This window comes from Polypterus senegalus, chromosome 1, assembly GCF_016835505.1.
Source record: "Polypterus senegalus isolate Bchr_013 chromosome 1, ASM1683550v1, whole genome shotgun sequence".
Classification (NCBI taxonomy): Eukaryota; Metazoa; Chordata; class Cladistia; order Polypteriformes; family Polypteridae; genus Polypterus; species Polypterus senegalus.
In genome coordinates, this window is record NC_053154.1 from 155,604,359 (window position 1) to 155,676,447 (window position 72,089).

Here is a 72,089-nt window from a genome sequence, read left to right on the forward strand (position 1 = left end):
GTTTCTGAACCGTGATGTCCCTACAGGAAAGGCTCTGAAGTGTTTGCCGTATGAGAGCAGATCAATAGATGGTGTGCATGGCTGAGGCAGCATGTGCTTGATGCTGTATACCGATACTTCTCTTTCCAATCAGCTGCTATAGCTGTGATTCCACATTCAGATACAGTGGGATAAATAGTCTGAGTGGTGCATTGAGATGAACAATGCTAAAGCAGCTATGGTATTTGGAATAGTTTGGCCATTCCGCGGACCATTACATTGTTACAGGTTAATTACAATCAGATGCCTTAAACTAATAAACAATATGTGGTTAATTTCAATATATTTATAAAGCCATGTCGGTGATATACATCTAAAAAAGAAAGGGAAACCACACTGGAACAAAAACACTACTTTGACGCTGGGTGCTGCCAGTTTGCAACCGAGCGGAGAACTTGCATACGCCAAGGTTTGAGCTAGCGTGAAAATGTGCGTGGCTTTGCGCCAAGTGTAGGTTTTATACATCATGATTTGAGCATGGAAACGGGAGTACGCAACATTTTTGTGCATATGCACCGTTTATACATGAGGCCCCTGGCCTTTAATCCATCAATGTAAGGACTGCACGGTGCCTAGATCAGGTGGTGGTGGCGCAGATCGCCACCACAGAAAAACGTATAAAGAACTGCAAAGAAAGTAGGATCATGGAGCCATGATAAAAATGATAATGTAATGCATATTCTAAATATCAGGGTTACACTACAATTAACCTATAAGAAAGCCATATTAAAATAGTGGGTCTTCAGCTGTTTTTTAAAATGCTCCACCGTATTTGCCTGGTGAATTTCTCCCGGTAAGCTATTCCAGATATTCTATTCCCTCTCTGACTATCTTCTAACAGAACCTGAACTTCCCTTTACTTCTTGGTCAAAGAATTTAAGATCTTGAATTTTTTTCAAGCTTTTACCACTACAGACATTTCATTACATACAACATACCTCCATTTTCTTGTGTTGGTAAGATTTTCAGAAACTACAATTTTATAAGTGTTAAGAAGTATTGGTCATCTCTTCTCTGTCTCTCTCTCTTTTTAGGATTATCATGCTGTGTAAAATCACTGGGTATCTGACTACCAGGGAATGAAAAATTACAGCACATCTGTATTCAGGGTAGGAATTGCTCTCTGTCAAATTTAGAAAAAGTAGATTATTTGTTTGCCTTAAATGGTTGCTTTTAGATAATTAAGCTTCATTAGTAGTTTTTTCAGGTGAATTGTCTATGTTTTCCCTTTCCAAATAGTCAGTGTTATGTTTATGTTATAACATAAATTTCATACTTTATTAGTCAGGCTGGAGAATTATTCTGCGAAAAAGTGTTAAGTATTTTTTTTTAATTCTACAACATTTCAGGCCTGAAATACAACAGTGAGGAAAAAAAGCCATTGCTATCTTCATCTTTGACTGCCCCTTCCATAAGGGTTTGTAATGAGGCTTTTACCTTTTTAATCCAGTCCCATTTTCTTCATCATTTCTATTACCTCAAATTCAACTATCTTGGAGTTTTCAATCACAACTGGCAGCCTTGACCAGGATCACATGGTAGAAAGTGAAGTCATCTACAAAAAGACTGAGCTGAAAATTCACCTAGTTTATGAAGTCATTTGTAAACACCAGAAATACAAGGATGCCACCTTGGATGAAATGACTTCACTCATAAATGAGTTAATTTGTTTTTCTTTGCATGTAATTATTTCTTTGAAATTTTGTAAAGCACTTAGAGCTACAGCATTTGTATGTAAATGTGTATATAGAAATAAACGTTGTTATTGTCCTGCACAGATATAGCAACTACCTGTTTATGACTTGTTTAGATCTACTCAACCTGCTATAAAAGTGTCTTCAGTATTACTTGTCCCCAATTCAACACAAATGCATGTTAGATGTGTAGTGCAGCTCAAACTTTCATTCCTTCATTTTGGGTACCTATCCAGTGTTTGGTTTATAACTCAAATGTAGACCAAATGTGTTGGAAACAATAAAGTAGTTAATGAAATGAAGTGTTTACAGTGGAGATTGTGGTCAAAATTTAAGATATTAAAGAAAGAAACATCCTCTAACAGGACAATTCACTAATCAGGCAGGAAAAAAGCTGTTCATTGTATTTTTTAATTACTCCTCAGAAATATGCCATGGAGGGAGCATTCTTCAAAAGCAGTCCATTACAGCATGGTCAGAATGATCAGAATGGTCAAAGAAACAAAGGATAGAGGTTAATTTTATAAACCGTTGAATTTACATAGTGTCAATCAATGCGTACATTTTACTCTGGTTGGTTTGTTGGTTTACACCCATATGATTTATATAAAATAAAAGTCTATTATATTATATTTTGGTTCTTCTTATACCTTTTGAGATGAGCTACCACCCTTGAAATTTCTGTGCATTTAACAACTGCCCATTCTAGTTTATGGGACATCTGCAGATTTCTTAGTCATCTCTTTGTCATCCTTCAGTACATTTTGTATATTACATCAACCTTTCTTCTGGTACATTCTTTATTTACTTGACTATTTCAGTATTTTTCCTAAACCAACTCTTATATTTCAGTGTAAATTTCACTTTATCATTATCTCGTTTCTGACATTTATTAACCCTTTATGCTATTTCTTAAAGATGAATGCTATGTTACCCTAAAAATATTCTTCCACAAGATGGGCACAAAGACATATATTTACAAAGGTATCCATCAACTTCAGGATAACAGGGAGTAGCAAGATATTATTTTTGTTTGGATATTCTTACAAGTTGCCATTGTAAACTGTAGACACTCAAGAAATCAAGTATTTTACCCAGCTGACACTCTACCATATCGAAGAATCAAACAGAACTGCCAGGTGAGAGATGTTGCAACTTCTGCAGCACACATTTTACTACACACAAACTAACAAGATTGGATTTAGTTGGTTTGTTTCATTCAGTGTCTGAGAAATGGATGATCATGGCTCTAGATATTGTTATTTTTGAAGACAGCCATTACTAAGATGTCCCAAATGTGGAGGATCCCATCCACGAGTATCTATTATAGTCTTAACTTTTAGAGTATCATTCAGTATCTCGGCTTTTTCCCTTTCTCTTATAAGACCATGTTGTCATTCATTAAAAGAGCAGGGGTAGAAAGACATCACACTTTTTGATGACATACTCATAATACATGGTGTGAACACGGTGAACGCGGCCCCAAGAGGATGTGGCCGTTCCTCTAAAACCTCCTCTTAAACAGTGATATAATGGGAAACAAACACAGCTTTTCATCTCCTCTTTGTGGATCATCTCGTGCGCAGCTTCAAACATTTAAAAGATTGCACTGCAGCTGTTCTATTATCTCACTGCCTTGTCTCTCTTCCCCCAGACATCCTCTGCTTTATTCTTTATGTTTTATTATGCTGTATTAGAACAAAGTTTCTGTCTCTTGAAAACCCTGAATGAATCTGTGCAAGTTTGTGACCCAAGCGTGACAATGGGTTAGATGGGATTTATTTCAACCTTACAGGCTCAGAATGCAGTTAGGTTAAATAGGCTTCAACACAAATACAATGAGGATTTTGGCATAAGATGCTGCAGGCACTAAATTGTTTCTTTGCTGCATATTCGCCACCTACAATGCTATTTTGTCTTGGTAGAGAAATATATTACTTTACTTTCCCCTATTGTATTTTTAATATGTAGCCTTTGTCAGAATGCCTCAGATCTCACAGACTTACCACTGTTTATAAGGTATTATAGTATATAACTTCTCCCCACCTTCCCTTCTACATCTATAACCTCAGGCAATTAGGTGTAGTAAAAGACAAGCAGGAGTTAAATTACGCATAAAACAATGTATTATTGATAATATTCATAATTAATAACAATATGCAAAGTACATTTGAATATTGGCAACCATACAACCTGATAAATGGTGATGTGTAGTTTCAGGCGGCACACAGACTTGGTAGTTACTTAAAAATGTTTCTAGTTAAGGCATCATTTGTGGTCAGCTTTCTTCAGAACAGGCCGCATGCCTGTCTCAATATGGCTGCTGAGCTGTGCTCTTCATTGTGTTTTCCTTTTCAGTTCATGCATCAGTTTGGTAAAAGAGAGAGAGAGTGAGTAAAGCATGCAAGTTTATAGATGTTCTGTCCAATCCCTAGAGCCAATAGGACATTGTGGTACTTAAAGGCTTCTGATAAAAGCCAGTTCCAAACAGCCATGCTTCAGAAGAATGAGGGAATAGAAAACTTCTTCATACCTGCCACCCCCCAATAAACATTTGTTGAGGTAAAGTTTGCCAGTTAGGTAGCCTGACTTTCCTATTGGGGTCGACTGAGAGACTTCAGAGAAACATTAGCCAAACTTGTTTAAGGCACTTCCCCCCAATTCTGTCTTAAAATTCAAAGAGACACATTCCTAAATGGCAGGGGTAAACATGAATGCTTCTCACTAATGTAACAATAATATTACATTGTTTTGCCTAAATTACAAATAAACACATACAAAATATTTATCAACTTGTATGCAAAATTTCACATCACAATAAATACCAAATGTGAATCTTGTGTTTCCACACCTCAAAATATCAATGCAGGTACAGAGTTCAACTGAAGCCTCAATGACTAAGTTGGAATGAACTATGTGATGGAATCAAGCACCATCAACAATCAATTTGACTGAATTTCACTATATGACAGTCCTATAACTACATCACTTCGGTTACTGGGTGCAAGGTGACTTCACAATCCTTCCTAGTCCACTATTTAGTACTGCCAAAACACAAAATGATATGATTCTGTTGAACAGAGATATCAGGGGAAGGGTGGCTGAAACCCAGTTTTCAATACCTTGTGCAGTGCCAAGCTTTCTAAGGTCAGTGTACAGAAGATGAGTCATTTACAGCAGGATATTATGGATTGACTTCAGCTGATTGACACACTCATGGACTCCAGATTTAAAGGCAAATCCAAGCATAGCTCAGCCAACCATAACAGTGAATGACTTGCCCCACTTGACATGGTGGACACTGAGGTCACCAAGTACGATGATGTCATGTGTAAGACTGGTCACGTTGCAGGACTATGTGGCAAATTTAAGCACTGTAAAGACTGTACTTACAGTATGTACCTAAGAGGCAACAACTCCAGCTTTAATGCTGAGCCCTATCCACAACAGTTGATGTTTAGTTGTGCAGAGGTCATGGTAGTGCTTGGTGTTATGGATGTTACAGATGTAAACTGGTAATCGACCTTCAAGGGAAACTTGATCTTGAACTAGTCCTATCCAGGAATCAAAACATTTGAATTAGGAACTTCAAAATGTTCCTAACTCAGGAAAGATGTTGTCATAGTCAGTAAGCTGTCCATGTACATCTTAATTGTAGGTCAATGATGTTTGCTGATGAAATACATATCAATGAAACTTTATTTATATAGCATCTTTCAAACAACTCAAATGCAATTCAAAGTGTTTCACAAGTGACTGACACAACATGGGTTGTTAATTAATTTATAAACTAAATATACATTATGCATACTAAAACAAATTATATTAAAATAATAACATAAACATTAAGACATTTATAATTTTAAAGTATAAATATCAAAACCATAAAATTATAAAACACTACATGAAAGCCAGAGTAAATGGATGGGCTTTTAATTTACATTTATATATAAATGTTTTTAAATGGTTAAAAGAAGCATCACTAAATGTTTTTTTTATACTTCATGGAACAGCTAAGATATAGGCATATCTAAAAGATGGTGCAAGGCCATGTATTGTCTCATAAACTAATAAAATAATTTTAAAATCAACATGAAAGCTAACAAATAACCAGTGAAAGGACATTAAGATACACATAATGTGTGTTGCCCTTTTGATCTTAATCAGCACTCAGGCAGCAGAATTTTGAATGAATGGATACTGATGCATTCTTTGATAGACAAGAAAAGAGAGAATTGCATTGGTCTAGCCCAGTGGTCCCCAAATTTGTGGCACCAAGGAACGGTTTCATAGAAGCCAATTTTTCCAGGGACTTGGGGGGGAGGGAAGTGGTGGTAGGACAGTTGCCGGGGGTTTAATACATTACATTTCTATTATCATTACATTGTAATATCTTAATATATAATTATACAACTCACCATAATGAACAATCAGTGGACAACTAGACGGTCCCATCTTGGGGTGATGGGAGACAGTGACACGCGAAGTGGGTTGCTTATGACCAGTCTACTCCGTAATCTCGTTTGGTTGCTGTCCCTGCAGAAAACGCTGCCTCACAAAGATAGGATGTTGGAAATGGAAGAAGACTTTTCAGTGCTTTTGTGGCAATCTCAGAATATTCCACCTTGACTTTAATCCAAACATATGGAGCTTTGAAGTTGTCTCAAACATACTTTTAAGGCCACCATCATTTACAACCTCAAGCAGTTGATCCTCTTCTAGCACAGACAAAGTTGATTCACCTGGCCTATTCACCAATGGGTCATAGATTCATTCCTTCCCATTTCAGGGGTGTTTTGTGTTTAGGAAGTAATGTGCAAACTCTTTTGAAAACTGAGATAGAAAGAAGGCGCTGGCTTGGTATCTTTAAAAACCTCTGCTAATGTTTGAAAATGTCAAAAATCCCAATGTTCAATTTATCTGCCAACTTGAACACAGTAGTTGTTCTTCCCTGAAGTGACACATTGAGCTCTTTGAGCAGGCTGAATATGTCACACAAGTAAAGAAGTTTTGCGACCTATTCTGTGTCACTAAAATGTGCTGCCAGTGGTTATTGTTTTTCTAAAAAAAAATTTCTGGAGCAGCTCTCACAACTTAAACACTCTGGCCAGTGATCTACCCTTAGAAAGCTATTTCACTTCTGTGTATAAGAGAAGGCGTGTGTGCTCTGCATCCATCTCCTCACACAGCTGTACAAGTCGACGTGAGTTTAGGGCATGTACTTATATGTGGTTGATAATATTAATCACATCCTGCAAAACATTATTAGCTTCAGGTGACATTTTTCGGCCAGCCAGCATATCTCTATGGATGATACAGTGCGTAGACTCACATTCAGAAGTGACTTCCTTGACCCGAGTAGTGAAACCAGAAAGCCATCCAGTCATGGCAGCCGCTCCATCTATGCAAATATCATACGGAAAATGACCTATTCAGTTTTCCCAATAAGTAATCATTCAAAGATTTGAAAAGATCTGCAGCTGTGGTGTTGGTTGGCAACAAAAGTGCACATAACATATCCTCATTCACATCCTCCTGAAAAATATATTGCACACAAACAAGCATTGTTGTCTTGTTGTCAACATCAGTAGACTCGTCAACCTGGATTGTGTACCACGGTGACTCATTAATCCTCTCTAACTGTTGGCTCCAAGATGGGCAGCTGCAAATGTGCTGTTAACCGCTGCCCCTCCCACATTCACTGCTGACAAGGTGCTCCCTCTCCCTACCTCCAGGTACCATCTGCCCCACAGGCTGCTGCGCCACCGCCTCCGCAGGAGCTGATGCTGCCACCTCAGAATTTCCACGTGGCACTGCTGTGCTGCCTGTTCCACACTAGCATGTGCTCATCCTCCAGGGCTCCTCCAGCACTCAGACCCAGCTGAATATTCTGCAGATTGGGTAAGGCAGGGATGGGTAAAGGTGGGGTGCCCAATAGTATGAATAGCCCAATAGCCAGTATCAAATTGCAAAAAATGTTCGGTCCCTCTCTTGCTCTTCTCTCCATCCTCTCTCTCTCTATCACAGTGCCGCTGCATAGCCCCGCCTGCCTAGCATTCTGTGCAAAACGAAAAGTGTCCTCAGTGAAGGAGGCATCCATTTTGCTGTAGCCCTTCACTGTGATATCCCGTGTAGTGGAAAGTGGCCCCAGCCTACACTCTGGACATCTGATAGTTCATGAACCGAACAGGATCAGTGGAGAGATGAAACACAGACAAAAATTGAAGGGTGAATGGTGCAAGTGTATTTACAAGAGTGCTGTACAACCAAGATGCAGTAGTGTCAGGTGGGCTTTGAGACATAGTCCTTCAACAATGACACTTCTTCAGAAATAAATAAAAAGGCAAAATACGGTGTATTTACAAAAACAGTGCACTCCTACCAAAAACCACACACACACACTCCAGTAATGAAAGTTGTCTTTTTTTATCCCTGGCTCAAGACGCTCCTCCAGCAGGAAAGAAAAATGCACAAAAACAAGTGTGTGTGTATATACTGTACAAAAAAACAATTGCACCAAAATCGAAAAACTATCCCAGCACCAAATAAATATATACATCCACCAAAAACGATCACTTGGAGATATATAACTCTATATACAAAAGAATATATGCAAAAGCCGCCAAAATCACAACTGCTCCTCCAAATAGCTCAACAGTGCTTACACGTACCTCGCCTTTAGGTCCACTGACGATCCCTGTTGTCCGGTAATTCCTTAAATATAACCGGCAAGCTGGTTCAGCCAATCTGCCAAAACGTCTACCTCATGCACCTATCCCGGTAGACGGTAGCGCGTTCACGCCACGCCCCAAGCAACTATGTATTTAAAACCGAATCCTTGTGGGTCGTGCGCCAGCGGCTATGCTGAGCTCAAGCATACCTGTAGCAGACTCACCAGTAAGTAAACCATTTTTTTAATGTTATGGGATCCCCATCTCTGACTCAATCAAATGCCTGCTTTCTCTTTTAGGTGCGCCGCACTTTAAACCGCCTGTACTGGGCAGGCTGCGAGGACTCCAGGGTATAAAAATGAACACGTGAAGTGGAGCACGTACTGGCCATTACGTGTGTCCAAACACAACCCGCCTCACAGCGTTCCGCATTCCTACGACAGTGCCCTCAAACCAACAAATGGTAAGTGCTCTTCCTTACAACCATATAAATGCCGCTGCTTTGATTTCAAGGCTGCGTCAACTTAAATTTTGTAATGCACATTACCACATTCACACACTGCATCTCCGGGAGGTGCAGCGCCGGCAGACCCACAGTGTGCTCTCGCGGCCTGGCTGAGAGACGGAGTTAGGGACCCCTGGTCTAGCCTATTAGTTATAAAAGTGTGCATCAAAGGCCTCACTTTAGTGATGGTCTACAGATGATAAAATGTTTTGTGACATTTAAACTTTAAGATTTGAAATGAGAGTCAAAAATCACTTCTAATTTTCTTGCTTCTTGGCGTAAGTCCTAGTGTTTTTAGTTTGAGGATCAATTGATTTCTTTAAGCCTTTCAACCTGCAATTAATAATTCTATTTTATTCTGGTTGAGCTGTAAAAATTCTGTGACATCCAGGCCTTTATATCTAACATATAGTTTGCAAGTGAGTCTATTGGCCCAGTATCATTAGGAGATAAAGCTTCATAGAGCTGAGTGTCATCAGCATAACTGTGCAAAGAGAATTTGTGCCTCCCAAGGCTAGCATATATAAATTAAAGAGCAACAGTCATAAAACTGGTCCTTGTATTACCCCACACGTAACTTCATAATGTTTGGAGGAGAAAGATATTTATAGATACTGTCACAGGGCTCAAAAGAAGGTAATTTCCGGTCAGATCAGGGTGTAGCAGAGTGCACTAATCCTTTCTCTTATCTCCCTGGAAACCAAATGCGGGAAATTCCGCCTGACTCCCTTGACATCACTCCCATCTCAGAAGACATCACTTCTGGTTCCACCCCAGAAGACGTCACTTCCAGACCAGCAGAAGAGCCCACCTCCTAAAGATGTCATTTCCACATCCCAAGGAGTCGCAGCCTGATGATCTCATTTCCCGTTCCATTCCCAAGATCCCTCCACTTACTGTTTTTCAACTATATATCCACCATGTTTCCTAACTTGTTCAGTTCTGTTTTGGACTCTTGTCTGTAAAGACCATTTTTTTCATCTTTTGCATTTGTAGCCACTTAAAATTACTGTATATGGGAGGCTGCCCCAAACCTTTTTGTTGTTTCAAGGCTTGATTAATTTATCACAATGCAAAGAATTTTCTTCCATAGAGATATAAGGTAAACCATATCTCCATACCATACCATATCATACCATACCAAAACAAATTCCAGACAAGGAAACATGCTAATTTAATCTATCTATAAGAATCTGGTTGTCGACGGTATCAAAAGCCACACTCGGGTCAAGCAGTACCAGAACTGAAGGCTTGATGCTGTGAAGATATTTTCTGATATTATTCACTACTTTTTACAAGGCTTTTTACAAGGTTTTGTGTTGAGTCCTAAAATCTCATTGAAGCCTACTTTAGTATTAGATGTTTAAAAAGCTGATTAAAAACTAGTCTCTCAAAAATAGGAAATTTGAAATTGGTCTGATTTTTAGAATATCCACTTTACTTTTCTTTAAAAAAACTTTTACTAAAGCAGTTTTAAAATCAGTGGGGAAGACACCAAGCTGTAGGGAATAATTTACTATGGCAGAAATGATACAGAATTAAAAATAGTTTTAAAAAGGGAGACTGAAATTGGGTCAAGGGAACATGTGTAGGACTTCTGTTCTGTTATTATTTTCCTGAGATTTTCAATATCAACCAGATCAAAGCACTCCAATTTAACTTCAGTCTATAGACACTATATACAGTAGGTAAAGGTAGAAATGTGTTTCTTCAGCTGGCAGATGCCATATCTAATGTTAATTATTTTCTCCCTAAAGAAACCAGAACATTTTTTGCATTTAGAATGTGGAAGCTCATAGTTTGTTGTGGTGTTTACCACAATAACAGTGCTCACTGAAACTCTGACCAGGGGATAGTAAGTTACTAGGAATGTAGTCTTATGGGGCCAGGTGTAATTCACTGGGAATACATACTTATTATCTATTGACAACTTGCTAAAATTTTTCTTGTTAACAAAAATGCTATGACTTCAGGGCCCTAAAATCCTGCTCCCAATTTCCTCCAGTTCATGAAATTTAAATGATCCTGATTGCATTGTTCCATTCTCCTTATTATTACACAAATATGTAAAATAACTATGAAAAGATAAGGAGGGATATAAAGAAAATGAACAAAAGACCTGACACAGGGAAAATTAGAAAACTAAAATTGCTGTTATCAAATTAATAGCTCAGTAACATAAGTTAACTGAGACTTAATAAAAAATGTATATATAGTAACGAGCATGATGATAGAAAAGACTAGTACATACACGCATAGAGACCACACTGGATGTGCAGTTTAGAGCCTTCAGACAGCCGGGTGAATTTATTGTTTAACATCAGAACACAGAAAATGCAGATTACTAGAAGCTACGGTGCCTATGCAAAATTTCCCGCTGTTAATGGCCAAGGAGAATGCCACCCAATACAACAAATATACTCATAAAAACTAGGATGATTAACACCTCAACTCAACTTGTCCACTTTACACACATTTGGGATGATCACAGGGCCATTCTTTAGTAACGCACCTTTCTGATTTGTTGCCACCTCTTTGTGACATCTTTATCCACAATTGAATCTTCAAGGCTGTTGACTCCTGGTTTCCCATCCAGTCTGTGATGATCTGGGTTGTCTCCACTGTCCTAGACCACTTGAACCTGGAACGTTTGATAGTTATAAATTAAGATGTGCCTGACAAATGAAGACAAACACAGTCAGCAAAAGGTAGGTGCAAGTGTTTTGGTGGTTTTATTTAAAAAAACAGTGTCCAAAATGTGTTGTGCATCAATAAATACATAAATGATTTGTGAAGGATAAAACCAGTCAGGCATTCATTTTAATAATTATATATTTTATTCATATAGTATCTTTCCCATGCTCAGCACTAACCTGCTTTGTCCTGAACAGGGTTGTGGGGGTGGTGGAGCCTATTCCAGCCAGCACAAGGCAGAAGAAAACCATGAAGAGGGTGCTAGTCTATTGCAGGGCAAACACACATACACAGATATACATACCAACCACACAATAGGGCAGTAGTCTCCAACACATAGCTTGTGAGCTACTGGTAGCTCACAACACCTTTCCAAGTAGCTTGCCAAAGGGTTAATGAATCCTACACAAATTTGAAAGCTTGATTAGTCAAATTAGGGGTGGGCGATCTTTCCAAAAAATCATATCACGATCCAGAATCTGAATTGCAATCTATCTTTTCAATGTGGCATACACTTAAGAGAATATCTGGACTCAAACTCATGAAGACCTAAGTAACACTTTATTTTAAATATCAAAGTTGAATTCAATTGTTCTCTCATTTGCTAGCTAAGCGGAGTTAAGGAACACGCCCCGAAGCTGGCGAGTGAGTGTGAAGACCCCTCCCCTAGGCCTGCTGCTTGTTTCTCGGATTTGCACAAAAAAATCGGTACAAACTATGATACATAGCAAAATGAGAGAAGTCGCAAAAGCAACCACAATGTACAAGTAAATTATAGAAAAAACCCGATCTAAATCCATTAATTAGTTCTCTTGTGAAAGACCCTGGATTTTATATGTTATATATTTGTAAGCCTTCAAAATAATGTCAAGTTAAAGTCTCAACAGCATTCTCAGAATTTCTGGAGCCTAGTAGAGCCAGATAACTATAAGAATCTTCACCAAGCAGCTCTGAAAATGTCTGCTTTGTTTGGGTCTACATACCTCTGTGAATTTGCTTTTTCTGACATGAATGGCATGAAATCAAAGTTCAGAACAAGACTGACAGATGAACATTTAAATGACTCCATAAGAGTGAACCTAAGTGGCTACACTCCACCATACACATCTCTTTTTCACTCCAAGCAGTGCCAGGCATCTGACTAACTAAAAAACACATCACACATGCACTGGACATGTGAATACACTTGTTAAGTGAAACAGTGACATGTAACAAAATGACAAATTAATAAGTAATATATGTGTATTTGTAATTGCATTGTTTTATTTTGACAGCATTCACGTTTTAATTCAATAGTGTGAGATACACTAGAAAGTGCATACAAATATGCTTAATTTTTTGTGATGTTTTAATACAAAATTTGAGTTGTGAACACCAACATTTTGTAAATGGTCAGGCAGAACCGGCTTATCCAGTTTGTTTGGGTTGAAATAAGCTATGAGAATAAATGTTAGAAAACATGAGTGGCTCTCTGCCATTTTCATTTTGTAAAAGTAGCTCTCAGGAGAAAAAAGGTTGGAGACCCCTGCACTAGGGCCACTTTAGTATTGCCTATCTGCCAAACGATCCGCTGTGGCAACTCCTAACGGGAGGAGCTGAAAGAAGAAGAAGAAGAAGAAGAAGAAGAAGTGAGAGTAACAATGCTAAAGCAGTTCTGGTATTTGGAATACTATGGCTGTTCCCTGGACCATTATATTGTTACGAGTTAATTACAATCAGATGCATTACACTAATAAACAATATGCGGTTAGTTTCTGTGTATTTATAAAGCCGCGTCATGAAAATAATGAGTAATCACACAAGAACAGTACCATTGCTTTGACGCTGGGTGCCGCCAGTTTGCAAAACCGAGCGGAGAACTTGCGTACGACAAGACATGAGGTACCATGGAAAAGTGCGTGGCTTTACGCCAAGTGTAGGTTTTATACATCGCGATTTGAACGTGGAAAAGTTCTTACGCAACATTTCTGTGCGTACGCACCGTTTATACATGAGGCCCCAGTTGATGGCTAACTCGGATATTCAGTCTTGAGTCTGGGTGCTGTGAGGAACCTTCCACTTTCTGATGAGGATCCAGCAGTACGCAATGAGACATTCAAACTCTGATATTTTTATAGTCCTTTCCTGCTACCTTGTGCATTTCAATAACTTTGTTCCTCACATCAGCAGAATGCTCCAATCTCTTCTTTTTTTCAGTGACTGTCCAACAAAGACTACAGCCCCTACAAAGGGGGCTTTTTATATCCAGAGAGAAAGAAAGAACTCACCAAGTAGCACTTCATTATGTTTAAGTATGACTGTCAAATAACTGCCACCTTTGTAATTAATTTGTCATTGGTGTAAACCTGAAGCTTCCAAACTGCAGAGTTTAAATACTTATGTAAACACTAACTTTGGAGATTTTCTTCTTCAATTAAATGTGTACATAAAATTGTTTATTTTGACTTTGGAAATGTTTTGTTATAGCATAAGAAAAAATACTGAATGAATAAGTATGTGTACAAATCTTTTGTCTTGCAGAAAATTATGACAACTTTCAAGGGGATTGAATACTTTTGCAAGTCACTGTATGTTTGTGAAAGGGTTTGGTGGTATTTATTTTTAACATCTGAAATGATCACGGGGTTGAAGTTGGTGTGCATTCAGCTGGCATTTTATTCACTCCTAGCTACATCAAGTATAAGCTTTGTGATGGACAGCTGGATCCCATGCCCGGCCGGGACGCCTCTGATGCATACGTCCCGGGGCAGCCATCATGAACTTTGCAATACTTCCCCCGGGGCGCTTGGGGGCAGTCTCCCTGGCAGTGGATTCCTCCTCAATCTCCCTCGTGGCTCCATGGGACATGGAGTCCACCACAGCAGCCCGGTTGGGAGATGGGTTGGCCGCTAGGGGGTGCTGCAGAGATCCAGCCACCACACTGGACGGTTTATCAGCCCCACCCGGAGGTGCAATTAAGACCAGCTGGTCAGGCACCTGGATCACTTCCGGGTGGGGCATAAAAGGGCCTGCCTCCCAGCAATCGAGGCCAGAATCGGGAGGAAGAGGACGAGGTTGCCTGGGAGGAGTGGTGGAGCAGGAAAGTTTGGTTTTTTGTGTGTTTGTGCTTTGAACTGTGTTTGGGCTGTGTGGCACGGGGAAGACGTGTCACACAGCTGAAGAAAAATAAAAAGCCTTTGAGTGTGAGCACGTGCCTCTGCGTATTCTATGCCGGGTCGGGTGCTATAAAGCGCTTGTTTACAGCTTGCAGTCGCTACTTATTCACAAACCAGCTTCTTCTTCTATATTAACAGCAAGGCAAAATATTCTACAGTATAAACTGATCCATTATTTGAAAAAATAAATATTCAAGATTTTGAACTTGAACGGGTTGAAAATGTTAAACTCAGCTTTAACAATGGAATCTGTCCTGGACAGGTTTATATCATGCCAATTAAAATACACGTTGTAGATGTGTAAGCATTGTAAAGAGAGTGGAACTAAGGGTAGGAACTTTGAATGTGGGCAGTAAGACTGGTAAGGGGAGAGAGTTAGTCGATATAATGGAGAGATGGAAAGTTGATATATTGTGTGCGCAAGAGACTAAATACTTACTTTCACTAGGATAGATTTACCTGATTTACAAAAAATAATATCTTAATTAAAACCCTCCACCTGCGTCCTTGATCCAATACCAACAAATTATTTCAAAGAAGTATCGGCGTGCTAATTGATAATGTTCTTGACATAAATTCGTCATTAAGACTGTCTTAAGACTGCTGTAGTTAAATCCCTACTTAAGAAACATAATATTGACCCCTCGGCTCTTGAAAATTTTAGACCCATCTCTAACCTGCCTTTCTTAAGTAAAGTTCTGGAGAAGACAGCCATTATGCAGTTAAATGACCACCTAAATAAACATGCTATTCTAGATAAATTTCAGTCGGGTTTTAGAACAAATCACAGCACAGAAACTGCACTCGTTAAAGTAGTAAATGATTTGCGGGAGAATGCAGACAGAGGCCATTTATCTGTTCTCATCCTCTTAGATCTGAGTGCTGCATTTGACACCATTAATCATAATACTCTTAGAAATCGCCTTAGTCAATGGGTGGGCCTCTCTGGCAGTGTATTAAACTGGTTTGAATCCTACCTGACAGGGAGAAAATTCTTTGTTAGTTGTGGTAATTACAACTCAAAGATACATGATATCCAATATGGTGTTCCACAAGGCTCTATCCTGGTTCCGCTGCTCTTCTCAATCTACATGCTTCCCTTATGTCAAATTATCTCAGGACACAACGTGAGCTACCACAGCTATGCTGATGACACACAGCTTTACTTATCAATAGCACCTGATGACCCCGATTCTCTTGATTTACTAGCACAATGTCTGACTTGTATCTCAGAATGGATGAATAGTAACTTTCTCAAGTTAAATCAAGAGAAAACCGAAATCTTAGTGATTGGCAATAATGGGTACAATGAGGCTGTTAGAAATAAACTGGATACATTAGGATTAAAAGTCAAAATGGAGGCAAAAAGTTTAGAGGTAATTGTTGACTATAATCTGAATTTTAAATCGCATATTAATCAGATCACTAGGACAGCATTTTTTCACTTAAGAAACATAGCTAAAGTTAGACCTCTTTTATCACTGAAAGATGCTGAGAAATTAGTTCACTTGTTTGTTTTCAGTCGACTAGATTACTGTAATGTACTCCTCTCAGGACTACCCAAAAAAGACATAAATCGTTTGCAACTAGTGCAGAATGCAGCTGCTAGAATCCTAATTAGGAAAAGAAAATCCGAGCACATTTCTCCAGTTTTGATGTCACTACACTGGTTACCTGTGTCATTCAGGATTGACTTTAAAATTCTGCTTATGGTTTATAAAGCCTTAAATAATCTCACCCCATCTTATATATCGGAATGTCTGACACCTTATATTCCAAATCGTAACCTTATGTCCTCAAATGAGTATCTCCTTAGAATTCCAAGAACAAAACTTAAAAGAAGTGGTGAGGCGACCTTCTGCTGCTATGCACCTAAAATCTGGAATAGCCTGCAAATAGGAATTCGTCAGGCTAATACAGTAGAGCACTTTAAAACACTGCTGAAAACATATTACTTTAACATGGCCTTTTTATAACTTCACTTTGACTTAATCCTGATACTCTGTATTTTCAATTCATCATAATAACTATTCATGGTGGCTCTAAAATCTGTACTGACCCCTACTCTCTCTTCCGTTTCTTTTTCCGGTTTCTTTGTGGTGGTGGCAAAGCATCATGATGCTCCAACAATGATGGATGGATTAAAAGCCAGAAGTCTACGTGACCATCATCATCCAATCCTTCCGTGAGAACCCTAAATCCAAAGAGGACTGTTTCATTTATATTAGGTATAATGCCCAGAGGGGACTGGGCAGTCTAATGGTCTGGAATCCCTACAGATTTTATTTTTTTCTCCAGCCGTCTGGAGTTTTATTGTTGTTTTTTTCTGTCCATCCTGGTCATTGGACCTTACTCTTATTCTATGTTAATTAATGTTGACTTATTTTATTTTCTTACTGTGTCTTTTATTTTTCTATTCTTCATTATGTAAAGCACTTTGAGCTAATTTTTGTATGAAAATGTGCTATATAAATAAATGTTGTTGTTGTAAATGGAAGGGGAGTAAGGCCAGGTTGATCGGAGGTGGATTCAAATTGTTCTATCATGGTATGGCTGGGAGGAGAAATGGAGTAGGGTTTATTCTGAAGGAACAGAATGTCAAGAGTGTTTTGGAGGTGAAAAGAGTGTCAGACAGAGTAATGATTATGAAGCTGGAAATTGGAGGTGTGATGAATGTTGTTAGTGCATATGCCCCGCAAGTTGGGTGTGCAATGGGTGAGAAAGAAGATTTTTGGAGTGAGTTGGATGAAGTGATGAACAGTGTACCCAAGGGACAGAAACTGGTGATTGGAGCGGATTTCAATGGACATGTTGGTGAAGGGAACAGAGGAGACTAGGAGGTGATGGGTAGGTATGGTATCAAGGAGAGGAATGAAGAAGGTCAGAGGATAGCGGATTTTGCCAAAAGGATGGACATGGCTGTGGCGAATATGTATTTTAAGAAGAGGGAGGAACATAGGGTGATGTACAAGAGTGGAGGAAGATGCACACAGGTAAATTACATCCTATGCAGAAGAGTCAATATGAAGGAGATTGAAGACTGTAAAGTGGTGGAAGGGGAAAGTGTAGTTAAGCAGCATAGGATGGTGGTCTGTAGGATGACGTTGGAGACCAAGAAGAGGAAGAGAGTGAGGGCAGAGCCAAGGATCAAATGGTGGTAGTTGAAAAAGGAAGACTGCAAGATTGAGTTTAGGGAGGAGGTGAGATAGGCACTGGGTGGCAGTGAAGAGTTACCAGACAGCTGGGAAACTACAGCAGATATAGTAGTAAGGGTGACAGCAAGAAGGGTGCTTGGTGTGACATCTGGAAAGAGGAAGGAGGAAAAGGAAACCTGGTGGTGAAATGAGGAAATACAGGAGAGTATACAGAGGAAGAGGATGGCAAAGAAGAAGTGGGATAGTCAGAGCGATGCAGAAAGTAGACAAGAGTACAAGGAGATAAGGCACAAGGTGAAGAGAGAGGTGGCAAAGGCTAAAGAAAAGGCATATGATGAGTTGTATAAGAGGTTAGAAACTAAGGAGGGAGAAAAGGTCCTGTACCGATTGGCTAGACAGAGGGACCAAGCTGAGAAAGATGTGCAGCAGGTTATGGTGATAAAGGATAAAGATGGAAACGTAAGTACAAGCAAGGACAGTGTGTTGAGCAAATGGAAACAGTATTTTGAGAGGCTGAAAAATGAAGAGAACAAGAGAGAGAAGAGGTTGGATGATGTGGAGATATTGAATCAGGAAGTGCAACGGATTAGCAAGGAGGAAGTAAGGACAGCTATGGAGAGGATGAAAAATGGAAAGGCCGTTGGTCCAGACGACATACCTATGAAAGCATGGAGGTGTTTAGGAGAGATGGCAATGGAGTTTTTAACCAAATTGTTTAATGGAATCTTGGAAAGTGAGAGGATGCCTGAGGAGTGGCGAAGAAGTGGACTGGTGCCAATATTTAAGAATAAGGGGGATGTGCAGGACTGTAATAAGTACAGGGGAATAAAATTGATGACCCACAGCATGAAGTTATGGGAAAGAGTAGTGGAAGCTAGGTTAAGAAGTGAGGTGATGATTAGTGAGCAGCAGTATGGTTTCATGCCAAGAAAGAGCACCACAGATGCAATGTTTGCTCTGAGGATGTTGATGGTGAAGTTTAGGGAAGGCCAGAAGGAGTTGCATTGCTTCTTTGTGGACCTGGAGAAAGATATGACAGGGTGCCTCAAGAGGAACTGTGGTATTGTATGAGGAAGTCGGCAGTGGCAGAAAAGTATGCAGGAATTGTACAGGAGAAGTGTGACAGTGGTGAGGTCTGTGGTAGGAGCGACGGATGCATTCAACGTGGAGATGGGATTACATCAGGGATCAGCTATGAGCCCTTTCTTTTTTGCAATGGAGATGGACAGGTTGACAGATAAGATTAGACAGGAGTCTCCATGGACTATGATGTTTGCTGATGACATTGTGATCTGTAGTGATAGTAGGGAGCAGGTTGAGGAGACCCTGGAGATGTGGAGATATGCTCTAGAGAGGAGAGGAATGAACGTCAGTAGGAACAAGACAGAATACATGTGTGTAAATAAGAGTGAGGTCAGTGGAATAGTGAGGATACAGGGAGTAGAGTTGGCGAAGGTGAATGAGTTTAAATACTTGGGATTAACATTACAGAGGAATGGGGATTGTGGAATAGAGGTGAAGAAGAGAGTGTAGCCAGGATGGAATGGGTGGAGAAGAGTGTCAGGAGTAATTTGTGACAGACGGGTATCAGCAAGAGTGAAAGGGAAGGTCTACAGGATGGTAGTGAGACCATCTATGTTATATGGGTTGGAGACAGTAGCACTGACCAGAAAGCAGGAGACAGAGCTGGAGGTGGCAGAGTTAAAGATGCTAAGATTTGTGTTGGGTGTGACGAAGGTGAACAGGATTAGAAATGAGTACATTAGAGGGTGTAATACTACATTTTTCTTTATGTCACTGTATCTGGACAATACTGTTATGAGTTTTATTCACATGTGCATGTTAACTGTGGCACACAGAGGCTCAGCAGTTAGAATTGCTGACCAAGCATTGGATTAGATAGCCAAAGACAACTGGAGGCTTGTATAGTCAGCTTAAACACAGGTTAGGGTATTTCTGTCCTCTATCAGCACAAACCTTCTTTCCTTCTTGGGAGAATGAGAATCGACATGTAAGCACTATGATATTTCTGTATTTTGTGGGAGAGGAATTCAGCCCTTGTTTGGAGACGGAGAAGACCAGCAAATGAAGCAAGAACCATATAAAAGGTCTGGACAGTGGCCAGACCCTTCGAGGCTGTGCCACACCAGGTGTTGGAAACCTCCCAGCGTAGGGACGGAAAAATGGCTGACTGTGTTGATCCAGATTCCCACCTGGATAAAGTCTGTCCATATGCCTCCTCGTCTGTAACTGCGTAAAACGTCAGTAAATGTAAGCTAAAAGATATTTTGTCTCATGTGATTCTTGTACCGCCGTAATCACTATGGGAGGGATATCGCCTTTTCTGGTATATTATGATATTGTTTAATTATTTAATAAGCCACAATATTAAAAGAACACATTTCCAAGAGAGCTAATGCCTCTGCAGGAAACATAATGGCGTAGTCGGCAGGATTGTGGCTACATTAATAATTATATTATTATATATTAATTATAATATTTTATATATATATTAAACATATGCTTACACTGATGAATGGGAGGCTCGGTAATAATATTTGATATATATATTTCGATTGGTTGCGCGACGGTCATGGACTCCGGCCGAGAATTAAAACTGCCTTAACATGCCTGGCCTGATTAATTTATCCCATCAAAAGACAAGAGGCGGACTTGTCAAACTCGGCACAGTGCATGAGGCTGGAAAGAAAGCCCGACATCTGTCGGCGAATCGGTAGCGTCTGCTACCTACGGTATGAGAGTGAACTTTAAGGTTGGACTTTTAAGTTTAACGCATAAGTGGGACTAAAATTGGACAAAATAAATGGAATACAACAAGATTGAAACTGATGGCACGAGACTGGCTGTCCAGTAAAATGAAACGGCACTCACAGGGGCAGCACAGATTAATTAATGGCCGTCGAAGCCCAAAATCTACCTAGAAAAGTAAATGCCGTGTTGGGAAACACGTATTTACAATAAATTACATCGCTAGCCTTTAGAAAACAATATTGAAGGCTATAAAGAACGGCGCGTATTGTATATTAGTTGCGGCAGGCAGACAAGACATGCAGGCATTGCACTCACCTTGCCGTTTGCGTGGTAATTCAGCGGAGCTGAAAAAACTTAAAGATGAAATCAAAGCAACAGCGATAGAATCCATAACGTCTCAATCACGATCGCTAAAATAATTTGTAGAAATCTTTAATGGCATCCAAGCAGCTCGATGCAAAAATACAAGCTTCGTCCACGTGTTACAAGCAGTCTAAAAGACGCCAGCTGTTTCTATCAGTCTACCTACAAGGGTAAAGGTTACAGGTTAAAGGTTTTGGCAAAACCCCCACCTATTTTGGTACTTTTAAGAAATTGCCGTGTGTTTAAACACACAGAAATAATTAAATTACCTTTTAAATATAGCTTAAATAACGAACATACTTTATAAGCTAATGTTTAAAAAGAATTTGTAAAACGGTGTACACATATAGCTAAAATGCAAAAGAGCTCGAACAACAAAGTGGAAAAAGAATAAATACATTTGGGGTTAAAACTTACAATAAGAACAATTGGTTTAAAGCAAATCAAAAAAGAATGTCTCCACTTTTGTTTAAAACTTATAAACGTGCAAAACATTTTTTCTTTTAAACCCTGATCAAGTTTAAAGGAAAAATACTCTTTTAATAATACTAAATAATAAGGGAGACAAGTTCTCACGGATATGTAGCATGTGCCCGATTGTGCATGAATGGAGGTTATGTATTTTGGGAACTCTTAAGGGAATGTATGGTGGCGCAGTGGTTAGCACACTTGCCCGGTGATATGAGATAAAGGTTCAAGCATGTATGTTTTCCTTGTTAAGTCAGAATATTCTTTGTGACCGCATAACTTTTTCTGGGAACACTTTCTTGTTGTGGAATTGTGCTGCGTGATTTCCTCGCGTGGATTTTCTTGTTGTCGCAGAATTTACGGATCGCCAACGGGTAATACGTTACCCTCGTTTGACGCTGAGTCGTGATGTTCGCCACGAAAATTCCATGATCTGGAAAATAGCGCGTATGAAACTGAGGTAAGAAGCATTCCTAATATTTTCAGTAATATCAGCTTGCGGCCTGAGATGTTGTTTGATTAATAATAAGCATGAAGGAAAAGACGTGCTTAAGTATGTTGCATGGTGAAACCCTATAGATAAACAAAAAAGCACAACCTCGAGTGAGTTTATAGCACGTGTGCTAGAAATCGAGAACTTTATTCTGTGAATGAAGTATTGTTGTAAAAGAGAACGTGAGTATGTGAATACATGTGAAAGAATGAAGCAATTGCCAAATACTGTGTGTAGAAATGACTGAAACGAGTGAAGGTTGATTGTCTGTTCTCTAGTGAACGAATTTCTGCTTTAGCTAAGTAATTCTACTTGGACATGAAGCAGAGTTTAGAATCTAGAAAAGAAAATAAAAGACGAATAAATTATTTTTATTCAGAGTCTGGGGTGGCAGATGCGTGTTTATGTCATTTGTACGTCTGTCTTTCTATGTTCGTCAGCTGACTAAGAATGTTAAACTGTAGAAATGGGAGACGTCCCATATAAGAATATTCAAAGTTAAATGTAATACATGTGAATATCAATAGTGATCATGACTGGTGATTGATAACACAATCTGTGCCTGGTCTGTGTTTTTGAAGCCTGCAAACAGATGCAGAGTTTAAATAACGCCATGACTTATTGACCTCGACGAATCTCAGAATAGCTTGTAACATGGTCAGTTAAAGAGAAGAATTTTCAAATCTGAATTTCATGAAAAGTGTTATAAGCATAAAAGTTGCATTTAAAATCTATAGATGTTCTTTTCTCCAGATTCAGCAAATCCAACGGATGACCAAACTATGTTTTATACAAGTTGCAAAAAATAGCTTAATAGCAAGTTTGGGCAGAGCAATTAGAAATAATCTAATCGAAGGATAGTGAATATTTATCAATCATAAATTAATGAATAGCAGCTATTAGAATAATTTTCTTGCATGCTGATTTAGTGCAAGTGTTAAATGTTTTAATGAAAAATGCAAACAAATGAACACTAGACTGATTTCGTTCTTTGAAAAACAGTATAGAGGGTTTACATATTTTGATGTATGACAAATGATTATTATTATCACTTCAGTAATTACAGACTGTATTAGAATTGAAATACATTTATTGATTTGTCTCTGTAAGTGATTAATTTTAGGAAGAGTTGTTATTGCATCAATGTATTAGGTTAATGCTCAGTGATAATGCACATAGCAAAATGGATTATTCAGTTATACATTAGAACCATTGTATATAACATCCTGTTATAAGTTAAGACACTTGGATAACTGAGGCAATGTGTTAATTTTGTGTAAGAAACATTGTCACTAGCATAGTTTAAATGTATTACTCTATTTCTTGCTGTTATTTTATGAGACTGAACTGCGGGTCTAGAATTGTCATTTATAATGCTGCATTTGTATGATACATATGATTGGGAAATAATTGCTTTATGTTATGTATTTGCTCTACCTTCCACCCTTCGCTAGTTTAGCATCGCAAGTAGCTTAATTAAGTTTAGCCATTAAATTTAGTGGTTAAAGCCTCTCCATTCAGTGGTAAAGTTTCATGAATGAAGTAACAGGTGGTGTATACACAAACGAAGATTTACAGAGACTGTACTGCGCTAATGACTTTTAATCTGTTGCACATACCTGAGAATAGCTGGTGAAGAAACACTTGCTTTCCAGAGGGAACGGAGTAAAGAACTAAAGAAAGATTGCAAGTCCAGCTACTCAGATTTGATGCCATGAACTAAGACAAGTTTTATGGACTGTGGCAGGGACAGGCTGTAGCCACTGAGGTGATGTGACAGCTGTTGAAGGCTCCCATGAATGACCACTGAATACAGTGCAAGCTTAGAGGGAAGTGCACCTCTGCTAAAAGGGACAGTCACCATGTGTTCATCTTATGAGCTCCCTAATGGCAAAAGGACTGTTTACTTTCTGTTCCAGTAACAACAAACTTTAGTGCCTTGAAGCAGTCACACTTTGTTCAGACGGATCTGCAAAGTTACCAATCTGCAAAGCCACCAAGAAAGAGACTTTGTTAACAAACCACTGAGTTGGACAAGGCATATATATATAGCAAGTCTAGGAATATACTTGAAACTATTATAAGAAGGGCTCAAAGGTATGAGGATATGCATGATTTATCAATGATGTGAACTTGTAAATTGGTAACTTGGAATAGAACATCTGATAGTGAAGTTGGGGAGGATAACAGATAGTGAATGAACAATTATGCAATAATACTAGTTAAGAACAATTAATAATCATAGCAATGAAGCTAGAATAGCATCTGAGTTATGTTACAACTATTGTAACTCATAAAGGGATCAGACATCAAAGGGTGGGCACATCTAGCAACATATTGAAGCTAGAAATGATAGAAGTGCCAAAGAATAGTGTAATCCATCAAGATGCTATATAGGATTGTAATATAATCTGATGCTATGACACCCACTGCATGAATTCAGTAATATGTAGACACAACACAGACTATGTAAGAAATAACAGGGCAAAAATCTCCACTAACACCATTGATGAGATATCACTACTTGATAACAGCATGTTAAATGTAACTGTTTGTCCATGTTTACGCTGGTTTTAGATGAATGGTACAGAAGCTATAGTGATACTACATCTCACATGTCCAAAATGACTTGAAATATTGACACTGTGATGGGGATCAAGTACCTTTTGTTTTGTGGATATGACTTTCAAATATTGTTTTTTGTCACAGATCCAGTGACAAAGGGTGGCTTGTAATACTACATTTTTCTTTATGTCACTGTATCTGGACAATACTGTTATGAGTTTTATTCACATGTGCATGTTAACTGTGGCACACAGAGGCTCAGCAGTTAGAATTGCTGACCAAGCATTGGATTAGATAGCCAAAGACAACTGGAGGCTTGTATAGTCAGCTTAAACACAGGTTAGGGTATTTCTGTCCTCTATCAGCACAAACCTTCTTTCCTTCTTGGGAGAATGAGAATCGACATGTAAGCACTATGATATTTCTGTATTTTGTGGGAGAGGAATTCAGCCCTTGTTTGGAGACGGAGAAGACCAGCAAATGAAGCAAGAACCATATAAAAGGTCTGGACAGTGGCCAGATCCTTCGAGGCTGTGTCAACACCAGGTGTGTTGAAAACCTCCCAGCGTAGGGACGGAAAAAATGGCTGACTGTGTTGATCCAGATTCCCACCTGGATAAAGTCTGTCCATATGCCTCCTCGTCTGTAACTGCGTAAAACGTCAGTAAATGTAAGCTAAAAGATATTTTGTCTCATGTGATTCTTGTACCGCCGTAATCACTATGGGAGGGATATCGCCTTTTCTGGTATATTATGATATTGTTTAATTATTTAATAAGCCACAATATTAAAAGAACACATTTCCAAGAGAGCTAATGCCTCTGCAGGAAACAGAGGGTCAGCTCAAGTTGGACGGTTGGGAGACAAAGTCAGAGAGGCGAGATTGCATTGGTTTGGACATGTGCAGAGGAGAGAGGCTGAGTATACTGGGAGAAGGATGCTAAGAATAGAGCTGCCAGTGAAGAGGAAAAGGGGAAGGCCTAAGCGAAGGTTTATGGATGTGGTGAGAGAGGACATGCAGATGATGAGTGTAACAGAACAAGATGCAGAGAACAGAAAGATATGGAGGAAGATGATCCGCTGTGGCAACCCCTAACGGGAGCAGCCGAAAAAAGAAAAAGAAGATGTGTAAGCACTGTGGCGTGGTGGTTAACACTTTTAAACTCTGAGTTTGTCGGTTAAAGTCCTGATAATGACACTATGTGACTATAAGCAAGTCACTTCACCTGTCTATGCGGCGTGGGGGGCACTGGGCAAATGTAACCAGTAGTATCTAAATGTTGTATGTTGGATAAAGGAATTAGTAAATGTATAATATTTTGCCTTCAAAATAAATAACTGGTTTCAAAAGTTGTGTGAAAAAGTACCGTGACTGGGTACGAGTAAACATGATCATGGAAGTGATTAAGAAGATGGCCAAATACATACTTAACTTCAGCCTTGTGTTCATTACTAACTCAAAAGTAGATTCTTAAATAGTAATAATTATCACCAAGTCATTGCACAAATGCGTTGTGCGGAAAAAATATAAGGTTCCGTTTAAACGCAGATGCATCTCCTAGACACTTCTCTTTACACTCCATGACTCTGCCAGGCCTTGAGTTCCTGTTTCTTGCCCCACCCATTTCCGCTGAAGATCACGTGAACAACCAACATAGTTCACACGCAGAACCGATATAGTTCATACACAGAGTTGTGATAGGGTGCGCACACATAACCATAATGTTTTGTACGCAAAACTGATATGGTACACACATACAACCAATAGAGTTCAAGCGCAAAATCGACAGGTTACCTATATGAAACCATTATAAGACATGCATGAAACCAATATAATGCATACGTAAATCCATCGTTAGACCAGCACAGAACGCAAGCCAATATTGTTCATACGTAAACCGATAACATACAAGTGTAAACCAATGCAGTTGACACAGAAACCAATAACAAACGTACTGGAATCACTGATATACACACGCAAATCAATATAGTTCATATACAAACCAGTGGTATGCACGTGTCAGAGGGGGACATTTTTGTATTTTTGTACACTGGGTCATTCCATTTATCTCTTAGGAAAAGAAACATACAAATAATACATTTAAAGCCCAGCAGATGAACAGGCAATAGGCACCCATTGTTTGAACTGAGGTGAGAAGTTAAAGGCAAATTTCCTGGGTTAACCTGTAACTGGTTATTGTGGTGGCTGTCTACAGGATATTGGTATTTACTGTCTTGCAAAAGAGGCACCAATTTGAAGTTTTTTTTTGCTGGTTGACATTACAAAGAATACAAAGTTGTGATAACAGAACTGCTCCTTCCATGGAGGATTTCTGTATTTACCTGACTTGGCAATTAACATGTTTGACAATATTGGTTTCTAAACAGCAGATCTTTACTCATTAACGGTTGTTAACAATACATTTTGTTAACTTGTGTTTTCATTATTTGTAAACCTAGGAAATTTAGATGTGCCCTTGGGTAATGTGGTTGTCCAGAACTGATAATTGCAGGGACTGAAGGAGATTTAAGTGCTGGCCAGGAGAAGGCAAGAGGAGAGGGACAGTCCACTGAGAACGCTGCCAAGACTTGCAGAGAGCACAGAGGCTCATTGGCAGACTGGGGTACCTGGCTGGTATGACGGGAGGCACAAGGACAGCAACACTTACTTCCAGGGAGGAAGAGACAGCTCCACAAGGAGACGCCAGTTGTGAGTCCAGCGAGAGAGGGAAGCCGCATGAAAGGACCGAGCAAAGCTGGCAAATGAGAAATAAGGCGTGCCTAGGTCACAGCAATACAAGGAGCCCAGGGTGGAAAAAAAGGAACAATGAAGAGACGCCGACAGGGATTCCACGATTTTGACAAAACTTCTCTTGGGAAACGAGTGTCCGGTGAACAGAGTGCATCCGTGGACAGTTGGACAATTAAGTGTTGGGGTAAAACTGAGAAAAAACTGGACTTTGCACCACTACAGGTTGTATCATGCAATTCTTGTTTTTAATGGACTTTTAGAGTGTGGACTGTGTGCTTTCTTTTCTAAAAAAGAAATTTTCTTCACGATACTGTTAGATTTGGTTTATGTTCATTTATCTTTTTAATGTACTTACTATTGTCTGGTGTAATAGAAGTTACTGTTGCTTTTCCTGAAATTACTGTTGTGTCTTTCATTGTGTGTTTACTCACTGCCCAATTTAAAGAACCCTTTGTGCTATTATTGGTAAATTTCAGGAGTTCCCAGTCTCTTGGTAAAACTGGGTGGCGTAGTCGGATATTTAAATGGTGTCTGATTTAGATTACCTGTAAGTGTGACCTACCACCTGTCACACAAGTACAAACAGATATAGTTCACGCACAAACCGATAATATACGAACACGAACCAATATATTCATATGAATGAACCAGTATTGTTCGCATGCAAACCAATTAAGTATGCACGCATACCGATAGTAAATATTCATAAACCAATAGTGTTCACACGTAAACCAATAGATTTATGGCTTGTTTGGCCCCTCATAGATGACACACAGCTGTATTTATCAATAACGCCTGACGACCCCAACACTCTTGATTCACTGACACAATGTCTTACTTGTGTTTCTGAATGGATGACTAGTAATTTTCTCAAACTAAATAAGGAGAAAAGAGAAATTTTAGTGATTAGCAAAAATGCATATAATGAGGTTATTAGAAATAAACTTGATGCATTAGGAGTCAAGACTGATGTAAGGAATTTAGGGGTAACTATTGACTCTGACCTAAATTTTAAATCACATATTAATCAGATTACTAGGACAGCATTTTTTTCAAAGTTAGCCATCTTATAACATTGCAAGATGCTGAGAAATTAATTCAGGTTTTTCTCTTCAGTTGGCAAGATTACTGTAATGCACGCCTCTCAGGACTACCCAAAAAAGACATCAATCGATTGCAACTACTGCAGAATGCAGCTGCGAGAATATTAACTAGAAAAAGAAAGTCTGAGCACACCTCTCCAGTTTTGATGTTACTACATTGGTTACCCGTATCATTTAGAATTGATTTTAAAATACTGCTTATAGTTTACAAACCCTTATATAATCTCAATGCATCCTATATTTCAGAATGTCTTTCACCTTACACTCCAAATCTTAACCTTAGATCTTCAAATGAGTGTCTGCTTATTATTCTGAGAGCTAAACTTAAAAGAAGTGTTGAGGAATTTGCCAGGCTAATACAGTGGCGCACTTCAAAAAACTGCTAAAAACTCACTCTGTATATGCATTTAATTATCAATATCTTTCCTGATGATTCCATAATCCGTACTAACCTCTACTTTCTCTTCTGTTCTTTTTCTGGTTTGCTGTGGTGGCGATCTGTGCCACCACCACCTGATCAAAGCACCATGATGTCTCTACATTGATGGATTAAAGGCTAGAAGTCCATATGACCGTCATCTTGTAAACCCTGAATACAATGAAGACTGACTGTGAGGTCATTTGTGTTAGGTAGAATGCCTAGAGGGGGCTGGGTGGTCTCGTGGCCTAGTCTGAAGTATTTTTTTGTTTTTTCTGTCCTCCCTGGCCAACGGACCTTACTTTTATTCTATGTTAATTAGTGTGCCCTAATTTTATTTTCTTATTTATTTTGTCTTGTTTCACTTTCTTCATCATGTATAGCACTTTGAGCTACATCATTGGTATGAAAATGTGCTATATAGATAAATGATGTTGTTGATTGGAGGGATACCAGCTATTTTGCGGGTGATGTACTGGTCCGTGGTGGAGATGTGGGAGCTGAATTTATAGACAAAGTTCTTATCTTACCAATAAATGTACATTCCTGTCCTCACCTATGGTCATGAGCTGTGGGTAGAATAAGACTGTGAGTACAAGCGATACAAGTGAGATTTCTTTGCATAGTGGCTGAGATGACAGTTCAGTAGAGTCGCAGAGCTGATGCTCCTTTGGATTGAGAAGATCCAGTTGAGGTAATTTGGGCATGTCAGATGAATGCCCATTGGTAGCTCCCCAAGAGCTGCTTTCTGTGAGAAAGAAACCCTGTGGAAGACCCTGGACATGTTAGGGGGGATTATTTCAGCTGACTTGAAAATGCCTGGAAACTCCCCACAAATAGCTGGGATCTATACTTGAGTAAATGGAAGTCTGGGCTGACCTGCTTGGTCTGCTACCACGTCAGCCCTTACCAGGAAAAAAGGATGCAACGATGAGATGAAAGGTTTTCCCATCACCTTACATTTTTCCAAGGTGCAGGAAGGTAAAAGGTTCAAAATTACAGGAAGAACTTTGATATACCGATTCTCAAACAAAAATGCCATTCAGAATTCGTATTGAAAAAAATAAAACAGGTAATTTAGAAACAAAAATGGCATTAAGATACAACAAATCACTATGCTTGGATAAATCATGGCTGATGGAAGGGCACCATTGGCATTTTGGCAGTCTCCCTGATGAGCATTCTCCTTTTCCTAATTATTATTTTTATAAGGGGCAGTGTACCTTGACATATGTAATGCTATCATGTTCTCTCTACCTTTCAACAACTGAAATATGTTAATCTTTATCTCCTTTTTTACTGTGGTCATGTCTGCTTTATAAAACCAAGAAGCATTTAGGGAAATTGTAGTTTATAGTTCTGGATTATTTAGAGTTAACCAGAATCACTTCAATCAATTTTAGCTGAAAGCAAATTACCTTTCTGTGTAATTTGAAATTTGACTGGTTTAAATCTGATCATAATTACATCTCTCATTATAAACAGCATGCATACAACCATGACCGTGAAAGTTATATTTTAATTTTTTTTGATGATAATGATCTATTTGTTTCTCATGTAAATAAAGGTGAGTGGTACAGTGCTTAGCAGATACAGCATCTTGGAGTCAAATGATTATGTCTGGTGATTGAATGAATGGAGCTTGCACATTCTTGGTATTCATGTGTTGATTTTTCTCCAGGCAACGTGATTGTCCTTTAAAAGAAGGATTTTTATTTTTTGAATAAAATATACTGTGTATATATATATATATTTATATTTATATGCGGCTGGAGGTGGAGCCCAGCCGGGACACCCAGGAGGACCAGAGGAGGGCTTGTGCCTCCTCTAAACCACGAGGGGCCGACCGCCCTGGTTGTGTTGGGGGCCATGGGTAGAGGGCTTGGAAGTACAACCCTGTAGGGGCCTGTGGCACCCCGGTGCCTAAAGAACCCTGGACCTCAGCACTTCCGCTGCTGGGGGGAAGAAGACTGGGGACACCTGGAGGGCTTCCGGATGCACAGCCGGCACTTCCGCCACACGTCGGTGTGTCTGCGGGGGTTTGCCAGGAAAGCAGCTGGAGCCCATCCGGGCTGGTATTTAAGGGGCCGCCTCCCTTCATTCGGGTGGAAGAGGACGGAGCTAAGAGAGAGTGGAGTGGGGGTGGCCAGGAAAGGCACTAGAGACTGTGAGGCCTGGACTTTGGGGGATCGGTGCTGGAGGCACTGAGATTGTGCACTGAACTACTCTGTAAATATTGTATATAATAAACATGTGTTGGGTGAGAAAACGATGTCCGCCTGTCTGTGTCCGGGTCCAGTTCCACAACAGTTAGGTCCATAAATATTTGGACAGAGACAACTAATTTTGGTTCTGTACATTATCACAATGAATTTTAAATGAAACAACTCAGATGCAGTTGTAGTGCAGACTTTCAGCTTTAATTCAGTGAGTTGAACAAAAAGATTGCATAAAAATGTGAGGCAACTAAAGCATTTTTTAACACAATCCCTTTATTTCAGGGGCTCAAAAGTAATTGGACAAATTAAATAAGTGGAAATAAAATGTTCATTTCTAATACTTGGTTGAAAACCCTTTGCTGGCAATGACACCCTGAAGTCTTGAACTCATGGACATCACCAGATGCTGAGTTTCCTCCTTTTTAATGCTCTGCCAGGCCTTTACTTCAGCGGCTTTCAGTTGCTGTTTGTTTGTGGGCCTTTCTGTCTGAAGTTTAGTCTTCAACAAGTGAAATGAATGCTCAATTGGGTTAAGATCAGGTGACTGACTTGGCCATTCAAGAATTTTCCACTTCTTTGCTTTAATAAACTCCTGGGTTGCTTTTGTTGTATGTTTTGGGTCATTCTCCATCTGTATCATGAAACGCTGCCCAATCAATTTGATTGCATTTAGCTGTATTTGAGCAGACATTATGTCTCTGAACACCTCAGAATTCATTCGGCTGCTTCTGTCCTGTGTCATATTATCAATAAACACTAGTGTCCCAGTGCCACTGGCAGCCATGCACGCCCAAGCCATCACACTGCCTCTGCCGCATTTTACAGATGATGTGGTATGCTTTGGATAATGAGCTGTTCCATGCCTTCTCTATACTTTTTTCTTGCCATCATCCTGGTAGAGGTTCATCTTGGTTTCATCTGTCCAAAGAATGTTTTTCCAGAACTGTGCTGGCTTTTTTGGATGTTCTTTAGCAAAGTCCAATCTAGCCTTTCAATTCTTGAGGCTTATGAGTGGCTTGCACTTTGCAGTGCACCCTCTGTATTTACTTTCATGCAGTCTTCCCTTTATGGTAGACTTGGATATCGATACGCCTATCCCCTTGAGAGTGTTGTTCACTTGGTTGGCTGTTGTGAAGGGGTTTCTCTTCACCATGAAAATGATTCTGAGATCATCCACCACTGTTGTCTTCCGTGGACGTCCAGATCTTTTTGCGTTGCTGTATTCACCAGTGCTTGCTTTCTTTCTCAGGATGTACCAAACTGTAGATTTTGCCACTCGTAATATTGTAGCAATTTCTCGGATGGGTTTTTTCTGTTTTCACAGCTTAACAATGGCTTCTTTCACCTGCATGGAGAGCTCCTTTGACCGCATGTTGTCTGTTCACAGCAAAATCTTTCATATGCAAGCTCCACACCTCAAATCAACTCCAGGCCTTTTATCTGCTTAACTGATAATGACATAACAACGGACTTGCCCACACCTGCCCATGAAATAGCCTTTGAGTCAATTGTCCAATTACTTTTGAGCCCCTGAAATGAAGGGATTGTATTAAAAAAATGCTTTAGTTGCCTCACATTTTTATGCAATCTTTTTGTTCAACCCACTGAATTAAAGTGAGTGAGTTGTTTCATTTAAAATTCATTGTGGTAATGTACAGAACCAAAATTAGAAAAAAGTTGTCTCTGTCCAAATATTTATGGACCTAACTAAACACACACACATATATATATATATATATATATATATATATATATTTATTGTCACGCACGCGCGATTAGGAGGCATGGACTGATTCGAGAACACCTGGGAAAACATTTGCCGCCAGGGAATGGCGGGTATTAACTTTCTCCCTCTGCTTCCTTGTAGAAAAGAGACCTTCCAGCACCATAGGCCTGGTTTGACCGCAGCGGTACTTCCGCCCTTCCTCCGCCATCTTGCCCTGACGTCATCCTTCCCATCCTCCCTTGCGGTCCTTCCCAGCTGTCCTTCACTTCCGGCTCCACCCCTATAAAATGGCCGCGACGCCAGGAGACGCCGTCGCGTTATGAACTGTTTAGTTTATACTTTTGACCTTTTACGTTTTGGAAAATTTCTGTATACAATATACGGGGCCGGAAAACCCCAACCTTTATTGCTGTCTCCTCGGTCCTTTTACAACTGGCGTAGTCGGCAGGATACAGAGATCCCGAGATGACGGAGGGACAGGACCTCAACACTGTGCTGCAATCAATGAACGTCCAGCTCCAGGCGCTGCAGCAGGCGCAAGCCACCACCACCGGGAGCTGGAGGCCACGAGGCCAGGTTGGTAGAAGCCCAACGGCGAGACCAGACCCGCCCAGGCAGCCCTCCTCCTTTAGTCCCGATGGGCCCTTCGGAGGACGCCGAGGCTTACCTGGGCATGTTTGAGAGGACGCCACCGGAACGAGTGGCAGCGGTCCAGTGGCGTCCATCCTGGCGCCATATCTGAAGGGACCCGCGCTGCGGGCCTATTATGACCTCCCTGAGGAGGAGGCCGCTAATTACAACCTCCTCAAGCCCGAAATACTGGCCCGCTCGGCATTAGCCCGGCCAGCAGGCGGCGAATGGCGGAACTGGGTCTTTGACCCGAAAAGCTGCTCGCGCCCAGGCGCTCGAGTTCTGGGGCAAGATGGGCGCTGGCTACGGCCAGAGGGACCCCAGGCGCGAAAGTGGTCGAGCAGGTGGCCTGTGAGGGCCTGGTCAATGCCATGCCCAGTTCCCTCGCCCAGCAGGTCCGGGGACACGCCTACCAAAACATGTCGGGCCTCCTAGACGTCCTGGAGCGTCAGATGGCGGTCCTCCGACTTGGGGGGTCAGAAAAGCCTGCTCGCGGGAACCGACAGGGACGGGCGGCCACCCCGAGCCCTCTCGACGCTGCTGCAGAAGCGCCACCGAGCCAGAGAGAAGCGGGACCGCCGCTGTTTCAAGTGTGGCGAGACCGCCACCTACTACCAACCTGCCCCACAACATCGCCCGGAGCCTATGGACTGTACCTGGACGTCGTCGGAGAGGTATTGTATCCCGCCGCATCCCTTGGCGAGTCCGAACACGGGAGTGGTGTTGCTAAATGGGCACGCCGTGGTGGCTTTGTTTGATTCCGCAGCAACATTACCATTGTCTCGCCGCTTTGTCTTACCGCAACAGTGGTTAAACCAGCGTTTGTTGGTCACTTGTGTGCATGGGGGACTAGGTCCTATCGTTCGCCACTGTTATGTCACCTGGAAGGGGAACCAACCCAAATGACGGTCGCTGTGTTACCTGAACCCCTTCCCAGTGATTTTGGGACAAGACTGGTCTAAAAGAATCAGCGGTAAGCCATTCGCCGCTCCCGGGGCCATGTTGGATCTGGTTATGAGGGGAAAAGGCACCCCTCCCGCGGCCTCCACGCCGTGCACAAGGGCAGGCCCTATCGGCGCTGGTGTTTCGGGGGACCTTTCCCTGGCCACGGACCTTGACCCGGAAGATTCCGCCGGGGAAGGGACTAGCCAGGGAACTCTTCCCAGGCCCAGGCCACAAGACCCTCTCGGCGGCCTGGACCATCAATTCGGTCCACGCCGCCTCCTTTAAGATGAACAGTGGAATGATGATTCCCTGCGCTTTGCCCGGAATGCGGTTGTTCTGCCTAACAGCTCACCAGCGGACGGTTCCACACCGCGCGAACCCTTCTTTGTCCTTGAAAATGATCTGTTGTACCGAGTGGCTACCCATGAGGGCGAGGTGCGGAAGTTGTTGCTAATTCCGCGTACCTTCCGGGCGGAGATATGCGAGTTGGCCCACGCTCACCTCCTAGGCGCCACCTCGGGCCGAAAAACACTGGAGAGAATTAAGCTCCGGTTTTACTGGCCTGGGATCAATGAGGAGGTCCGGCGTTTCTGTCAATCCTGTCCGGAGTGCCAGACCCGCCAGATTCCTAGAAGGGACCGTGCTCCTCTAGTCCCTATACCCCTAGTTGATGTACCCTTTGAAAGAATAGGGGTCGATCTGGTAGGACCCCTGGAGCCCTCAACCCGTGGCCACAGTATATTCTAGTCATGGTGGACTATGCCACCCGGTACCCAGAGGCGGTTCCCCTGCGCTCCGCTAATACTAAAAGCATCGCACGGGAACTGGTTAATTTGTTTTCACGCTGGCATACCCAAGGAGGTCCTCACGGACCAGGGTACGCCTTTACATCGGATAATGCTCAGGAGGTAGCCAAATTACTGCAGATAAAGCACCTGAAAGCGTCTGTCTATCACCCGCAAACTGACGGGCTGGTGGAACGCTTTAACCAGACGCTTAAGCAGATGCTTCGCAAGGTAGTCAGCGCGGACGGCAGGAACTGGGACCAGCTCCTCCCGCCGTGCTTTTGCTTACCGGAGGTACCCCAGGCCTCTACTGGCTTCTCCCCATTTGAATTGTTATATGGGCGACAACCCCGGGGAATCCTCGACATCCTAAAAGAAGGCTGGGAGGCCGAGGCCCTTCCTTCCTCTAACATTTTGGAGTACATAGCGCAACTGCGCGACCGACTCACAAAGATCAGGCCCTCCTAAAAGAGCACGTGACTCGTGCGCAAGCAGCGCAGGCCCGTGTTACAACCGCAACTCCGCCCTCAGGGAGTTCCGCCTGGGGACCAAGTTATGGTGCTCGCCCCACCTCCCACTCGAAGCTGCTCGCCACTGGCAAGGGCCTTACGAGGTTAAGGAGAGGAAGGGGCTCATCGACTATTTGGTGAAACAGCCCAATCGTCGACCGAAAGCGAGAGGATCTATCATGTCAACCTGTTAAAGCCCTGGAGAGATAGAGAGGAGCTTCCCAGCTCCCATAGGTCGCTCTCCCTCTTCACGAGCACAACTGCCCTTAACCTCGGAGAAGAGCTGACCCCCAAGCAGCGGCAGGAGTTAACCCAGACCCTCCGTGCCATCCCCGAGGTGGTGAGCGAGTCACCCGGCCGGACCTCGCTGATTGCCCACGATATAGTCACGGACCCGGTGTAATCGTCCGGGAGAGGCCCTACAGACTCCCGGAGGCAAAACGTCAGAGGTCGAACTGGAGGTGAAACGTATGTTGACATGGACATAATTGAAGAGAGCCATAGTCCCTGGTCCAGCCCTATTGTCCTCGCTCCAAGCCAGACGGCTCCTGGAGGTTCTGTAACGACTTTAGACGTCTGAATCAGATCTCCAAGTTCGATGCCTACCCCATGCCCCGCATTGACGACCTCCTTGAGCGGCTGGGTACGGCTCGATATTTGACTACCCTGGACATGACAAAAGGGTATTGGCAAATTCCCTTAACGGCATCCGCAAAGGAAAAAACGGCCTTTAGCACCCCTAGCGGGCACTGGCAGTACAAGGTCCTCCCATTTGGGCTGCACGGGGCCCCGGCGACCTTCCAACGTCTGGTAGACAGAGTGCTGAAGCCCCATCAGTCCTATAGTGCCGCTTACCTGGATGACGTTGTCATCTATTCCGGCACCTGGGAGGAGCATCTATTGCAGGTCGCAGCTGTCCTCCTAACACTGGCTAAAGCCGCCTCCGCATAAACCCCGAAAGTGTTTTTGGATTAAAGGAGGCCAAATATTTAGGCTACCTCGTGGGACAAGGACAGGTGCGGCCACAGGGCTCCAAAGTTAAAGACATCTTAGAATGGCCCCGTCCGAATACCAAGAAACAGGTGCAGGCTTTCTTGGGGCTTGCGGTTACTACCGCCGTTTGTTCCCGCTTCTCCAAAGAGCAGCACCCTTGACTAACCTGACAAAAAGGGCGCCCCTCGTGTGTGTGGACCGACAAGGCAGAACACGCGCTCAGTGACCTAAAGAAGGCCCTAACGCCGGCACCTGTGTTACGGACGCCCGATTTTGGGCTCCCGCTTATCCTCCAGCCCGACGCTTCGGACACAGGCCTGGGCGCCGTGCTGAGCCAAAGCGTCGATGGTGTCGAGCACCCTGTGATGTACCTTAGCCGGAAACTGATGGACCGGGAGACCCGGTATGCGGCAGTGGAGAGGGAGGCCTTGGCCATTAAGTGGGCAGTGACCCACCTCCGTTACTACCTGCTGGGTCGCGAATTCGCTCTGGTGACTGATCACGCTGCACTTCAGTGGATGTCCCTGCACAAAGAGTCGAATCCGCGGGTCACTAGGTGGTTTCTGGACTTGCAGCCGTATAAGTTCACTGTCACTTATCGGCGGGCACCCTTCAAGCCAATGCCGATGCTCTCTCGTATTCACGACCTCTCGGTTAGGTCCGCCCGACCTGACGGTCCTGGGCTAAGGGGGGGATCGTGTCACGCACGAGCGATTAGGAGGCCGCGGACTGATTCGAGAACACCTGGGAAAACATTTGCCGCCAGGGAATGGCGGGGTATTAACTTTCTCCCTCTGCTTCCTTGTAGAAAAAGAGACCTTCCAGCACCATAGGCCTGGTTTGACTGCAGTGCGGTACTTCCGCCCTTCCTCCGCCATCTTGCCCTGACGTCATCCTTCCCATCCTCCCTTGCGGTCCTTCCCAGCTGTCCTTCACTTCCGGCTCCACCCTATAAAATGGCCGCGACGCCAGGAGACGGCGTCGCGTTATGAACTGTTTAGTTTATACTTTTGACCTTTTACGTTTTGGAAAATTTCTGTATACAATATACGGGGCCGGAAAACCCCAACCCTTATTGCTGTCTCCTCGGTCCTTTTACAATATATATATATATATATATGCATGTATATTTATTTAATTCTGTCTTAAACTAATACAGAAATAAAGCTGTCAACTTGGAGTCATTGTGATAAACACTCCTGCCTGACAGATCAAAGCCTGACTATCAGCCCAATTACCATTTCTCTCCTTGTCTATGCTGAGAGACAATAATGCTGCTTGCTTTACCATTGTTAATTATCTTGTGTTTTTATTAAACAATAGGAATTACTTCTGCCTTATTTTTTATCAATATTTGTTATTAAATATTAATGCTGCTTTAGGTTTACATAGTTATACAGTTGATTAGTATTTAGACTTATTGATTTTAGAAAAGGGAATGAAATGCTCATAGCCTTTCAAAAAACGATATTTTCCTTACCTTAATTTAAATATATATATATATTTGAATTTTAATGTGTGCATTACAGAACACTTCTTAGCTTGATAAAGATCCTTTTTAAGAACAGTGAGCTCTCATTTTTTTTGATACATTAGCTTTTAGTTATACTCCATTCCAACTTATATGCTCCATACAATAGTTTCTTTCCACTGTTTATTTTGCTACTAAGCACTTGTAGTTGATTGAGAATAAATATTGAAATAACACTTTAACTGAGAAGTAATTAAATACTACTGAATCACTAATGGGCAACACTCATTACAGCATAATAAATGCCAAAATGAACTTAATTGCTAAATGCTCTTTATTATTCTTTATACTATTATGGCTTTTTGTTCCTTATCACTGCATTGAAGTAGTGAGTGATAAAAAAAAAAAAACATATAAACAAGCTTAACTGCATTACCATCACAGCTTAATATATATATTGTGGTGACTGTAAATAAATCAGGCTGACAACTGGATTTTTACTGAAATGAAGCAGCCATCTGGTATTCAGTTGATTTTAATTTCATGGTTTCTTCCTCCTTCCTCCCTAAAAGCCTAATGTTATAGTGGTGAGTCAGCAAAAGAAGAAGAAAAAAATGTAAGCATATCAATCAATATTGCCCCCTTTTCCAACATTTTTTTCTCTCTCAGCTCTGCTTGGCATCATTAGCAGAATAGTTTATTTGATTCATAGTTTAGTCTTATAGAGTTTTAGGGATAATGCAGCTATAATATTCACAAAACATATTTTCTGATTGTGTACCAACCCAAGAAGAGAGAATGTTTGAAAATAATTTTTTTTTTTCTTGGTAGAGTTCTATATTATTCTACTTTCCCCTTTTGTATTATTAATGCATAGCCTTTGTCAGAATGCATCAAATCTGATGGGCTTACCACTGCTAATAAGGTATTGTACTTTATAACATCTCCCTACCTTCCCTTCTACATCTTTAACCTCAGGCAATTACATAGCGTAACAGACAAGCATGAGTTAACTTACAACTTTAAATAATGTATTCACTGCTTCTTTACAGTTAGGAGACCTGGGTTCGCCTCCCAGGTCTTCCCTGTGTGGTGTTGGCGTGTTCTCCCCGTGTCTACGTGGGTTTCCTCCAACAGACCAAAGACATGCAGGTTAGGTGCACTGGCGATCCCAAAATTGTCCCTAGTGTGTGCTTGGTGTGTGTGTGTGTGCCCTGCCTGGGGTTTGTTTCCTGCCTTGCGCCCAGTGTTGGCTGGGATTGGCTCCAGCAGGCCCCCGTGACCCTGTAGTTAGAATGTATCAGGTTGGATAATGGATGGATTATTGGTAATATTCATAAAATAATAACAATAAGCAAAGTATATGTAAATATTGATAACCATACAACCTGATAAATGCTGATGTGTAATTTCTAGCAGCACACAAAATTGTTTATTATTTAAAATGTCTCTAGTTAGGTCATAATTTTCTAGCTTTCTTCAGGACAGACCACATGCCTGACTCAGTATGGCTGCCAAGTTGTGCTTCTCAGTGTAGTCTTCTTTTCAGTTCATGGTGTGTGAGATGCTCCTTCATCACGATAGTGTGTGAGAGAGAAAGAGGGAGGGGTAAAGCAACTGAATTTATACATTTTTTTTCCAAATCTTTACTCCAATAGGGTATTGTGCTACAGAATGGCCTCTGATTCAAACCAATCCCAAACAGCCATACTTTAGACCAATGGGAGCACACAGTACATTTCACAACTGCCCCCAGAACCATTTGTTGACCATTTTAGCCCATTCCTCCATGAAGAACAGCTTCAACTCTGGAATGTTGGTGGGTTTCCTCACATTAACTGCTTGCTTCAGGTCCTTCCACAACATTTTGATTGGATTAAGGTCAGGACTTTGACTTGGCCATTCCAAAACATTAAGTTTATTCTTTAACCATTCTTTGGTAGAACAACTTGTGTGCTTAGGGTCGTTGTCTTGCTGCATGACCCACCTTCTCTTGCGATTCAGTTCATGGACAGATGTCCTGACATTTTCCTTTTGAATTCTGTGATATAATTCAGAATTCATTGTTCCATCAATGAAGGCAAGCCGTCCTAGCCCAGATGCAGCAAAACAGGCCCAAACCATGATACTACCATCACCATGTTTCACAGATGGGATAAGGTTCTTATGCTGGAATGCTGTGTTTTCCTTTCTCCAAACATAATGCTTTTCATTTAAACCAAAAAGTTCTATTTTGGTCTCATCCGTCCACAAAACATTCTTCCAATAGCCTTCTGGTTTGTCCATGTGATCTTTAGCAAACTGCAGATGAGCAGCAATTTGTTTTTTGGAGTGCAGTGGCTTTCTTCTTCTGATGATGTTTTAGGTCATATTTATGCAGAAATATAGAAAATTCTAAAGGGTTCACAAACTTTCAAGCACCACTGTATCTTTCACTACAGACCAATGACTATATAATTGGTTTAAAATGTGATGTAATTCAGATTTTGTATTTCCAACAGTTCACCTTCACATTATATAATAGTACATTTCTGAGAAGTGGTAGCAAGATGGTGGATACAAATGGCTTGATTAGATAAAAGCTGTTGCAGCTACCCTGTGAGCAAGATAAAGAGCATCTAATAGCCCTGTCATGCTGTTTTAATGCAGTAAGAGATATTTTAGCAGCAACCTAGATGAATAACAAGTTAATTCCATTTTTAAAATATTCTTTATAAACACTCCAAATATCTGATATAACAATAAACGATCAAATAGGTTTTTAGAAAAATACTCATGTTTGAAAAACATATTTGCTACTAATGACCTCTTTTAATCAATTGCAATTTTCCCTTTATAATGTTGAATGGGTTTTATGTCATTTATGAAGTATACATAAAATAATTTTGTATTTAATTCATGTCCTGTGTGCCCAGTTTTCTTACTTAACAGTAATCATAAATTAATAATCAATCAGTCCTCTGTTGTTCCCTGCAGTGCTGGTTGGAATGCTTTTGATAACAGTATTGAGCAGAAAATAGTGCAGTGTCACTTTGATCTTAAATATGAAGTGCCTCATTTTTATAAATTTGAGCATATTGATTCATTTGATATGTGTTGTAGTGTTGTGTATTTTATGTAACATTGTTGAGCTCATCTGCACTTTAAACAGGCAACTAAAATCCCATAAAGGAGAGGAACACAGAAAACGTTTGGGGCAGCAACCCTCTATACTTGAAGATTTGGCACAAAAAAAGAGTAAACAATTATCAATAGGTCTTTATAGACTTGAGTCCAAAACTGAACTAATTCATTGCTATCAAGATGGCATTTTTTAAAGTTGGGTGGAGGAAGTGATGTCATCGGACTAGAACTGAAATTGATGACATCAGACCCAGAACCAGAATTGATCTTGACAGGCCCAGGCCGATTTTCCCTCCGGTGGTCTGCAGGAGAAAAAGAGAAACTGATTTGTGCAGAGTGCCACCCCCTATTCCGTTATGGGATTACCATCTTTCAAGCCCTTTAGCTGCCTCCCATGTGACACAGCTTAATAATTTAGAGTTTATAATGTTTAAGTCTGTTTAAAAAAAAAAAAGCAACTTGGGAAAAACTTAAATACCTATACTTTAATGATTACCTACTTAAATTATTTCTGTATCATAATAAAATAATAAAAAAAAATACCAACACAATTTTAATTTACATAAAAGAACAGTACACTTTTTTGATATCAAAGTAAGCTTTATATGGAATGTTTTATTAATTTGTTTTTCTGTTTACAGTCTCAGATTAAGAGATAACAGCTTTGACCTTTCTGTCTGGCCAGTAAATACCTCAAAAGGTACTCCTCTTTAAAAATGCTAAGCAGAAAAGTACAACAAACCTGAGTGGCAGGTTGCATTTGCTTTCCAGTTGTTGATGTCACAATCTGTGTTCCCAGCTCAGGGGGTCACATAGCTTTTCCTTGAGAGGATACACATTTTTCGCACAGAAGCAGGGGAAACAACAATGTGCAAATCCTTTGCTGGCTGTGAAAATTAAAGTAGGACTAGCGCCATTTTTCTGTTTTGGATGGATCCCTAACAGGCAGAGTCTACTGCTGTTCTAAAAAAAAGTAATAATAGTATAGCTAGATATTATTGGATGAGCATTACAGACATGTGAATGCTATACTGCAGCAAACTGAAACAGCAACATTCATTGTCTATAGTGGGTACCCCTAATGGTCAGGTTTGAATGGCATAGCTCTGTATTATCATGGAGTGAGTTGGCTCACTAGATCCATAATTGATTAACCTACTCCAACACACCATAAGTTTAATCTGCAGTCACACACTAAAATACTAAAAGAAACACTATCCAAGTACTTCCCTATAGCACGTCTTACCATTTCTTACTGTATATTACAGGGACTGGCTAACTTTAGCTAGTACAGACCAGATGGGCGACCTCAAGATGACAAAACCTAGTTTGTCTTATCACTTGCTGCCAGCTACCATGAGCAAATTACTTCTTCCCAAGCTGCTCACTATTGTAGGAATCCCGGTTTACCTTATAATCCATATGGGAAAGAGGTAGAAATCTTCCAACACTATGTGACTTGTATTACTGTATTACCTCAGTTATTCAAGATGTATAGACAAAATATAGAAGTTTAACACTAGAATTTCCAGAGCCTACGAAAAAACTCGTAGATCCGTCCCACCTTAAATTGCTTCTTAAAACCGTTCTCACCTCTCCACCAGCGTCTTTTGTTAATCTAAATGTGCTGATAAAGAAAAGCTGCAAGTAGCCGGCTATTCCATTCCCCACTGACTTAGAACGTGCACAAACTTCTCCCAGCTCATGCCTTGATTGATTATCTGGGAGTGAAGTGGAGTTTTAGAGTGGAAATAATAGATCGTTATTTGGAATACACGCATTTCACGTGTGTTCCTTTTCTACAGTAATTCGTGTAAACACATTTTTTAAACAGAAATGTTTTTCAAATTGTAGTAGTAAATGACAAAATGTAGGCATAAACTATATAATGTGTGAAGCCTGAATTCCAAATATCAAAGAAACACTTTCACAAAAGGAACAAATATAAAAGAAGAAGTATGATTTTATTCAAAAAATATAACTGCAGAAAAAAAGCCTCCTTAGTATGCCACATTGACACACACTTACTACAATTGCCATGATAGCGTAATGGTATCAGTTGCTGACTAGTAATCGAAAGGTCATGAGTTTGATCCCGGATGACTCACTTTTGTGAATTTTAGAATAAAAACATACATTTGATTTCAGTGTGTAACAGCCAGTGTAATTTATGATACTAGTAAAGGTTAGTTTTTGAGGAATTCTTTGACTTTATGTCAATTTTAATTACTATGACACACTCCTAATAGTTGGCGACTTTAATTTTCATATAGATAATCAGTGTGATCTAAAAGTAAAAGAATTTATGAACCTCCTGGATTCTTTTGATTTGAGGCAGCTCGTAAATCAGCCTACACATAAAGCAGGTCATACGTTAGACTTAGTGATTACTAAAGGACTGAAAGTTGATATAAAGCAGATCATTGATATCGGTCTATCAGATCATTTTCTTCTACTTTTTAATATAGAAATAATGATAAAAAACACCCATGAGAAGCATATTGTTAAAAAACGCTTCTTTGACTCAGCAGCAGTTTTAAAACTTACATTCTAGGCAATCAGTCCATTTATAGTGCCAACTATAATAGCGAGGATAATGTAAATAGTAAGGTGGAAAAATTTAATACTAATGTGAGAGCTGCTGTTGACATAGTTGCACCTGAAAAGACAGTGAAAAAATCGTCTAGCATTGTTATACTATGGAAGACCCAAAGAGTGTCTGATTTAAAGAGAACATGCTGCAGAGCTGAGTGTAAATGGAGGAAAACTAAACTTACTATCCACTATGAAATATTAAAAGTTAAAATAACAGAATACAATAACACTGTCCGTCTTGAGAGGCGCTGCTATTTCTCTAAGATTATAAATAACAATGCTAGTAATCCCAGAGTCTTATTTTCTACAATTGATCGCCTACTAAACCCAGGTAGCTCAAAGGAATGCCTCCTAAGTGCTTCCAGTGAAACCTGTGAGGCTATCGCTGTATTTTTCAATCCAAAAATTAATGATATTAGAAATAACGTAGTATATTCCTCCAACACTAAGGATTCTCCTAAACCCCAGCATTCTGCTATAAACAAATTAAACTCTTTCACTAGGATAGATTTACCCAATTTACAAAAAATAATATCTCAATTAAAACCCTCAACTTGCGTCCTTGACCCAATACCAACAAGGTTTTTCAAAGAAATATCGGGCGTGCTAATTGATAATGTTCTTGACATAGTAAATTCGTCATTAGATACGGGGGTCTTCCCAGACTGTCTTAAGACTGCTGTAGTTAAACCCTTTCTTAAGAAACATAATCTTGATCCCTCGGCTCTTGAAAATTTTAGACCCATCTCTAACCTGCCTTTCTTAAGTAAAGTTCTGGAGAAGGCAGCCATTATACAGTTAAATGACCACCTTAATAAACATGCTATTCTTGATAAATTTCAGTCGGGTTTTAGAACCTGCACTCGTTAAAGTAGTAAATGATTTGCGAGTGAATGCAGACAGAGGCCATTTATCTGTTCTCATCCTCTTAGATCTGAGTGCTGCATTTGGCACCATTGATCATAATATTCTTAGAAATCGCCTTAGTCAAAGAGTGGGCCTCTATGGCAGTGTCTTAAATTGGTTTGAAACCTACCTGAAAGGGAGAAAATTCTTTGTTAGTTGTGGTAATTACAACTCGAAGACACATGATATCCGATATGGTGTTCCACAAGGCTCTATCCTTGGTCCGCTGTTATTCTCAATCTACATGCTTCCGTTAGGTCAGATTATCTCGGGGCACAACGTGAGCTACCACAGCTATGCTGATGACACACAGCTGTACTTATCAATAGCACCTGATGACCCCGATTCTATTGATTCACTAACACAATGTCTGACTTGTATCTCAGAATGGATGAATAGTAACTTTCTTAAGTTAAATAAAGAGAAAACTGAAATCTTCGTGATTGGCAATAATGGATACATTGAAGCTATTAGAAATAAACCGGATACATTAGGATTAAAAGTCAAGACGGAGGTAAAAAGCTTAGGGGTAATTATTTTCTGTAATCTGAATTTTAAATCGCATATTAATCAGATCACTAGGACAGCATTTTTTCACCTAAGAAACATAGCAAAAGTTAGACCTCTTATATCTTTGAAAGATGCTGAGAAATTAGTTCACGCATTTGTTTTCAGTCGATTAGATTACTGTAACGCACTCCTCTCAGGACTACCCAAAAAAGATATAAATCATTTGCAACTAGTGCAGAATGCAGCTGCTAGAATCCTAACTAGGAAAAGAAAATCCGAACACATTTCTCCAGTTTTGATGTCACTACACTGGTTACCTGTGTCATTAAGGATTGACTGTAAAATTCTGCTTATGGTTTATAAAGCCTTAAATAATCTCGCCCTATCTTATATATCGGAATGTCTGACACCTTATATTCCAAATCGTAACCTTAGATCCTCAAATGAGTGCGTTCTTAGAATTCCAAGAACAAAGCTTAAAAGAAGTGGTGAGGCGGAATTCGCCAGGCTAATACAGTAGAGCACTTTAAAACACTGCTGAAAACATATTACCTTAACATGGCCTTTTTATAATTTCAATTTAACTTAATCTTGATACTCTGTATATTCAATTTTTCATAATAACTATTCATGGTGGCTCTAAAATTCGTACTTACCCCTACTCTCTCTTCTGTTTCTTTTTCCGGTTTCTTTGTGGTGGTGGCCTGCGCCACCTCCACCTACTCAAAGCTTCATGATGCTCCAACAATGATGGACGGATTAAAAGGCAGAAGTCTACGTGACCATCATCATCAAGTCCTTCCGTGAGAAGGACTGTTTCATTTATATTAGGTAGAATGCCTAATGAATGAGTTTTTTTTTTGTTTTTTCTGTCCCCCCTGGCCATTGGACCTTACTCTCATTCTATGTTAATTAATGTTGACTTATTTTTTTTTTTTACTGTGTCTTTTATTTTTCTATTCTTTATTATGTAAAGCACTTTGAGCTACTATTTGTATGAAAATGTGCTATACAAATAAATGTTGTTGTAGTTTTTTTTATTCACTTTTCATTCTCTCAGTCGTGTTCAGGATCCTTCCCTACCCCAAAATCCCTTCCCCCACCCAACTGACACTGCTGTTTTCACATAAAGACGCGCTATAGCTCTGCAGCGTACTTGTGACTGCATTCTCGTACCAATAATTGCGAACTGAAGTGCCTGCGTGCACTTTTCGTGGCATTACACGTCTATTTTTTGAGCATGCCCGTGTCACTCAAACACAGGAACATATGTTGGTGTACAAGTATAACAAAACAAGTGTACTTTTATTCTAGACAATAAGTGAAGAATAAATAAAGCAAGTTACAGTAGGCGGTTGATACGACAGCTTGCGTGGTGCAGTGCTAAGAACTGCTGATTTCCGATCCGTGCTATATAAAATCGTCCCATTCAAATAATAACAATTCTCACAAACCCTTCCTACATTTACGACATGTGTACTTGTTGCAGTGTACACATCTCTCTGTGCTATGGTTTCTATCACACTGAATGAGCACCTGACACTGTACTTTCTTCCCTATATAAATAACATTTGAGCTATAGCACATCTCCAAATAAATCATATTTGAACTTTAGCGCGTCTTTATGTGAAAACAGCAGTGTCAGATGGTATATGTCAAACTGTCAATCAAAGATGATTGATGTCTTTTGGCCCTGCCCCTTTTCTCTGATTGGTGAATTTAAATGATGCCGTCTTAATCCCTCCCCTCCACCTGCTTGTCCAAGGTATGCGTCAAGAGCATTTTGATGGATGTCAGTCCCGCCTTAATCCCACCCCCCACCAGCTGCTTGTCTAAGGTATGTTTCAAGAGCAGTTTGATGGATGTCGGTACCACCCAGAATCCCACCCTCTCCACCTGCTTGGTTATGTAATGTGTCAAGAGCATTTTTGATGGGTGCTTCCTCTGCCTTGTCCCCAGGTCTGTCAACACCTGTTTGTTGGCTGGCTCCCCACTTCCCTGCCCCTTCTCCCGAGCACATGTCCAGACATGTTCCTGTCCATACCCTGCCGGCCAGATCGAAATGTTTGGACATGAATTACCTGCCTCTGACAGTGAAAGGAACACGTTCAAATAAGTACCCTCCCTTCTGAAAGTTGTGTATAAAAAGGCAATTCATCTTCTCCGGCTCTATTCTGTTATTTTAATATCATCACAAGATTAAAATATTTATCTAATCTTTGCTTTATCATTTGTAAACCGCTTTTAATTGCTCTCTGGAAGCTGCAGTTCGAAATGAAACAGCTTCCCATTTTACAGAAAATCCTTTCACAGCATTGAATCAGGTTTCCCACAGAAAGACAAACTGACTGGCTCTGTGCTGAAAAAAGCCTTTCCCTCACACAGAAAGGAACCGACAAGATCTGTGCACACCTGCCCTGCTGCTGTGTGGAGTGCGCTCACCTGTACATATCTGTGTGCAAGCTTCCGAGCACCCACCCCTGCTGTGTGAGCCCCTGTGCGCTGCTACACGTATATGAGCCGGCATATGCCTGGAACCTGACAGGCCCCTGTTGCGCGCTTGCCTGCAAACAACTGTGTGCACGTGCACTGGTGAGGAATTATTTGCAGAGAAAGCAAGTTTTGTGCTTTGTAACTTTTGAATGCCAAGCACGAGATAACTAGGTTGAAATAAGCCCTTTAAAAATCACACAAAGGTATGCAGCAGTTCCTTTTTAAATCACGTATAAAAAATCTATCCCTTGCTTTATAATTTGCAATTATTATAATTAATATAATTGTAATTTATATAAAATCGATCTTAAAACAAGCCCTTTTCTATCAAATACACCCCCCATTTTAAATAATCAAATACAGGTCTGTATTTTCAGCTGACCTAAGGATCCATATTGCTGAAGCAAGGCGTTTAACTTTCTAAAAGTTCAAGCATACGGTGGTCATTTTTCAGATCCTTCCAAAACATGTGTCGCACTCAGCTCCGGATTCATGAGGCTAAAGGGGAGGGGGGGCGGGGGACCGCAGGTGTGTTCACACATAAATCTTTTAACCTCAGGGCATATCTTCCGGTCAGTGTAAAACGATCTTAAAGAGAGGACAGACAGATCTATTAGTTACAAAGGCGACTTTTTAAAAAATACATTCATCTCTTTGAAAGACCAAATGGTGTGTCTCCATGATCTTCTTAGAACAATGTTTTCTATTTTTTATGGATAGAACTAAATGAAATATAGTTATTTTTAATACAGTCTATTCTCCAGAGAGTCACGGCAATCAAGATCACGGTATGGCATATTATAGATTATTATATGCATCAAATGAGTATGTTTTAAAAAACATATTGCTGAATCCTTATATTTTATCCTTAATATTAATATTTCCAAGTTGATTCTCCGGTAACTCCCTTTTTAAAAAATTATATCTATTTAAAACGAGAGGGGGCTGGGGATTTAAAATCAAAAATGATCATAGGTTACCGTTAATTATTATACTCAGTACCATCTCTCTGTGTGTAGGCACGTGAGCACACTCGTGTGTGCGTATAATATAAGTTGCAGCATTTTATTTCTATCTATGTTTGTGATGATTAATGTACAAATACAACGTTCATATGACTGAAGTAAGCAATAGTGGTTTTTTGAAGTACATTATGTTCAAAATTCGCCTGTTGTTTTTCAGAAGACATAGGACAAGTGCGGCATGTGTTCTGTATTCTCTTTTACAGTATGTATTACCTATTCACAATTTCATACTCCTGAGACCTTAGGCTTTTTTATGCAAAAGTACATTTCACAGACCTGAATAAGAGACATCCATCAAAATGCTTTAGACACAAAGGAGGGCCAATCAGGTGGGTCTCTTTTCAAAGAATCTTTTCCCCCAAAGCTGCCAGGATTTGCCGGGTTATAATAAACTTTTTCAACGACGATTTTTGTACAATATACAGTATTTAAGTTACTACTTACTACTGTCACAGAAACATTTTCAAATGACTGCTGAAACTTACAAATGTATGGATAACAGTTAAAAGCCTATAGAGAATAATGAGTGGAGTGTAAACAAAATGTTCTGATCCACCAAAAAATAAGGTTTACTGAAGCCTGAACAAAATAGAAAAAGGAGGTACAGATTTAAAAAAAGAAAGTGAAATCCTGATCCTCAATAGACCCTGACTAGTACAATTTTATATATATTGAATACTCTGTGCCTGGTGAAGTAGCTTAAAACATACCCCAGTAACACACGCAGTCAACCCTGTGCTGAAGAAGCCTTTTTGCTCTGTTAAAAAACCGTTAAAAAGAAAAAAATCCTTTTAAATCAGAAAGGAGGGTTTCTCTGAGCCCTATTAAGCATGGTCATTCCTTTCATTACTAGTTTAATAGGTTAGAGAGGATAAATATGAATACATGCGCAAGTTGTACTTAGTACCTCGAAAACAAACGGCTCAGTTGCTACAGAAAGTCCCGCCTTCCAGCGACTTTTTAAACACTACAGAAAGTGAACTGGATAAACAAATGAAATTCATACTTGAACGCGGTGACTTGAGTGCCGATGCAAAACTAAAACTTTATACGACCATCTTGCAAATATACCTTGCCTTTCTGAAAAAAGCGGATAAAGAAACAGGTACCACAGAAAAATGCATGTCTAGATACAAACTTTTTAAAATCTAAAGACATAAATAAAAACAGACAGTCTGGTCTCAGGTTCCTTGTGTATTAAGATATAATCTCATAAATACAGGAACATATTATAATAATCAATTACCCAATTATTTAACAATACACTTGATATGTCTAAAAATTATCTGGACTTTGGAGCTACTAGTCTTTATTAAAATAATTAAATTTCATTTAGCAAAATGAATGGACACACAGTTGCAGTATGTCTATTAAGCACTCGCATCGATATAACCACCAGGACCCTGTTCATCCCTGGAGTCTAGCTCCACCTGTCTGTAACAAATGAGAGTTTATAAAGCAAAAATGTTTTGTTATCTCAGACTTTTAACATTAGAATTACCAGAGCCTACGAAAAAACTCGTAGATCCGTCCCACCTTAAATCGCTTCTTAAAACCGTTCTCACCTCTCCGCCAGCCTCCTTTGTCCTGTAAATGTGCCGAAAAAAACAAATTGCAAGCAGCCAGCTATTCCATTCCCCCACCGACTCAGAACGTGCACAAACTTCTCCCAGCTCATGCCTTGATTATCTGGGAGTGAAGTGGAGTTTTAGAGTGGAAATAATAGATTGTTATTTGGAACACACGCATTTCATGTGTGTTCCGTTTCTACAGTAATCTGTGTAAACACAATGTTAAAACAGAAACTTTTTCATATTTTAGTAATAAATGTCACAAAATGTAGACATAAACTATAAAATGTGTGAAGCCTGACAGCCAAAGAGCAAATACACTTTCATAAAAGGTTCAAGACTTTTACAACAGCTTCTGTGGCGAATATGCGCCCGATCTGACGCTGTTCGTTTTCAAATAATATTGCATGTATTGTGCGTTGAAACTGCTGTACTGAATAAGCTGACTCCTTCTGTAACAGCGTCAGCGTGTATTCAAACCTGATCTGACGCTGTTCGTTTTCAAATAATATTGTATGTATTGAACTATTTTAGAATAAAAACATACATTTGATTTCAGTCAGTCTGTAAGAGCCAGTGTAAATGCATGATAATTGTAAAGGTTAGCTTTTTTTTTTTTAATTCAGTTCCATTCTCTCAGTCGCGTTCACAATCCCCCCTATCTGACACTGCTTTTTTCACGTAAAGACGCGCTATAACTCAAATGTGATTTATTTGGAGACGCGCTATAGCTCGAATGTGATTTATTTGGAGACGCGCTATACTCGAATGTTATTTATAAAGGGAAGAAAGTACAATGTCAGGTGCTCATTCAGTGTAATAGGAACCATAGCACAGAGAGATGTGTACACTGCAACAAGTACACATGTCGTGAATATAGGAAGGGTGTGTGGGAATTGTTAATATTTGAATGTGATGATTTTATATAGCACAGATCGGAAATCAGCAGTTCTTAGCATTGCACCACGCAAGCTGTCGTATCAACCGCCTACTGTAACTTGCTTTATTTTTTCTTCACTTATAGTCTAGAATAAAAGTGCACTTGCTTTGTTATACTTGTACACCAACATATGTTCCTGTGTTTGAGCGACACGGGCATGCTCAAAAAAATAGACGTGTAATGCCACGAAAAGTGCACGCAGGCACTTCAGTTCGCAAGCATTGGTACGAGAATGCAGTGACAAATACGCTGCAGAGCTATAGCGCATCTTTATGTGAAAACAGCATTCTCAGATTAGGGAAGGATCCTGAATACGACTGAGAGAATGAAAAGTGAATAAAAAAAAAAACTAACCTTTACAAGTATCATAAATTACACCGTGTTACACACTGAAATCAAGTGTATGTTTTTATTCTAAAATAGTAAGAATAAGAGCAGTTTACTTCGAACTCATGACCTTTTGAATACTAGTCAGCGGCTGATACCATTACGCTACCGTGGCAGTTGTGATAAGTATGTGTCAATGTGGCATGCTAAGGTGGCTTTTTACTGCAGTTATATTTTTGAATAAAAGCATACTTGTTCTGTTATATTTGTAACTTTTGTGAAAGTGTTTGATATTTGGACTTCAGGCTTCATACATTATATAGTTTATGCTTACATTTTGTCATTTACTACTACAATATGAAAAACGTTTCTGTTTTAAAAATGTGTTTACACGGATTACTGTAGAAAAGGAACACACGTGAAATGCGTATATTTCAAATAATGATCTATTATTTCCACTCTAAAACTCCACTTCACTCCCAGATAATCAATCAAGGCATGAGCTGGGAGAAGTTTGTGCACGTTCTAAGTCGTTGGGGGGATGGAATAGCCGGCTACTTGCAGCTTTTCTTTTATCAGCACATTTAGATTAACAAAAGACGCTGGCGGAGAGGTGAGAACGGTTTTAAGAAGCGATTTAAGGTGGGACGCACCTATGAGTTTTTTTGTAGGCTCTGGTAATTCTAGTGTTAAAAACAGGTGGCACTGTACAGAGAACACCCGGCTACAGTGAGATTCCATTTTGAAAGAGTACGCATTTCACAAGTGTGCCCTTCTATACATAGTTCAGAATACTGGCAAGAAATCTTATTATGTCAGAGCTAATACATAACCTGCCTGCACTTTAAAACCACTCCTGAATATTCTCAGAGGAGAGGCCCTGGTTGAATTTTCAGATTCCAAGACAAAACTTAATTGAATAGATTACCTGTTTCGGTAAGAGGAAAAAACTACTATTGCTTACTTCAGTCATATGAACGTTGTTTTTGTACATTAGTCATCATACACATAGATAGATAGAAATAAAAAAAACTTATATTATACGCACACATGAGTGCACTCAAGCGCCTACACACAGAGAGAGGGTACTGAGCATAATAATTAACATTAAGCTATGACCATTTTTGATTTTAAATCCACAGCCCCCTCTCATTTTAAACAGATATAATTTTTTTAAAAAGGGAGTTACCGGAGAATCAACTTGGAAATATTAATATTAAGGATAAAATATAAGGATTCAGCAATATTTTTTTTAAAACATACTCGTTTGACGCATATAATAATCAATAATATGTCATACCGTGATCTTGATTGTCGTGACTGTTGGGAGAATAGACTGTATTAAAAATAATTATATTTCATTTAGTCCTATCCATAAAAAATAGAAAGCATTGTTCTAAGAAGATCATGAAGACGCACCATTTGGTCTTTCGAAGAGATGAAGGTATTTTTTAAAAAGTCGCCTTTGTAATAAGTAGATCTAATTAAGCAGCTGTCTGTCCTCTCTTTAAGATCGTTTTATACTGACCCGGAAGATACGCCCTGAGTTTAAAAGATTTATGTGTGAACACACCTGCTGCCTCTGAAGTGTGAATCACCCTTCTGCCCCCTCCCCCTTAGCTTCATGCATCCAGAGCTGAGTGTGACACATGTTTTGGAAGGATCTGAAAAATGGCCACCGTATGCTTGGACTTTTAAAAAGTTAAACACCTTGCTTCAGCAATGTGGATCCCTAGGTCAGCTGAAAATACAGACTTGTACTTGATTATTTAAATTGGGGGTGTATTTCATAGAAAAGGGCTTGTATTAAGATTGATTTTATGTAAATTCCAATTATATTAATTATTATAATTGCAAATTATATAGCAAGGGATAGATTTTTTATACGTGATTTAAAAGGGAACTGCTGCATACCTCTGTGTGATTTTTAAAGGGCTTATATCAACCTAGTTATCTCATGCTTGGCATTCAAAAGTTCAAAAACACAAAACTTGCTTTCTCTGCCGGGTTGGGGCGGTAGCTTGCACACAGTTTTTTGCAGGTGGGCATGCAACAGGACCCTGTCAGTTTCCAGGCATATGCCGGCTTGTATATGCATAGCAGCGCGCAGGGGCTCAAACAGCAGGGATGGGTGTTCTGAATCTTGCACACAAATGTGTGCAGGAGAGCGCACTCCACACAGCAGAAGGGGCAGGCACGCGCAGATACTGTTGGTTCCTTTCTGTGTGAGGGAAAGGCTTTTTTCAGCAGACAGCTGGTCAGTTTGTCTTTCTGTGGGAAACCTGGTTAACTGCTGCAAAAGGATTTTCTGTAAAATGGTAAGCTGTTTCGTGCAGCTTCCAGAGAGCAATTAAAAGCGGTTTACAAATTATTAAGCAAAGATTAGATAGATATTTTAATCTCGTGATGATATTGAAATAATAGATAGAGCTGAAGAAGATGAATCGCTTTTTTATACACAACTTTCAGAAGGGAGGGGACTTATTTGAACGTGTTCCTTTCACCTGTCAGAGGTAGGTAATTCATGTCCAGACATGTCGATCTGGCCGGCAGGGTATGGACAGGAACATGTCTGGACATGTCCTTGGGAGAAGGGGCAGGGAAGTGGGGAGCCAGCCAACAAAAAGGTGTTGACAGACAAGGCACATGCAGTACCCATTAAAAATGCTCTTGACACATTGCATAACCAAGCAGGTGGAGGGGGTGGGTTTCTGGGTGGTACCGACATCCATCAAACTGCTCTTGACACATACCTTGGATAAGCTGGTGGTGGGGGGTGTGATTAAGGCGGGACCAACATCCATCAAAATGCTCTTGACACATACCTTGGACAAGTAGGTGGAGGGGAGAGATTAAGGCAGGGGTGGGGACAGGTTGTAATTCACCAATCAACTGGTGGGTTGCATCATTTAAATCCACCAATCTGAGGAATCATCTTTGATTGACAGTTTGACATGTACTGCCTGACGTATGTCTACTGGTAAGGAATTATGAGTTCACTTTTTTTTATTTTGTTAATATAGTTATGTATTTTTCTCAATGTTATTCTGGACTTTCTCCTACATCATTGAAAAAGTAGGTTCATAATATGTGTTTTAATTTGTAAGTTTTTGCTCTGTCATTGTTGAAACTGTTTACATATATTTTGGGAGTTGTTTTTTACGTTCTTATTGCCACTGAGCATTGTGAGGTTCTTGAGGGCATGTCCTCGATAGTTGGCATCCAGTGGATTCATTAGCACAACAGTTTGTAAACCAGCTGCAAGAGGCAATCATTATCTAAGAATTTACTTTTGCCAACCAATTTGCTTAATGTTTCAGGTTTCAAATTGAGGCTACAGTTTAATGACAGTACTTTCTTACTACAATTCTGTTATAGACAAAAGATAGGGCTGATTTGTCTGGTTTTTGATTTTAGCACATTTTTGACTTTGTTTCTTTCTTCTGACTCATCGTTAATTGACCTTGTTGTCTGCCAGTAATCCATCTTGGCAGTATATGAGTCTGGTACATGAATGATGACAAGATAATTGAGCTTTCTGCTTTTTTAACCTCACATAGTTTGATATGTTCCCTATATGGGGTTCTGGTCCATGTGATATTTCCCACACATAATTGGCTGGTCCTACTGATGATGGGTGGCTTGGCCTAAAGGTCTTAATTACAAAAGCATGTGCAATACACTTTATGTTGTCAAGGGTGTTTATCTTTACTGTAGCCAGTTCCCTAGTGACAATTGCATTCCACCTGAACACCTGAGTTATAAACAGCAGCAAAATATGTATACCGATAGAAATATATTTTTATTCATATATATATGTATATGCTAACCTAGGAATATAACTCAAATTAACAATGTAGAGTGCAATGGGCTTTGCTCCATACAAGAAACACCTGTAAATAGCTATTCAGTTTTGTACATAGCAGGTCACAGTTAAACACATTGGCTGCTCAACCACTTATTACCAGACACTAGAGTAATGGTATTTGCATATTGTGAAAGCCACTGGGACATACAGCTCCCCAAACCCGAACACTGACAGGCACAGAGATGCAAGTCTAGAAGCAGCACACAGTTTATTTCCTCGTGTGGAAGTTCTATTGCCCAGCTCCCCACTTCAGAGCACAGTTCACAATTAAACAGCACAACAATGCTCAGTCCCTTCTCTTTCTTTCTTTCTTTCTTTCTTTCTTTCTTTCTTTCTTTCTTTCTTTCTTTCTTTCTCCATTCCGCCTCCTCCATCCCTACTTGTGACTTTACGCTGTAGGAAGATAAGTAAGTAAATCAAGGTAAATACACTTCAATCTGGCTTAAGTAACATATAAATGTTTCTTATGTAAAGTCCATCACAAAACTTATTCACAAACAGAACTTTGCACGATACGTTGGCAAGCGCTGTAAGCCATGCTGTTTTTTGTTGAAGAACAGGTATGAGGCAGACTGACTGGCAGGATGACACCGGACCTCTCGTCCTGCATCCAAACAGTGCCATCTCTCGCCTTTACACCTGGTTCAGCTGCGTTGTTCTTATATGTGAGTGGATGTTTCTTGCGGGGAGGGCTTCTGTTTGTTTTCCCAGTGTAGAACCCTCGTCCTCATCTGAGTTCACCTCTGTTACCGCACGTCTTTATTTGAAAACTAACAGTGTCAGATCGGGGCAAGCGTAAACGCGACTGAGAGAATAAAACTGAATTTAAAAAAAATGCTAACCTTTACAAGTACCACATATTTGCACTTGAAATGTATATGGCAGTTAAGGTAAAGTAAAGTGCTTGAAATAATACCTGCTTCACAATGACAGTATGTAACATTGTTTTTAACATTTTCTCTTTCCGTATCTTTCCATCTGCGGTGGGCTGGCACCCTGCCTGGGGTTTGTTTCCTGCCTTGCACTCTGTGTTGGCTGGGATTGGCGCCAGCAGACTCCCGTGACCCTGTAGTTAGGATGTAGCGGGTTGGATAATGGATGGATGGATTGTCTCTCCATGGTTGCTTGGTTTACAGTGAGTTTGTCATTTGTAATATTATAAATCACTACAATATGAACTATAAACCAGCCTGGTTTGTATATTGTTGTAGCCAGTGGCGGCTGGCCAATAGAGGGCGCTAGGGCGCCGCCCTCCCTGAACCACACACACAAAATAATAATTATATAAATTATTTAAATGTATAATTATATGATGTGATATATTAGAAAATCTTCTGTAAAAAATAAATGTTTTCACCATCACCATATAACTTCTCTGCCTGTCAGCACGTCTCAATTTCAGCTGAGGGGCGATCGAGATATCGCCCAAAGGAGGCGGGTCTTTGTAGAATTTAGTCAAATGCTGATTCAAGATATAAATATATTCAAGATGTGACATAAAATTTAGCCAATCAGCGTCCTCAAATCTTAACTGAAATGGGCGATTTTTCTGTCGCCCAAGCAGCTAAAATCAAGGATGGTCTGTAGTGGCGCAATTTTCAATTAACATTACGTGACAATGGTGGACTCAGGTGTTGTTAATTCCGGACACGAACCCAACTCTGTTCAATCTCTACTCCAATATCCGTTTGAGAAGAGAACTTTGGCAGAAAAACTGAAGGTAAAGGAGCTGGGTCCAGATCAGCCTAACCTCTTAATCAGACAGCAGATAAGCGAAAAGGGAAGAAGTACACGCGAAGCTACTCTTCCAGTTGGTACACCAAAAGGCCTGGCTATGTGGATGCGTTTCTGCTAATGCCTTATTTTGTTTCCCGTGCTTGTTGTTTAAAGCAACTGGGACAGATCCTGCTTGGACAGTTACGGGAGTGAGAGATATGAAGCACCTGTCCGAGAAAGTAAGAAAACATGAGAACACCAGGACACACATGGATAATTCCGTCAAACTAGCCATTTTGGGAAGAGTAAACATCGCTACTCAGTTAGACGACGGTCACAGGATTGCGATAAGAAAACACAACGAGGAGGTAGATAAAAATCGGTATATTTTATCCAAGATAATTGATTGTGTTAAATTTTGTGGGGCTTTTGAGTTGGCCTTGCGTGGGCACGATGAGACTGACTCGTCAGACAACCCTGGCATTTTTAAGGGTTTAGTGGATTTTGTTGCCTCGCTAGACAGTGTGCTAGACAGTGTGTTCCTGTACAAATAAGTAAAAAAAGATGCAGTTTTTTTTTCCCACCATAGTTATTTTCCTGTACATGGTTGTCCTCAAATTTGTCTTGTGTGTGTATATATATATATATATATATATATATATATATATATATATATATATATACTGAAATAATTGATCAGACATGATTTAATAATGTTCTTTAACTTTGTCTGCATTGCAATAAATCATATTGCTTTGATTTGTGAAGAATTGTTTGAGAAATTGTTTGCTGTACCACAGCCCCACCTCAAAACATTTTCACCAGCCGCCACTGGTTGTAGCGCTGCCACATAAAGATAATGTTTTCTGCTGTCGATCGGTTGTTGGGGGGAATAGTCTTCTGACAGAGATTGACAGCGGTACCCCAGAGATGGAACTTCCGGTTGGTTCGGGGATTCATTTGCATAAAGCGCGCCTTCTTAGAGGGAAAAGAGGAGAGAGGAGAAGGAAAGAAAGAAGAACATTGGATAAAAGAAAAAGGCAGATCAGCTTTTGCTCTGGCCATGGGAAAAGCCTAGGAGCTCCTATCAGTCCTGTCTGAAGGTGGATGGTCTACTGTTTAGTACCTGGGAATCGATCGTTCCGCTATTACCTACGGACTCGGGTGAGCTATCAAAACAGACTTACTATGCTTTAATCATGGCGCAAGTCTGACTGTATGTCTTTTATGACGAAGAGGAGATTGGTTATATAGTCCGCTATTTTCAGGACTCCTCATCAGCTCGCCGGCCGTAGCGGGAGAATTACAGTGGACTACCTGTGGATCTATTTATTATCTCTGGAACAGGAATTGAGGGGATGAAAACTGTTTATGGGTAGATACATGTATATGTGTGTGGCGCTGCAAATTAAGGGTTACTTAGGTTCGGGCGGGGCAATCCAGGTGTAAGGGATTATAGTTCTATTTGTTGTTTATTTTATGGACTGAAAGGATAAATTTGGACTATGGTGGGCAGTGACCTATAAATGTATTGATATTTGGGGGTTGTTTTATATGAATAAAGGCGATACGGGAAATGTATTAAGGTGTGATATTGGCCTATCCTTTTATCATCTGCATTTAGCTAGGTCAGATATAGTGGTAGCATTACTCTCAGGCTAGTGCTCAAGACGAATTGTTACATTGTAACAGACTGAATGTTTTAACCTCTAACGTTTAGTGGTTCAGTGACATCACCTACTTCATTGAAGAAAAATAACCATAGAGAATTCCACAATAACTCGGCACATTATATTGCTTATTTTTCTACCACACATTTGAACTGATGAGCATAAGGGTAAAAGTGCAAGTCCAGTAGAGGAAAGACCTGTATATAGGTATATTTTAAATCTCTTGCAGTTTTAATGTATTGTGCATATACATAAGAATGCAATGCATTGTACTGTACTTGTTTAATTTCACCTTCTTTGCATCAGCAATATTTTTTAACCAAATCTAGACATTCTGAAATTACATTCTAAAGCCTGTGTGAAGCTGGAATCACTTTTTAGCAGCCAGTTAAATGAACTAGAACATCCTAGGGGCAATAGGAGGAAAATCTGAGTATCTGGAGAAAATACAGAGGGACAATTACGAGGCATGGGATATCACTCTAGAGTGCTGTCATTCAACCATTACACTTTACAGATTGGTTATTTGCTGCTCACACTATCTTATGATTCAAACTGGGATTGTTTAATGGTCGCTGGCTGGAACTCACAGTTCTATGTACATCCAAAGTTATTAATGCAGATTACATATGATATGCATAAAGCAAACAGCATTTTTTAATGTATGGGTATCAGAAAATGGCTAAAACCACCCCCGATACTTTAATTCTACAGTAGACTAGAACAGTCTGCAGTCGCTCTATTTAATATTGCAGCGAATGGCTTTAACATTAATGATGACCAAATCCCTTTAGTGAATGATAGGAGCAGCACTACTAGCATTAGCCACAAAGAAGGTGTAGAGTACCAACCTGAATCAAGAGTGCAAAATATTTTTGGAGTGGATAACTTGGGCACAGACAGTCCCAAGAAAGTTGTGCTAAAAAAATATCCAACTAAAATGTATGGCAGTAAAAGTGATACTTTTCTAGTACCTGATATAGAAAACAGGGATTTGCTTATATTCAGTAAAAGGGACATCATTTTTTTGCTATTCTGGTAGAATATCCAACAGATCATCATCAGGTACAATATTTAGCATGAAAGGATATGCTGATTGGAAGCATGAAACAAACGTAAACAAGGCACTTAATAAACATGCATGTTCATTTCACCTTGGCCAATGATGTGAGAAACACAGGGTGGCTGGTACAGGGATTTTTACACTGGTTAATTCTCACCAGCTAGCACATCACAAATAATATTAGGCAGTCATTATTGATTTGCTTGAGTTTATGTCTTTTAATCAGTACCCAACGTCCAACTTTCAGGAACAACTCGGTAGTTGGTGGCAGGCCTGGCACTCCAGCTACTGTAAAAAATGCTTACATTGTTCCTTTCCATTCAACCTAGTGTGATGCTGAGGTGTCATTCATTGCACAGCTGTGGTTGGGTCCAAATTTGGGAACCTGAGATGTATCAATGCATGCTCCCAACTTCTCTCACTCTCTTTAATGGAGGATAGGGTATTTGTAGTTTTGCTAGTATAATGAAGGATAGTTCATTGGGAATATTTCTTTCAATCTTTGAGTATATAATGCACAAAGACACATAACTTAAGACAGTCAAAACAATATACCAGCCCAGAAATATAAAATGAATAAATAGAGATGATGATCAATATGGTTAAGGAGGAAATAGTAAAACAAGTAGGAGATAAGTGGTACACAATAAGGGCTGATGGTACATTAGATCATACAGAAAAGGAAAAAAAATAAACATTATTGTGCTCTTTCTGATAATAATTATGACATAGCAGAGCATCTGCTGACAATGGCAGCTTCGGGGAAAGAGGATGCTGAGTCACTGACAAGTGTTATCATAGAAGAAATAAAGAAAACTGGACTTAACCTTTACAAAATCTTGAGTCAAGTTTATGATTGCAAGTCTTTTTATGTCAGACAGAGTCAGAAGAGTGCAAAAATTGTTGAAGAGAGCCTGGGACAAGATATACCTTATTTTTATTGTTTGTCATCATTGCCACTTAGTTGTGATTTGTGCAATGTCTGGAATATGCCTTTGAGGGATTTTTCAATGTATAGAACATGCAGTACAGAAACCCAGAGTTACCATCAAGTACAAGGGTGAGTCACTAAAACACCCACTGGACCAAAGATGAGCTAGCCATTTGGCTGTAGTCAATGTTATTCTGAAATGCATTGCTGAGATAACAGCTGCTTTGACAGATGTTGAAAACTCAAGTAACTGGAGCAGAGATCCATATAGAAGCAACAGATCTCCTTCATGTTATATCCCAGAGAGGTTTTAATTTTATTGCACATGTTCAAAAGCTGTTGCTAATCAAACAAAATTTTGCAGGTAGAAGACATCAACTTGTTCACTGCAGATATCCTTGTGAACAGTACCTTTGAATATATTCAGAAACCCCACAGACAGAAAGTCCATGGCACTGTGAAATGCCAAGTCCAGTAAATTCAAGAAAGAGAAGATGCCTTTTAAAGAAGAATTACTCTGAGTTTGTTGTGAAAGAAACAGTAAGACATAGTGACAATGAAGAAAAGACAGAACTTACGATAATATATTACAGTGTCATTGATACTGTGCAAGGGCAGAAGAAAATGCAATTTGAAGAATGCAGTAGCCAGCTTATGGGTGCTTTGGAAGTCTTAAAGCCAAAAGTCGAGAGAGAGATGATTTCATCCAAAGTGAGACTTACTGAATTGCTTGAATCAGAGTATACAGTATCTTGGCAGTTTCTGTTCAGCAAAATGAACAACAGCCCAGTTCCACCTAAGGAAGTTAAATGGATAATAGTCAGTGTCCTTTACATTTTTCAGCATAGGGTTCCAGGCCATGCCAAGTATTATGAGAGCTCTGACCCATGCAGTCAATCTGGGAGATTCTTTTTTTTTATTATTATTAATTTTATTACAATCCATACAAAGCAATCAAGTTTTAAGAAAAAGAAAAATTGAGTTAAGAACAGATCGATCCCCACCCCTGAGAGAGAGAGCAAGCCAAACGGCGTAAAATTTAAGGCTTGTAAACATACCTAAATTAATAAATTCTCTGTGCTTTATGAACTTATTTTAAAATATTACGGATTAGATCCTGCCATGTTTTGAAAAAAGTCTGTACGGATCCTCTAACTGAGTATTTATTTTTTCCAATTTCAAATAATATAACACATCGGTTTCCCACTGACTTAAAAGAGGAGAGTTTGGGTTCTTCCAGTTTATCAGAATAAGTCTGCGTGCCAAAGTGTAGTGAATGCAATCACAATTTGTTTGTCTTTCTCCACTTTAAGCCCCTCTGGAAGAACCCCAAACACAGCTGTTAATGGGTTAGGAGGGATTGTGAGTCTAAGGCTGTCTGAAGGTAATTAAAAATTTTGTCCAGAATAATGTTAATTTGGTGCAGGCCCAGAACATGTGACCTAGTGAGGCTGGGGCTTGGTTGCAACGTTCGCAGGTTGGATCATGCCCTGGAAACATTTTGAGAGTTTTAGTCGAGACAGATGTGCTCGATATATCATTTTGGGTTGTATAATTGTATGCTTTGCGCATATGGAGCTCGAGTGAATTCTCTGCATTGCTACTTTCCACTCCTTTTCTGATATATTAAGTGAGAGATCTTTTTCCCAGTGTCTTCTTGGATCTTTGAAAGGAAGGGATTGTAAAATGATTTTATATATTGTAGAGATGGAGTCTAATCCTTGAGATTGAGCAATATTTTTCCAGCATGGATGAGGGTGCAAGATGAGGAAAATCTGGAAGGTTCTGTTTAACAAAGTTCCTGATTTGAAGATAGTGAAAGAAATGTGTAGCTGGAATGTTAAATTTGGAATGTAATTGTTCATAGGATGCAAAGACGTTGTCTATATAAAGATCTCTAAGCAAGTTAATTCCAAATGTTTTCCACATATTAAAAACTGCATATGTTTGTGAAGGTTGAAATAAGTGGTTCTCTTGCAGGTGTGCCACAGATAGAAGCTTTCTACATTGGTTCCAGATTTTAAGTGAATGGAGCACAATTGGGTTATTAGTGTATTTCCGCTAACGTGTGTTTATTGGAGCACAGAGCAAGAAATACGAAGAAGTACTGCAGGATTTTACTTCTATTTCGGTCCAAGCCTGTGTATGTTCTTCTATTTGTGTCCAGGTTCTTATCGCCTGTATATTTGCTGCCCAGTAATAAAACTGGAAGTTAGGTAGAGCCATGCCGCCTTCTGCCTTTTGTCTTTGTAGGGTCGCTCTTTTGATGCGTGGATGTTTTGAATTCCAAATAAATGAGGTTATTGTTGAATCTAATTGCTTAAAGAATGATTTATTAATGTATATTGGGATGTTTTGAAATAAAAAAAGGAGCTTAGGAAGAATATTCATCTTAACAGTGTTAATTCTTCCAGCTAGAGTGAGATGAAGGGTTGACCATCTATGCAAGTCTTGTTTAATTTTTTCCATGCAGAGCGAAATTTTGTTGATAAAGAGCTTTATGTTTACTTGTGATGTTTACCCAAGGTATTTAAACTGTTCTGCAATGATAAAAGGTAGGGTGTCTAATCTAATATTATATGCTTGAGAATTCACTGGAAAGAGTACACTTTTATTCAGATTAATTCTGAGACCAGAGATCTTTTGAAATTCTGTGAGTGCTGCTAAGACTGCAGGCACAGAATTTTCTGGGTCCGATATATACAGTACCATGTCATCTGCATATAATGAGATTTTCTGTTCCAGTCCTTCTCTGCTAATCCCCTTTATCTGATCAGTATTTCGACAATGTATTGCCAGTGGTTCAATGGCAATGCAAACAGCAGTGGTGACAAGGGCATCCTTGTCTAGTGCCACGTTCTAGTTTAAAGTAGTCTGAGCAAATGTTATTGATGCAAACTGAAGCTTCTGGGTTAGTATACAGTAATTTAATCCATGCACAAATGTTGGGCCAAACCCAAACTTCTCCAATAGTAAAAGGTATTTCCATTCAATCATGTCGAATGCTTTTCTGCATCCAATGATAATAATATTTCTGGGGTGTTTGATTTAGTTGGTGAGTATATTACATTAAACAGGCGTCGAAGATTTGAAGATAAGTGTCGGCCCCTAATAAATCCAGTTTGGTCTTGTGATATTACGAGGGAGCACTTTCTCCATCCTTCTAGCTATGATTTTAGAGAGTATTTTAACGTCGTTATTCAGAAGTGAAATTGGTCTGTATGATGCACATTGTAATAAGTCCTTATTTTGTTTTGGAAAGACAGTGATTAGTGCTTGGCGAAAGGTTTGTGGAAGAGATTGGTTATCTCTGGCTTCTGTAAATGTTGCTAATAGGAGGGGAGCTAGCTGAGCGGAGAATTTCTTGTAAAACTCTGCAGGGTAGCCATCAGGGCCTGCTGCTTTTCCACCTTGGAGTGACTTTATAGCATCTAGTAATTCTGATAATTGCAGAGGTTTATCAAGTTCCTCCACACTAAAAGCGTCTATTTGTGGTATCTGTAATGTATCCAGAAATGCATTAGATTGTGTATTGTCTTCTTTAAACTCAGTAGTATATAGGGATTTATAGTAGTCTCTGAAAGTGTGCATTATATTTTTGTGTTCGATGATTTTATCTCCGTTCGTGTTAGTGATTACGAGATTGCGTTGCACTTCTTGCTTGTGAATTTGTTGAGCTAAAAGCTTATTAGCTTTCTCTCCATGTTCATAATAATGATGTCTGGATTTGTAAATTAGTTGTTCAGTTTCTTTAGTTGTCAAGAGGTTTAATTCTGAATGTAGAGCCTGCCTCCTCTATGTAGAGTCTCGCTTGGTAGTCTGGCATGTTCTTCATCTATTTTAGTAATTTCGCTTTTTATCTCTGCTACTTTCTTCGCTTGGATTTATTTCTGTGGGAAAGATATAAGATAATCTGTCCTGTTAAGAAGGCCTTAAGAGTTTCCCAGAGTATTCCTGCAGAGATCTCAGGGGATGTATTTGTCTCTAGAAAGAATTTGATTTGTTTGGATATAAATTCAGTACAATTCTAGCTAATAGAAGCGGTTGAGGCGCATCTGCGGGTGAGTGTATGGGGCTTAGTAATTTCAGCTCCAAGATCATAGGTGCATGGTCTGAAATAACAATAGCATCGTATTTACAAGATTTAATCTTAGGCAAGAAGTTATTGTCTATAAAGAAGTAATCAATCCTTGAGTAGCAATGATGTACTGGTGAGTAGAAAGAATATGTTCTTGAATTTGGGTTTAAAAACCTCCAGGGATCTGATAAGTTGTGATCAGTTATAAACTTTGTAATTATCTTTGCAGTGTTAGATGCCGTTCCCCCTGTGGAGGAAGTCCTATCTAAAAGTGGATTTAAAACACAATTAAAGTCCCCAGCCATTATAACTTTATGAGTGTTCAGATTGGGAATGGATGCAAATTAAATTTGTATAAATTCCTTATCATCAACATTAGGTGCATAAACATTTATCAGAATCATTTTACAGTTAGATAAGTCTCCCATGACCATTACATATCTCCCTTCAGGATCCAATACTACATCTGATGCTACAAATGGTACTGTTTTATGTATGAGAATTCCCACACCTCTAGTTTTCTTCGTCCTCTAGTTTTCTTCTGGGAGATTCAACTACTGTATGCAAAATATTTCAACGCTAAATGGTGTTTTGTTGGAACACCTGAGTTGTAGTCTGTTTACATGTTAAGCACATCTCATCCAATTAGCTTTTGAGAGAGATCTTACTCAAGTTCAGGGATGAATGGAATGATAATTTAATTAAAGGAATTATAAAAAATGCCTTATTTAACTTTATTAAAGGAGTCCCATACAGGGTGAGTTATTATTTTCTCTCTCAATACTTTAGTAAGCGTATGTGTTACAGTACATAGACACTCTTTCTCTGCCTTTGTGATGATGCTTAGTTCTGGTGTTGATTGTCAGATTAATATGATCTGTAGAAACTGAATAATATAATTTTTGATTAATATAGTTTTATGTTATGCCAGAAGCATCTGCTGTGGTGTTAAATAGTTTCAATACATTTATGGGGTGGTTTAATTTTATATGGCCTGTCCGTGTCTCTCTTATCTTTGTGTTACTTTTGATTTTGTGATTGATATATTCTGTAGTATCCATCTAAGGTCGGAAACATCATCTGTGGGTAACAAAGCATTGAATGTATTTTTGGCTGGATGGCTTTTTTTTCCTTTCTGTTGCTTGGGCTTAATGCTCTTCTTTGATTAACTCTAAGTAGATTCTTGATGTTTCTTCATAGAAATTTAACCTGAGAAAAATCTTCTTCAAACTTCTTTAATCTAGTGTTTGATCTCTTATGGCATCATCATTGCTGATTTTCTTTAATGTAAATTATTTTGACATTTATTAAAATAGTCCGTGTAACCATCACTTGCATTAATTTGAATTTATACCTAAAATTCATTTTGACTGTTGGTGCCCGCCTACAGAAATGCAAATGCCTGTCCAAAGATTTGTGTTGGGTGATGGATCTGGATGCTGGATAGGTGACGCAACAGTTCTATCCACTGATTTACTTTAGCCCACCAGACTTTATACAATGATCATTCATTGCATACCATTTATCGTCATTTAGGTGTAACCAGGGTAGATTTTGCACAATGTATTTTGTTAATAAAGTTAACATCATAATTAAAATAAATGTAGTTGAGAATTGTAACCCAAAATGGAGCAATGGAATAAAGCCTAGCTTAACACCTGTTAGTGCTCCCTCATTGGCCCATCCACAGGCTGTGTCAGGTAGGGATGGGATTGGAGGATTAAGGAAGGACTAGAGGAACGTGGAAGTAAAAGAGGAGAGAGTGGACACATGTGGAATAGAGTTGAATGCCGTTAAGAGAGAAAGGATGACTTTAGCGGAACGCTGAAGTGTAACACAGCTATAAGAAGACAGCTTTAGTAAAACTAACAAGAACGATAAATCTATAATACAGGTAAAATTCCATTACAACGAACTCCCAGGGACCTAAAAAATATTTTGTTGTAATCAGATTCTGTATTTGTTATTATTTTGCTTTCTTTAACTTGCGTCCAGGCGTTTGCAATCATTTCAATAGCTTCTTTCGCGTTAATTTTAATCTCCACCTGCCTAAAAGTTATGCTGACGAGAATTTTTCTCAGCGTTTCCTTGCCATAATACACTTTCAGGGTGTGAATGATGGCCAAATCCAATGGCTGAAGCACTGCCGTGCAATTGGGTGGGAGGAATTCAAAGCAAACATTATTTAAATGTGGAAGCATGTTGTGTGCAGCACCTTTATCAATCAGAAGCCGAATCATCCTTTTCTTTTTCATATTGTGAGGTTTCTGAACACTTTTGGGATCCCCCCCACTCCCCACCCAACGGGAAACGACAGAATGAAGTGTGTCCCGAAGCGCAATTGCAGCGTCTGTGGAAGATTGTTTATCCGTTGCTAGGGCAGGGCAATAGCAGGCTCACAGCGGTGCAGTGAGGAACCACAGAAGCGAATCCTAAAAGATTGGGGTCGTGCTATAAGTCCCTGTCTTGCACCCCAAAACACGAGGCTTAGTCTCAGTACTTTAGCAAAACCAGCTTTATTCAGCTTTAAACAGGAATGGCACACTTATTTATTGTAGCGGGATCTGCCACTTTGCTATACACAGACACAGCAGTCAGGCAGGGTTGTAGCCAGATCAGTGATCAAGTAATTCTGTTATCTAAATTTACAATGTACCTTGCACCACCCATCAAAATCTTTTCTGTTTGCTTTGCTGGAGAGACACAGCATAGCTTTGAGCCTGTTGTTGCCCCGGCAACAGATAAACAGTCTCCTATAGACATGGAGATCGGACTTCGGGACGCTCTTCGCTGTGCTGTCTAGTTGGGGGAGGTCCCAAGATAGTTTGCAAACCTCACATTTTCTTGAATGAGTGCCACATTAATAGGAATGTTTCTTGAACGAGCATCACTGAACCACATAAAAACTGCTTTTTTGAAGTCTTCAAATTCAGCAGTTCACATACGTTTGCAACCTGAGATTTTTCTTCTTTTTTTGCTCAGTCTTTCAAGAAAGTTGACAGTGTTGATGGTGAAATTCTGAATTCACTGGCAATGTCTTTTTTATTTTTGTGCAATAATATGAACTGTTATCGTTTTTTCGGGTCTGTCATTACTATAGGAGGGTGAAAATGAGTTAAATTCCAATGGATGTTTTTCAAATGTTGACAAGCAATAAGCAAAATGTATCACTGAAAACCGCAGGAAACAAAAAAGGCAAAAAAAAAAAAACTACGAGAAAAGTTCGAAGAAAGAAAAAAAAATACTGTGTTTCTGTTTGGGGAACCATTCTGCACAACTGAGCTGCGGCCACAGAACTAACTGCTCTGTGGATGATTCATTCAGGCATTTCAAGGTCTTTTGTGCACTTCATTGTAATGAAAGTATCTGCTGAATGTACTTCGTAGTAACGAGATTTCTATAGACTCGTGTCATATGGGGAAGCTGTCGAGACCATAAAAATACTTCGTTGTAATGAAAAGTTCGTTGTAAAGATATTTGTTGTAACGGAATTTTACCTGTATATTGAAATGTAGAAAAGAAAAAGGAAAAAAAGAAGGAAATGTACGGCAAAACACTGGTGCGCAGAGTTAGAGAGAGGGGGAGAAAGTTGTTAAACGATTTAGTGGGATGAAAGTGAACACCATTCCCAAACAGGCACTATCGAATAGAAGGTGTCCAGCAGGGGTGAATGAAATGAAATAAATGAGGAGAAAGTTGGTAGGACACGAGTACAACCTGCTGGTGAGTTTTTCCCAATACCCGACAGGAGTGAGACTTAAAGCCAAAGGAGGGACACAAGGAGGAAGAGTTCATCCACCCAAGGTCTGTGTGTGTTTTTTTTATTATTTGTTTGATTTATGTGGCTTCAAGTAAAGCTCAAGTGAAGAGGCCAGTGCTGTTTTGTTTGTTGGCCACTATGCACCCGAGCTATGCTTGGGGTCCCCAACGGAGTGACTAATTGCTCTTAAAGGGTATAGGTACTAACGTGAGCTCACCAGTAGTGTTGAAAGGACGTGTATAGTTTTGAAAATAATTTATCATTCTTGTGTTTTTTCATGCTGTACACAGTCATAATCTGCAAATGTTTGGTTGTCTGTTTCTAGGTTTCAAGTAAAAAGAAAGTTTTCTGTTCTTTAAACTGAGTGAAAGGTGTGATTTGTTACGAACCAAATGAGCTAAATGGTTGAAAGTAAATTTAATCATTGGGTGGCATCACCAAACTAAAGAACTCGGGTCCTTGCACACTGCCTGAGAAGGAAAGGCCGTGCAAGGGGGTTACATAATATTATTGAAATAAAAGTTTTTAATGAAACAAGAAATCCACTATGGACATTGTAGTTTGGCATTCTAGTCTAACGTCTCTCTGATATTAGTCCACAATAATTCTCAGTCTTTGCAATTCAAAATGGGTGTTCAGTATTCAATCGTGCTGCATATTTCGCATGTTATTCATCAGGGCATCAGTCAAATTTCACTTGTTATACTTATTCTTGTCACAGGCAGCTCTCCAATTACTTCACTTCTTTTCTCCCTGCTTGTCTTCAATTTGGAGCTTAAATTTGATTTAGGTGGCATGCAAAATAAATTATTGTTTCTGATCTCATCATATTAATTGGCCATAGCCCCTCTGGATTTAATACATGTTTAATTCAAACACCTTCCTCTTCAGCAATTAGGTGAATGTGTTTTTTCTTGTTGTATAAGTACTTGCACTTACTGCTTCTTCTGCTATTAATGGGCCTTTAGAAAGAAAAGAAAATACTCAGTACTCACTTTTCAGAATGTCAGTATGACTTGTGGTTTAAATGGGTGGAAGTCACATATTCTCTATTTTAGTATGCTTTTACACTTACACATAAAAGCACTTAGCTGGTACTAAAGCAAGAGATACTATATGAAACAAACCAAATGATTTTAAATAGCCAATGAGAAAAACTGCTGGAAGAGAACAATAGACCTGTTTAAGATACATATACATTTCATGAAACATTGTCATCTCATGTCATTTTTAACTTGCTCAATCCAGACTAAGGTTGCACAGGGTGCTGGAGCCTATCCCAGCTAGCAAGGCAAGTACAAACACTGGATAGGCAGCAGTCCATCTCAGGGCAACCACACACACTCACACCCACACACCAAACACATACTAGGGCCAATTTAGCACCAGCAATTCACCTAACCTGTGTCTTTGGACAGTGGAAGGAATACGGAGTGCACAGAGAAAACCCACACAGATACAAGTAGAATATATAAACTCCACGCAGAAAGGATCCAAAACTCCAATCCTGGTCTGCTTACTGTAAGGCAGTAGTGCTACCACTATGACACCATGCCACCCTAAGACACACATATTTAAGAAGTATACAGCATAAGAAATGTCTACTAGAAAGTTATAGTTAAGAAGTAGATGCATAGAGTTAAATGAACATAAATTTCAAATCCATGATTCATTTCAATAACATTTGTAAACAATATTTGAATAAGCAGATAATGTTTACTGTTCTGCAGTGGGCTGGTTTGTTTCCTGCCTTGCACCCTATGTTGGCTGGGACTGGCTCCAGTAGACCCCTTTGACCCTGTAGATAAGATATAGCAGGTTGGATAATGGATGGATGGATGTTTACTGTTATAATTTAACATTTAACTACTATTCTGTTAAGAAACCACCATTTCAGTATTATTGTGGGGAGAAAAGTGGACAAGGAGATGAAAAACATGAACCAGAAAAGTACTCACAATTCAAGCAGAGGTCAAAACTGAGAAGGCAAAGAAACCAAGACTTCAGAAAACTAACATTAGGGCCTACCTGAATTGAAACTAACAACCGAGTGCGTTTTTTGAAAGATTCAAAAAGTGTTTCCACACTTGTGTGGATAGGAATGCAGAAAGCTCTGGTTAGACCCGAGGTGGAGGACTATGTCTGTATAGCAACAATGTATGGTACAGTAACAGTGAAATTGTTGCTACTCACTGTTCACAACTGGTGGAATAACTGCTTGAGAAATGGCGGCCCTTTTACAAGCCCTGGGAATTCAGTCACTCTGGGTGTGGCTGTGTACATTCCTTCCAGCATTAACACACAGAAAAAGGGCATATACAAAGTACAGATATGAGGTGAAGATAAATTTTACCATCTGAATAAATCTGATCTATCTGACTGAATGCGACGCTAAAGCTAATACTTTGTTATTACATTTTCCTTTTCAGTAACATGGTGGCAAGTTGGCGTAGTAATTATCACTGCTGCCTCACAGGTCAGTCCAGCATTCTAGGTTTGAATCTCATGCTCGGTTTTAAGTTTGGAATTTGCATCTTTTGCCCATGTCCGCATTGGGATCTTTAGTTGTCCTCCCACATCCCCAAAAATAATGTGTTTTAAGGTCAAATAATTTAAAATCAGTCGCATGTAGAAGGTATGTGTGAGTAAGTAAACTCTGTAATGTATAGCCAACCTACCCAGGATAGTTTTGAACTTGTTTCTGATGCAGCAGAAATAGACTCTGTTCCCAAAATGTCCTACAACCCTGAATTAAATTTGACAAGTTGTGGGATATTATGTTTTTTAATTCTGGGATACAGATCATAATAAAATATTATTATGATGTCCTGAAATATTTCAAAATACATTGTTATGGAATAAAAATATGATAAAACTGACAAAACAGATTGTTATCTAACCGGAAATTCTGGATCAAAGCCATAGAGCTTGCAAACAGTTTCCTAAGGCTGGATTTATACTTCACGCGACGCGACACATGCTGCGCCTGCTACGCAAGCGTTGAAGTGTTTATACTTGCGCGCGTTCTTTACGTAAATCTGGAGGAGTCCACCAGGTGGCAGTGTGAGATATTATCACGGTGAGAACATGTTTGGCTTCTCTGTGTTGTGAATTGCCTAAAACACCTATTAAATTTCGATAACACCTTACCGCAATATCTGTGAAAAGGATGTTTATTGATTAAATCCATCAATCCAGGGATGTGTCCATTCCAACAAGCATTGGGCACGAGTGAAAAACAATCCCTGGACGAGGTCTCCGCTCATCGCAAGGTGAATACAAGCACACATACACTAGCGTTATTTTAGCGGCACCAAATCCCCAAATCTACTTATCTTTGGAAGGAAACCGGAGCACAGTGTGGAATACAAGCAGGAAATACCAGCAA